Here is a 72,089-nt window from a genome sequence, read left to right as displayed (position 1 = left end):
CAATATAACAGCTGGTTTTCTACAAAGGCAAACATGCACCAAATAATTTATTATAAACTTTCTTTAAACATAGATAAAATATTTCAGACCTAAATTACAATTCAAGCGGAAAAATGGAAGCTGGAGCGCAATCCTTTTTTTTGCTCGCATATTGCAAGTCTATGGTTACTATAGATAATAGAGAAGTGCATTTGTTTAACGAAATGAATATCCAAATAAATGCACCAACGAAATTTAAAGAAAATTAAAAAATACTGATGAAATTCATCAGTATTCAATCATTTAATAATTACCTTCAGTGCACTGGAGAGCCGCTCAGCAGTGCTAACCGACCCTCCTCTTCACAGAACCTTGGCTGCAATAACAGGAAGCTTAGCGCGGTGGCTCCCAGGGCCTGCGCTAAAGGCTTGTGCTCTGTGAAAAAAAAGAGGACCAGATTAGCGCAGCTCTCCAGCATGCTGAACGTAAGTATAAGCTACAGGTGAATTCTTTACCAGTAGCTTTTAAACATTTAAATTTGTTTTATCTAAAAACTAATGTAAATGCTTAACAGTATTTGTATTGTTTTAAACAAAATTAATATGAAATAGTGCAGCCAACGAATATTTGTGGAAACAAATTTTTGGTGGTTGCACAAGTCTTATAGTTAATATATATCACAAGCACTATTCATGTGCATAATTTCCATAATTTGCCCTGAGATAAGAGACAGTCTTCAAGGGCTTAGAAATTAGCGTATGAGGGTACCTAGGTTTAGCTTTCAACAAAGAATGCCAAGAGAACTAAGCAAATTTGATTATAAAAGCGAATTGGAAAGCTGTTTAAAATCGCATGCCCTATCTGAATCATGAAAGTTTCGACTTGTAATACAAGGATAATGAGTCCGCTAATTCTGCTTCAGATCTATAGGCAACGCTATATAAGCATTGGGTGTTTAAAATATTTGTTAAACATTTATCTCTTGTAATACCCAAAGCAAGGCAGAGCACAAAACATTGCATTATCAATTGCACACCATTTGTAATCTAGGTCTTAAGGTGACGACCTATAGGTAATGTTCTGCAGGTACAATTAATGACTGTATCACAGAGAGAGAGATAGTTTCTATTTGTGTCTTGGAGCATCTTAAACACAGTTAAATATCTTTATGTTATTCTCCAATTACAAATAATAAAATAATAGAAATCTATAAGCTAAAAAAAAGCAAGATGCCAAATGAAACGCACCAAATTGCAATGCAAAGTAATGAGACTCTAATTCTTCCCTAAGTAAAATTATTATCTGTTAGATTTCTAGCTTCTCGCTGCATTGATCAAGTGACCCCGTACTTGGGTCAGACGTGATTATTTACTCACTATATTGCCACAGGGGCCAACAGCAGATTGCAAGGTGCCCCCTGGCAGCTGGAAGATTAAAGCATTTGGTGATGCCCGGCACTCACAGATCATATTGGCCTGGGGCAAATGCTGCACCTCACTCCACCCACACAGCCTCTTAACTCAGAGGGTCTCCCGGGGCTGTATGTATATTGCATATGAACACGTAGCGCAGATGCTGATTTCTGGCACTATAGAGGCTGATCCCATATACTAAATGGGTCATTTTATCCAGCTCTGACGTCAGCAGATACTTATAAAATGCTCCCAGCTTGTATAGATTCTACAGTCACACGGTAAATACTCACATTATTGATCAATGGGGATATATCAATCTTTTCCCTCTCTGTATAATAGTGAAAGCAATTATATCTTCTGATTTATACAGGAGATTGATTATTTGCCAGCTCTGTGGTTTAAAATTAGATATTCATTTGCATCAAGACTTAAGACTGAAGGATTATTTAGATTTGTAATAAGATTACTTTACACGTTTTTGTGGCATTTACTGCATCTAAAAGAGAACATTTAAAAATGTAAAAATGTACTTTTTTCTTTTATTTAATGCTTGTGGGGCATGCCATTGTCCACCAAAAGTACCAGGGGGGGCTGTCCTTACCAGCCAGTGCCTAATCTGTTCATTGGAATGAGCTGTATACAAAATTAATTTCCTGTTAGTTTTTAAAATAAAAATAAACTGCTTAAAGGGACATAAAGGGCTAGATTGCAAGGGGAGTACAAAATTGCGCTTTCGCAAGCCTGATATTTGCAAATGTGCGCTGATATTTGTATTCAAGCAAGGTCACATTCGCATTGCATGAAAGATTTGCGCTCACTAGAGTGTGATTCTATAGGCTCCAATGAGAGCCTCATTCTGATGCTGATAGACACGGCACAGAACCTAGCGCAGCGAAGGGGGTAAGTTGCGCAGCATATTACAAATATATATGAATATATATATTTATGTGTTTATATGTGTATATACACATATTAATACATAAATATTTATGTTTAGAAGCATATACATATATTTTTACAGTTTAAACACAGTCCCCATAGACCGCAATGTAAAGGCACTTTTTTTAGTGCCGTTTTTTTTCTAACATCTAACAACCCCTCACTGTAACCCCTTATAACTGCTTTGTGCAGTTATTAAAATAATAACAGTATTTTCAGGGCAATTGGGGGGAATTTATTTTATTAACCAGAGGTCTGACCTCTTATTAATTTCGCTTAGCGCAAAGTGCTACGGCGAGCTCAAAGTAGCATTAACCAGCCAGGCAGGTTATTTAATGTGCGCCCCTAAACGGGAAATTTTCCCTTTCACAGGCGAATGTTAAATTAGTGCTCCACGCTTAATCTAGCCCAAAATGTGTTTAAATCTTATTACTTACCTCTGTCCTACATATTGTTATATTGTCACAGGTTTGAAAACTGCCCACTGTCCCTTCTGTAGCTACCCCCATCAGGGTAAATGCCCTGAGCTTAGTTTTACTATGTGTTTAACCCTTTATGGGAGTTATAATATTGTGCAATAAATAATAAAATGCAAAGTAGAGAATTCCATTATTGAGCTTTTATGTCCTGATAACATATTGTCTTGTAAAAAATATGTTTAAGATTTACAGGTGCCAGACTGCAGTTTGTCTATTTTATTAAAAGCTGTATTTATCTGATGTGTTTCTATATATAAAATAATACTAAAAGGAAACAGGCAAATATTACATCTTGTGTTTTTGCAGGAGAAAAGGGGTTAATAAGCAGATTCCGAGAAGAATTTGCCCCTTTTCCAGACTCAGGATGAAGCTGTCATTGACAGGAGAACTAACTTTGTAAATCGAAAGCGCAAAATCGCTCCTGACAGCCATAACCGCCTCTGCACACAACATTAAATGAGACGCTTTAAACCTCGCTGGGAATACACCAGGGGGGCGATTCTGCATATGTTCTCATCGAACTCTTCATGAAAAGAATTCTGTTTTTACAAAGAAACGCTGCATGTTCAAATATGGGTGTCACAGGTGTGAGACGGAGGGCAAGAGGAAAAGATGAGTGGTGCAGCAACACATTTGTTACAGTTTGAAAAAAGCTGGAGCAGATGCAGAATAACCACAAGGTAACTAAGGCATCTGCAAATGACAAGAGCCCAAAATGTAAACAAAAATAAACAAAAATATCTGAAATTGACATAAAATGACCAGCTGGCATTATGAAATAGATGTGGGGGTAGTTTAATGTATTGCAATATTATTAAACATTCTCACCTAAATTACGAGTTGTGCGTTCGTGTTTTAATGCTGAAAAAACAGCACCGCAGCCATTACAAGTCTTGCCGGTATAGCTGCACCGCAAACCTTTTTGCCTGTAACGCAACGTCAGTCCCGCACACGTTAAAATTATGTTTTTTCATGAGACTTCCCTAGCGCTGCCATTACGAGTTTTGCGGTGAGGCTAAAAAGCTTGCGTTGCAGCCTATACCGACAAGATCCGTTTCGCAATCTTAAACATGTAGTTATGAGTTTTACGCAAAAAATCTGTAACATAAAACTCATAAATAAACTGCTACAAAGTACACTAACACTCATAAACTACCTATTAACCCCTAAACCGAGGCCCTCCCGCATCACAAATACTATATTAAAGTTATTAACCCTTAATCTGCCGTTCCCGACATCGCCGCCACTAAAAAAAATATTAAACCCTATTCCGCCGCTCCCCGACATCTTCACCGCTATAATAAAGTTATTAACCCCTAAAATGCTGCCCTCCCGCATCGCAAACACTATTTAAATATTATTAACCCCTAATCTGCCGTCCGCCCACATCGTCCCCACTATACTTAAGATATTAAGCCCTACACCGCTGCCACTATAATAAACCTATTAACCCCTAAACCGCAAGCCCCCACAACGAAATATATCAAAGAAACTATTAACCCCTAAACCGAAAACCCCCCACATCGCAAAAAACTAAATCAAACTAGTAACCCCTAAACCTAAGGCCCCCTAACTTTATATTAAATTACAATTTCCCTATCTTAAATTAAATTAAAACTTACCTGTCAAATTAAAAGAACTAAGTTTAAACTAACGATTAAATAACTACCAATTAAATAAAACTAAACTACACATTAAAACAATCCTAACACTACTCTAAAAATTACAAAGTATCTAATTACAAAAAATAAAAAAGACTAAATTAAAAAAATAACAAACACTAAATTATGAAAAATAATAAACAAAATTATCCAAAATAAAAAAGAATTACACCTAATCTTATAGCCCTATCAAAATAAAAAAAAAACCTAGCCTACAATAAACTATCAATAGCCCTTAAAAGGGCATTTTGTGGGGCATTGCCCCAAAGATATCAGCTCTTTTCCCTAAAAAATAAATACAAAGACCCACAACAGTAAAACACACCACCCAACCAACCCCCCAAAATAAAAAAACCTAATTCTAAAATAACCTAATCTACCCATTGCCCTGAAAAGGGTATTTGTATGGGCATTGCCCTTAAAAGGGCATTTAGCTCTTTTGCTGCCCAAACCCTAATCTAAAAAATAAACCCACCCAAAAAATCTTTAAAAAAAACCTAACACTAACCCCCGGCGATCCACTTACAGTTTTTTAAGTCCCGCTTGAACGATCTTCATCCAGGCGGCAAGAAGTCTTCATCCAGGTGGCCTCTTCTATCTTCATCCAGGTGGCGAGAAATATTCATCCAGGCGGCCTCTTCTATCTTCATCCAGGCAGTGTTTCAAAATGGCGTCCCTTGCATTCCTATTGGCCAAAAAAATTGAATCAGTCAATAGGAATTAGAGCTGCTAAAATCCTATTGGCTGTTCAAATCAGCCAATAGGATTTAATCAGCTCTCATTCTATTGGATGATTCAAATTTTAAGGCCCTTGGTAGATTAATATAGATTAGGGTGTTTTTTTTGGGGGGGGGGGGTTAAGGGTATTAGAATAGGAATAATTTGTATTGCTTTGTATAATTTTGTTTGTTATTTTTTTGTAATGGTAGATTTTTTAATTTTTTGTAATTTTAGTGTGTTTTTTTTGTAATGTTAGGTTTTAGTGTAAGGCATCTTAGGTTTTATTTCACAGTTAAGTTTGTATTTATTTTTGCTAGGTAGTTAGTAAATAGTTAATAACTATTTACTAACTAGTCTACCTTGTTAAAATAAATAAAAACTTACATGTGAAATAAATATAAAAACCCCTTTTGTTGCGTTTGTTAATTTCCCTACAGCACAAACTCGTAATCTAGGTGTCTGTTATTTATAAACATTACTAAGCTATCCAAAGCACAAAGTAATTGCATACTTTCACATACATTAGTTTAATTAGAATTTGTGCAACAAACATTGAAAAAATGTAGTATTTGCTCATTTTAGCTTAATGCTGGGTTATATTTTAGTCAGGTGATCAGTAAAATCAGCCTTTTGGTTGGCTTATTAAGAGCTAGATTACGAGTGGAGCGCTATTTAAAGCTCCTGCTCGCACGTTAACATTGCTAGACAGAGAGGTTGATTTAACAAGGGCCGAATGTTCCCCTTGTTTCAGTGCGAGCCTTCAGGCTCGCTGGAAACAGCAGTTAAGAAGCAGCGGTCCTAAGACCGCTGCTCCTTAACTCGTTCGTCTGCTTTGAGCAGCGGGCTGCAATCAACCTGATCTAAACTAAAACTGCTTGTGCAATGCTGAATGCCGACAGCGTATGTCATAAATATTTCACATTCAAATGTTCTTCACATACAGAACAAAGTCCTTTTTATTGTAAATGCATAATTTTATATATATATATATATATATTATTATTATTATTATCATTTATTTGTATAGTGCCGCCAAATTCCGTAGCGCTGGATACCTGTATACCTGTGTATTCATATAGACATAGGTATAGATATGTATTGTACTTTACATGAACAGTATCAGATGTATATAGAAATATTTATTTAATAATAAAAAGTACATTATTCTCTATCACCTAGATTACAAGTTTTGCGTTCCGGCTTTTAACGCTGAAAAAATGTCAATTTCAGTGTAAACAGCAGTAAAGCACTATTGGGAGTCGTGTCGGTATAGCTATACAGCAAGCATTTTAGCCTGTAACGCAACGTCAATCCCGCACTCAAAAAAATTATGTTATTGCGTAAGATTTCCATAGCGCCGGTATTACAGGTTGTGCGATGAGGCTAAAATGCTTGCGTTACAACCTATACTGACACAATCCATACCGCCATCTGAAAGCAGTAGTTATGGATTTTGTGTAACAAAAATGTTTCACAAAACTCATAACTAAACTGTTACAAAGTACACTAACACCCATAAACTACCAATTAACCCTTAAACCGCTGCTCTCCCGCATCACAAACACTATATTAAACTTATTAACCCCTAATCTGCCGCCCACCCACATCGGGACTATTCAGTAAAGTTATTAACCCCTAATCTGCCGCCCACCCACATTGCGACTATTCAATAAAGTTATTAACCCCTAATCTGCCGCCCACCCACATCGCCAACACTATTTAAATAAATTAACCCCTATTCCCCCGCACCCCAACATCGTTGCCACTATAATAAAGTTATGAACCCCTATTCTGCCACTCTCCAACATCGCCGCCACTAAATAAAGTTATTAACCCCTAAACCCACGGCCTCCCACGTCTCCGCCACTAAATAAACCTATTAACCCCTAAACCGCCGGCCCCCCACATCATAAAACACTAAATTAAACTATTAACTCCTAAACCTAACACCGCCCTAACTTTAAATTAAAATTACAATATAACTCTATATAAATATAAAAATAACATTAAACTATAAATTAACTTAACATAACTATTCTAATAAAATAAAAAATACTACCAATTAAAATATCTAAATTGCAAATTTAAAAAAAACCTAACACTACGAAAAAATGAAAAATCTAAATTAAAACTAAAAAAACAAATACTACGAAAAATGTAAAAAATCTAAGTTTACCAAAAATAATTAACACTAAAATCACGAAAAATAAAAAACACTAAGATTACAAAAAATAAAGGAAATGATCAAAAATAAAAACAATTACACCTAATCTAACAGCCCTATAAAAATTAAAAAGCCCCCCCAAAAATAAAAACACCCCCTAGCCTACAATAAACTACCAATAGCCCTTAAAAGGGCCTTTTGTAGGGCATTGCCCTAAAGAAATCAGCTCTTTTACCTGTAAAAAATACAAGTGGTATGTGGCTTCTAGAAGAAGTGAAAAATATAACAACCTTTAAAGTGGTTCACTAGGTCCAGTCAGTTTCTTGCCCATGCTCAGTAGAGGACTTTTGCTGTAAAAATCATGTGACGTAAAAAAATTTCTTTGCATAAATGTTTTGTAGATGATCCCTTTATAAAGCCCATCTGGGAGTGTTTTTTGTAGCAATGTATAGTTTGTTTTTGTAACAATGTATAGTTGTTGTAACAATGTATAGTTTGCTTATTTTTAAACAACATTGTGCTGATGTCTACAGATTCCTGCTTGCTCCTATTTGTCTAATGGGTCTTTTCACATGCAGGGAAGGGCCCGGGGGGGGGGGGGGGGGGTCTGGTCTGCTTATCCTGATTTCTCAGCCCATCTCACTGGGTGTCCCAGCCTAACCTCATCAACAGAGCTAAACTGTGAGCTTCTAGGTAAGTTTTTAAAAGGTTTTATACTGGATTTTTAGATCAGTATCTCTGCATATTCTTATTTTTAGTAGTGTATTTTTCATGCAGTTATCTGAAAAATGGTGCATACTGTCCCTTTAAGTTTTATAATGGAAGCTCCCTTATCTCACTAAACGCAGTGGCTACATTGAGATTTTCTAAGTTCTCGTTTTGCAAGAAAACAACTCAAGTAAGTTGTCTGCTGTTTTAAACACAATCTGTCTTTTGTATATTTAATTTGATTTAACATATACAGTATATATAAATTAATATATATATAGCATGAGACAATTCTCTGCAGTACTCCCTAGCTATCTCTGATCCCCTGATAGAAATAAAGGGTTGTATTAAAGGGACAGTCTAGGCCAAAATAAACTTTAATGATTCAGATAGGGCATGTAATTTTAAACAATTTTCCAATTTACTTTTATCACCAATTTTGCTTTGTACTCTTGGTATTCTTAGTTGAAAGCTTAACCTAGGAGGTTCATATGTTAATTTCTTAGACCTTGAAGCCCACCTCTATCAGATTGCATTTTAACAGTTTTTCACCACTAGAGGGTGTTAGTTCACGTATTTCATATAGATAACACTGTGCTCGTGCACGAGAAGTTATCTGGGAGCAGACACTGATAGGCTAGACTGCAAGTCTGTCAAAAAAACTGAAATAAAGGGGCAGTTTGCAGAGGCTTAGATACAAGATAATCACAGAGGTTAAAAGTATATTAATATAACTGTGTTGGTTATGCATAACTGGGGAATGGGTAATAAAGGGATTATCTATCTTTTAAAACAATAAAAATTCTGTGTAGACTGTCCCTTTAAGTGTAATTTTTAACCTAATTTCACCGGTTGTGTCCTCACGTTCAGTCTTCTCATCAGATGCTCATTGGTTAGTTATTTGTATCCTAATGTCCCTGGCTTTGTATATTGACATAACACATCTACCTGATACACAGCATTTAAACAGAAGTCCAGAGAGGCGGAGGAAGGTTAACGTGTCTTTGATGGATTGACTGTAGAACTCAGCATAAAAAAATAGCTCCAAGTGACCCAGGGGAGCAAGGATGATTTTAACATGGTCAATCGAACACAATTTCCCTGCTCTGAGAGCAGCTCTTCCAACAGATTTCTTCCTACCAGTTGGCCCCAGTAAGAACAGTGACAGTTTGATTAGACACAATTATCCTGAATAATCCATAACTGGGGGCTTTGCTCTGCAAAGGATGTTAAGACTCAGATTTGTGCTTGTAAAGATCAATAAAGAAAAACTAAAAATCATTTTTGTCATGAACTAAATAAGGAATCTGGAAATGCCAAGTTTTTCTAACGTCTTCATCACAAGTGCCTGGCTCACCAAATCGTCAAGTCATTTAAAAAGCAATGTGAAGCCATTAGGCAGAAATTGTTAGATTTTTGGAACAATATTATTTATCCACTCTGTGTACAAAGCAGTCCCACTGATTCATTAAAGGGATAGGAAAGTCAAAATTAAATTTGCATGATTCAGATAGAGCAATTTAAAAAACTTTTAAATTCACTTCTATTTTCAAATGCGCTTTGTTCTCTTGGTATCCCTTGTTGAAAACGAATACGCACATAGCCTACACTAGTGGGAGACAGCTGCTGATTGGTGCCTGCACACAGTTGTCTCTTGTGATTGGCTGACTAAATGTGTTCAGCTTGCTGCCAGTAGTTCAATGCTGTTCCTTCCGCAAAGGATAACAAGAGAATGAAGCAAATTAGAAGTTAATTGGAAAATTGTATGTTTCCTGTCCCTTTAATTTCCATGTTATTCTAGGAACATTTTTTGCTAAAATGCCAATTTTCCTGTATATTTAAAGGGATAGTCTAGGCAAAACTAAACTTTCATGATTCCGATAGAGCAGCAATTTTAAGCAACTTTCTAATTTACGCCGATTATCAATGTTTCTTCGTTCTCTTGCTATCTTTATTTGAAAGTAAGATTAGGAGCCAGCCCATTTTTGGTTCAGCCCCTGGATAGCGCTTGCTGATTGGTGGTTACATTTAGACACCAATCAGAAAGTTCTACCCAGGTGCTAAACCAAAAATGGGCTGGCTCCTAAGCTTACATTCTTGCTTTTTCAAATAAAGATATCAAGAGAACAAAGAAAAATTGATAATAGGAGTAAATTAGAAAGTTCCTGATCTATCTGAATCATGAAAGTTTAATTTTGACCAGACTATCCCTTTAAAACAGGATTGTACATCAAGGTTCCCTAGTGCTGTTTATTTATTCATTCTTATACCATTTTTAATATATATATATATGTATCAGTATCATGCATGCGTTAAGCAGCGCTATAATTGACACTGCCTGCCCCCCCCCCCCCCCAGCTGGTTATAAGCAGCTTAAGGCTGTGTGATATTTAAAGGGACATGAAACCTAAATGTATTATTTTGGGATTTAGATAAAGCATGCCATGTTAAACAATTTTCCAAATGACTTCTATAATCAACTTAACTGCTTAAGTAGCTATGTAGTACTGGGAGCTAGTTAAACACATATGGTGAGCCAACAAGAGACAAACGTGTGTAGCCACCAATCAGCTGCAGCATTGCTGCTACTGAGTATATGTCAATATGCTTTTAAACAAAGGATACCAAGAAACTAACGCCTAGATTTAGAGTTCTGCGGCCAAAGGGGTGCGTTAGCTACGCTGGCTTTTTTCTGGCCGCACCTTTTAAATACCGCTGGTATTTAGAGTTCACAGAATGGCTGCGTTAGGCTCCAAAAAAGGAGCGTATAGCATATTTACCACAACTTCAACTCTCGATACCAGTGTTGCTTACGGACGCGGCCAGCTTCAAAAACATGCTCGTGCACGATTCCCCAGCTGAAAAAAAACCTAACGCCTGCAAAAAAGCAGCGTTCAGCTCCTAACGCAGCCCCATTCTTTTCTATGTGGAAACACTTCCTACGTCTGCACCTAACACTCTAACATGTACCCCGAGTCTAAACACCCCTAACCTTACACTTATTAACCCCTAATCTGCCGCCCCCGCTATCGCTGACCCCTGCATATTATTTTTAACCCCTAATCTGCCGCTCCGTACACCCCAACCACCTACATTATCCCTATGTACCCCTAATCTGCTGCCCTAACATCGCCGACCCCTATATTATATTTATTAACCCCTAATCTGCCGCCCCCAACGTCGCCTCCACCTAACTACACTTATTAACCCCTAATCTGCCGACCGGACCTGAGCGCTGCTATAATAAATGTATTAACCCCTAATCCGCCTCACTCCCGCCTCAATAACCCTATAATAAATAGTATTAACCCCTAATCTGCCCTCCCTAACATTGCCGACACCTAACTTCAAGTATTAACCCCTTATCTGCCGACAGGAGCTCACCGCTACTCTAATAAATTTATTAACCCCTAAAGCTAAGTCTAACTTTAACTCTAACACCCCCTAAATTAAATATAATTTAAATCTAACGAAATAAATTAACTCTTATTAAATAAATTATTCCTATTTAAAGCTAAATACTTACCTGTAAAATAAACCCTAATATAGCTACAATATAAATTATAATTATATTATAGCTATTTTAGGATTTATATTTATTTTACAGGTAACTTTGTATTTATTTTAACCAGGTACAATAGCTATTAAATAGTTAAGAACTATTAAATAGCTAAAATAGTTAAAATAATTACAAAATTACCTGTAAAATAAATCCTAACCTAAGTTACAATTAAACCTAACACTACACTATCAATAAATTAATTAAATAAACTACCTACAATTATCTACAATTAAACCTAACACTACACTATCAATAAATAAATTAAATAAACTACCTACAATTATCTACAATTAAACCTAACACTACACTATCAATAAATAAATTAAATACAATTCCTACAAATAAATACAATTAAATAAACTAACTAAAGTACAAAAAATAAAAAAGAACTAAGTTACAAAAAATAAAAAAATATTTACAAACATTAGAAAAATATTACAACAATTTTAAACTAATTACACCTACTCTAAGCCCCCTAATGAAATTACAAAGCCCCCAAAATAAAAAAAATGCCCTACCCTATTCTAAATTAAAAAAGTTCAAAGCTCTTTTACCTTACCAGCCCTGAACAGGATTCTCTAAAAGGGAAGTTTGAATTTCATGTTACTTTCTCATATATTGGAATGACTTTTTAAAGGGGACTTTATCATTTGATTCATATGATTCTCTGATTTTTTATTTTTTGATTGATTGTCTATATTTTTTTGGATAACATTGTGAATTGCTTATCTATCACTACACTGTATTCATACAGTGTTTTTGCTCATCTATATTCATTGCTGTGTGGCGCTACCTTAATATTGTATTATATACAGTATTTCTTTGGTGTTACTGTGAGGGTGTTTTTAGTTGGTTACTGTTTGGTTCCCTTCTAGACACACCCCGTTTTTTGGTGTTTGTTGAAGGTATAGCAGCCGCACGTTTAGCTACAATTTCTAGTGTGTGTGTGTATATATACTGTTTAATTTATCTTAGATTTTTATATTAATGGCTACCTCAGATAGCTTTGGCAATTACTTTGACCCAACTACAAGGAGTAGATTATTATCCACATCTATAGAAAAAGAAGGAGAAGAAAGAGACCCTAAAATCCTGTTTCGTATATTGGAGAGATTGTGTAAATCACAGATTAACTGCTGGTATGACTTGATCACACTCGAAAATTTTGAAAAATATGGGATTATTCCCAAAGGGCTAAAATTATATAAAGCCAATATTTTTGAGTTAGATGAAGTCGAATATCACAGTGAGTGGGAGGAAGCAATGGATGAATGTTCCAGGAAGTTTATATCCATCTTAAAAAAGTACAGGGACAAAAAAGTACAGAAACTTACTGAGGAGATTAACCAGATTGAAACAATTATTAATGAATATAAGGACGATGTGCTATATATTGAACTAGATAATAGGAACCGTACATCCCTGAAACATTTTGAGTCTGAACTTATAAAAAAGAAAAAGAAAAAACTATATCATGCCCTGTATGGGGGACAAGAACAAGAAAGTCAAAATATACAAACAAATTCTGAGGTTACAGGACAGGGAGAAACAGAGAGAGGGGATGATTCGAATAGACCTTTTGACAGTAGACATTTTCACATTAATGGACAACCAAAACAACAGCGTAAAAATAATTATAATAATAAAAATAGGAACCAGATGAAAAGTGACCAGAAAAAAGATAGAGATACCCATGACACATATAGGGGACAGAACTTTAAAGGTAATGAGTGGAGAGATAGTCCTCAGAGTGGAAATTGGAGAAATAGGTTTGGGTCTAATAGGAATAGCCCAAAAAATATGGGGGCTATACCAAAAGAGAGGACTCAAGAGGGGAATTACCCTCAAAGTAACAATAATAAAAATAATAAAAATACCCGGGGGAATAATAATCACAAAAAGGGTGAGAATGGCCCCAATAAGAACCAAAATAGAGATCAAACAAAAGATATGGGGGGATACTTTCCATTCAGAAGAGACCAAGTACAGGACCGTTTTTTAGACATACACCCCAGAGACCCACCAAACGAGGGGAACAGAAATCCCAAAAGAGGAATAGAGTACGAAGAAGGGGATGTAGAGGAGGGGTGGTATGTCGAATCAAAGAACAAAAAAGGGAGAGACAAGCAATACTGAAAGCACATGGACAAAAGATTTTTAACATTTCAGAAAGAGTGCTGACCAGGGAGGAAGAGAAACTCCTAGAAAAAGGACTCTCCTTCTCACCAGATATGGTCCCGAATGATTTTGAATTATTTATTGATTTGAAAAAGTTAGTGAGGAAGCTCACACTCACCAGACACTTCCAACTAAAGGAAGGTCAACGTATAGGTAATGAAGGTGATAAACAGGGGGATGAATCCCTTTTAGTCCTGGAAAGTCTAGAATTAGATAATCATGTTTTAAACGAAATTAATGAGGGAGAAGTACTTGAGATCTTACAAGATTTAGAGAATGAAGCTAAAACTATACCTATGAACCATAGTTCATTATAGAAAAATCCTTGTTTTACCCAACACAGTCTAAGGGTTACTGTATACCAGTTTTTGAATCTCTAATGGATAAAGAAATTAGAGAAATCTGTAATAAAAACAAGATTGACAATAAGAAACGATTACAATATGGGAAGGGCAACCTTTCCAGATCGGAATTATGTGCTCTTAAAAGTCTTAGTGAAGATAGAAGTATCATTATTCGCAACGCCGATAAAGGCGGCGGTATTGTGGTACAAAGTAGACAGGAGTACATCAAGGAAGCAGTTCGCCTTTTGTCAGATACAGAGACTTACTGCACTCTAGATAAAAATCCCACCAAGATTTTTTTGAATGAATATGAGAATCTTATTAGAGATGGCAAAAAGAAAGGTGTTTTAACTAAAACTGAATTTGACTACCTGGTGGTGGAGAACCCTGTCCTACCGATATTTTATCATTTACCAAAGATTCATAAAGGCCTGACCGATCCCCCAGGTAGGCCTATTGTATCGGGGATAGGGGGACTCACCACCAGGCTGTCTGAGTATGTGGATGTCATACTGAAACACATGGTACCCTGTTTAAGGTCCTACGTGAGGGATACACCACATTTACTAGAGCTGGTTGAGGGTCTGGAGTGGAAAGAGGATTACATATGGATAACGATGGATGTGTGCGCATTGTACACATCCATCCCACATTCTCTAGGTATAACAGCTGTAAAATACTTCCTGGAGAAAAGTGGATATATAAATGGAATACAGAGTAGCTTCTTAGAGTCAGCAATGGATTTCATTCTGACCAGGAACTATTTCTTATTCGAAAACAGGTACCTCCTACAAAAAAGAGGGACTGCAATGGGGACCAAATTCGCCCCCAATTTTGCGAACCTCTATATGGGGTGGTGGGAGGACCTGTTCATTTTTAATAAGGAGAACCCACATAAACACCACATAATAAGATGGCATCGATACATAGATGACATTCTGATAGTGTGGCAGGGCCCTTTTGAAGGAATTAGACTGTTCCTGGAATATGTAAACAAGAATGTAATGAATCTGAAATTCACCATTCAGTTTAATTCTAAAATAGTCACGTTTCTTGATCTATAATTAATAAAAGAGGGATCAAGTATATACACCAGTCTATATAGAAAGCCCACGGACACCAATGGGTATTTACATGCCCACAGTGGACACCACGATAAATGGAAAAGAAACATCCCTTTTGGACAGTTTCAGAGGGCCAGGCGAAATTGTGCCAAAGATACTGATTTCCTACGAGAAGCAGAAATAATTAAAAACAGATATCTGGCAAAAGGCTATCCTGAAGCAATGCTAGTAGACACTCAGGAAAGGGTAGGTAAGATGGATAGGAACACACTTGTGAAAGGGAAGGTAGAGTGTGAAAAAACAAAACAACTATATGCATCAAAGAATAGACAAGGGAAGAAAAAGGAAAAAAGGAATATACAACTGGTCACTAGGTACAATAGAGCCTCTAGAGAGATAGAGAAAGCAATAAAAAGACACTGGCCTATACTTATGCAGGACCCAATTTTTTTTTTTTTAAATAGTTTTTTATTGAGGTAGCAATGGCATACAAAAACCAACTCTTACATTTGTCATGGCAACACGCCTATCAACATACATTGAATCTCATGTATAATATACAGAAGGCATGTCTTAGTAACCTCAAACAATATTAGATCCTATCCAGTAGGAAAATATAACAAGCCATGAGTGGCACCTCTTTTTTTATATAAGTACATGTTAGCTTGAACACCCTTAAGTAAATTAACAAGTAGTAGTCAAACGGCCTAGCTTTCGTACAGAATACTAAATAAAAAATGGGCCTTTGGGTGTCCATATCATTCACAGCAGAACATATATGCATCATATAAGTACATGTTAACTTGAACACCATTAAGTAGATTAACAAATAGTAGTCAGACGGCCTGGCTTTTGGTGTAGGATTCTAAATAAAAGGTAGGCCTTTGTGTGTCCATATCATTCACACCAGAACATATATGCACCAAGCGTATAATAACTTTATAACTATAGGATCCTCCTCTTCTTCTGAGAGTGCTATATAACTAAGACTATAAGCAATACTCTTGCGCATAGAGGGCATGCAAAATTTTAGACAGATTCACGCACTTTTTATGGTAGCATATTTACATATTTATTTAACTCTCTCCCTCGTCTAATAAGGCTACATCAGAGCCTTAATGCACCCCACTAATAATTATTGGCCACTCTTGGACCACAAAATGTAAATATAAATATGGGGAATATAGTGAGGGGAGTAAACTCTTCATTTGTATATAAGCACTGTACTGCAAGTATAGAAATATACACTTTTGTATTTCGCTCAGGACATTCAAGTATTATAATTTCAGAAATACATTTTGTCTTAAGAAGTTATATGGGGTATGGAGTTATAAGTGTGATGGATATTTTGGGCGTCCCCTACAACCATTAGGTAACACATATGATACACTTAACTCTTATCTTAACCCTATGTTAGCAAGATTTTCCATGGTGTACTGCATAAAATTTAACACCAAGGGTAATACATTAGGAATGCTGAACAGCATTTACAGCGCATGCATGCATACATTTGCACACTCACACAAACAGGATAGGTAAAGAATAAGTAAAACTGAGGAAAACATAGACTCAAATCCTTAAATAAAACTGGGGCCAGCATTCTGGGAACTAAGTCTGATAGGAAAAGGGGACCCCAGATTTCACCAGATCTGGGACAGAATGTAGTATGGCAATGCGTGCAAACTTTTATAACATCATGTTTCATATCACCTATCTGGACCAGTATTCCCAGCACAGCAACCACCCGCTATGAAGCCATGTAAAGGGTAACACAGCGTTATGGGACACATTGAGGAGAGATAATATTATAGTAGCAAAGCACTACCCCATATCCATACCTTACATCAGTACTATGCTCTAGGTAGGTAGCGTCAGAATCACTCAGCATACTACCCTCAAATTCACCGTCTATGCGCACATTTCTAGACATACCAGGTGTAAGGAGAATGTATAAAAAACAGAAAAAAAAACAAAAAAGAAATATACATGGAAATGCGGTTCCAATGTTCACACAGCAATATCCCCCAAGTGTAAGTACTGCCTGTCAGCAATGTTCATAAGAATAAACTAATGCCTGTGCCCAGCAGCAGAGGGAATAAATCTTCTCCATTAACCGACACCTGTTCTCAGTAGTCCGGTGGGTCCGAGGCCGCACAGTGAGTAAGGCACAGCTGGGTCTAGCCCCCCTCTCCGGACCTTAAGCCTGATCTGTCTATGGTGAGCCGAGCCGGTCTGAAAGCCACGCTCCCCGATGGGACACCTTAGGGTAAGTCTAACTTGAGCCTCCATATTCACTCCCCACTTTGGTATATCTGTAGTGCTTACAGTGGGTGCATCTAGTGTTCCAAACTCCCAGGGTGTATCCAGGAAACCCACAGTGCCGTGCTCTACGGCAATCTGTAACTTGAATCTCCCGGAGGCACTCACCTCATGCGGACTATTAGGCCCCATGTACTGCACGGAAGGACCGGCCGCTGCCTCCCGCGCCAGGGGTAAAGGAGTGCGGATGCATTCATCTTGGGGATCAATTAGTACACACACCTCATTGCACCTCGGAGCTTGTGGGTACCCCGACACACAGATATCCTGCTGCTGAGCTATAGCTATCTCTGGCTGTACTGCCTCAGGGTCAGCGGGATTCCTTTTCTCCACCATGTGTTCCACTAGGAACTGTAAGCGATCAATGCGCCCCAGCACATTTCTGTCCCATTCCTTAAAAAGAGCTTGTATAAAAAGATACGGATCTTCCATTATTGTAGATTATGAATACATCTATGATGCAGAGATGTTCAATGAACTCTGTTTACCCGGTTTCCCGGGGGGGGTGCTGAGATCTCACTCCAGGAGAGCCGCCTAGAGACCTCAACGGTCCGGTCTGAGAAGTCCTAATCCGTTCAAAAATTAGAAAGTCCAGCTTGGCACAATACTCTGAGTAACATACAATATAATTAGGCACTGGATGGCTGTTGAATGTCCAAATTACAAGGCGGATTGCAAATTGGCTCTACAGAGCTCTCAGTTTAGCGACCATCTTGGTTCCTTGCCCGGACACGCCCCCCTGGAGGACCCAATTTTGAGGGATTCTATTAATGAACAAGGTCAGGTAGTTTTTAAGAGAAATATCAACATCAAGAATAAGATTAGCCCAAGTATGCTGAGACCTGCTGGTAAGGATCCATGGCTACAGAGACACACATACGGCTTTTTCAAATGTGGCAGAAAAAACTGCAAATGCTGCACTCACCAAGATCCACATAATAAAACTTTTGGGATCCTAAGAAACGACAATGAATATAAAATAAAAAGTTTAATGACGTGTAAAACCAGCTATGTGGTATATCTCCTGAGGTGCTCCTGCGACAAAATTTACGTTGGACGTACGAAGCGCCAGATAAAAACGAGGTTCGGGGTGCACCTCAGGAATATAGAAAATGGGCTAGATAGTCATGGGTTATCAGCACATTTTTTGGATTGTCACAATAGAGATAGTGCAGGGTTAACTGTAGTTGCTATTGAACATATCAGGAACAGAGTGAGGGGAGGGGATCGCCTCCTTGAGCTGAGGAAACGGGAGACGTATTGGATCCATAGACTGGGGTCTATGGGTCCAGACGGCCTTAACCGTGATATTGATCTAGCTGCATTTTTGGACACCTAGCAGAAATGTACTTGTTGCCTGCACAGATCATCTCTCATATTATAAGCAGTTTATGTTTGAGCTTGTCACACATGCATCATAGTGAGAGGATTTCTTTTAGGTATTTTAGATAAACATGTCTCTCTCTTTTTTATAACAAAAAAATTTTTATATTATGTTTTATTGCTCTCATTTTTGATATTTATGTTTTTATTTCATGCTTTTATTTTAACTTTGATGTGTTTTGCTAGCTATGTTTCATATATGTTTTATATGTGGATATATGTTTATAGCCATTATAGAAGTCTCATGGCTTGATTCTAAATCGATACTCCCGCATATGCAAAATACGGTCCGTTTATGTCCTATGTATAATGTGTATAATCTGTTCAGGTCCATCACCAGTTACTATGTATGGAGGGTGTGTCACCTAATGGAAGCCATCATTGGCTAACACACATTACAGCACTCCCCATATAAGAGACGTCAGTAGAGTAGATGGGCATCGCCTATGACGAAGCTGGGAGGAGCCCAGCGAAATGCGTAAGGCCACGCCCATCTCTTTGACGGAGGATCAGGTTAGCATTGTGTGCAGCGGCGTTTCCTTTAGCCGGCTACTATCATAGGACCGCGCTGCCACTGTATCTACCGCCTCCCAACGTTTACAGTTTGTTCCCTTAAGTTGCATCACGGCCCTACCTGTATCTGCACTGTGATATTGGGACTTTGATTCTCAGTGCTATTTACCAAGATACAAAGGGACATACTTATCCCGGTCAGCTATACATTCACAGTGGGCTCAGTGGTTATCTCACAGTGGGATACAGACACTTTTTTGAACATACAGTATCCACTTTATCCGTGTTTTGGACAACTTATACAGAGTGTCAGCACATACCTCATATGTTTGAGGGTGAAGCTTGTAAGTGTACATCCTGATGTTTTTATTGTTTTGAATAAAGTGAAAAGGTGTTTTTAAATCTGCACTTAGATCTGTGTGTTTTCCCTTGGCTGCGCTCCACACCCCTTTCTGTTTCTACAGATTCTTTGCCTACAGCCCTGAACAGGGCCCTTTGTGGGGCATGCCCCAAGAAATTCAGCTCTTTTGCCTGTAAAAAAACACATACAATACCCCCCCCAACATTACAACCCACCACCCACATACCCCTAATCTAACCCAAACCCCCCTTAAATAAACCTAACACTAAGCCCCTGAAGATCTTCCTACCTTATCTTTACCTCACCGGGTATCACCGATCGGTCCTGGCTCCAAAATCTTCATCCAACCCAAGCGGGGGCTGGCGATCCATAATCCTGCGGCTGAAGAGGTCCAGAAGAGGCTCCAAAGTCTTCATCCTATCTGGGAAGAAGAGGCCGGCAACCATCTTGATCAAGCGGCATCTTCTATCTTCATCCGATGAGGAACGGCTCCATCGTGAAGACCTCCAGCGCGGATCAATCTTCTTCCGACGACGTCCAACTGAAGAATGACGGTTCCTTTAAGGGACGTCATCCAAGATGGCGTCCCTCGAATTCCGATTGGCTGATAGGATTCTATCAGCCAATCGGAATTAAGGTAGGAAAATTCTGATTGGCTGATGGAATCAGCCAATCAGAATCAAGTTCAATTTGGGTTGATGGCAGATTAGGGGTTAATACATTTATTAGTTTTTTTGCGATGTTAATGGCAGGTTAGGGGTTAATACATTTATTTGGTTTATTGCGATGTGGGTTAATGGCAGATTAGGGATTAATATATTTATTAGGTTTCTTGCGATGTGGGTTAATTGCAGATTAGGGGTTAATACATTTATTAGGTTTATTGCGATGTGGGTTAATGGCGGATTAGGGGTTAATACATTTATTAGGTTTATTGCGATGTGGGTTAATGGCAGATTAGGGGTTAATACATTTATTAGGTTTATTGCGATGTGGGTTAATGGCAGATTAGGGGTTAATACATTTATTAGGTTTCTTGCGATGTGGGTTAATGGCAGATTAGGGGTTAATACATTTATTAGGTTTATTGCGATGTGGGTTAATGGCGGATTAGGGGTTAATACATTTATTAGGTTTATTGCGATGTGGGTTAATGGCAGATTAGGGGTTAATACATTTATTAGGTTTATTGCGATGTGGGTTAATTGCAGAATAGGGGTTAATACATTTATTAGGTTTATTGCGATGTGGGTTAATGGCAGATTAGGGGTTAATACATTTATTAGGTTTATTGCGATGTGGGTTAATGGCAGATTAGGGGTTAATACATTTATTAGGTTTATTGCGATGTGGGTTAATGGCGGATTAGGGGTTAATACATTTATTAGGTTTATTGCGATGTGGGTTAATGGCAGATTAGGGGTTAATACATTTATTAGGTTTATTGCGATGTGGGTTAATGGCGGATTAGGGTTTAATACATTTAATAGGTTTTTTGCGATGTGGGTTGATGGCGGATTAGGAGTTAATACATTTATTACATTAATTACGATGTGGGGGTTGGCGGATTAGGGGTAAATATACTTTATTATTGCAGTGGGGGGTTGCGGTTGACAGGTAGATAGACATTGCGCATGCTTTAGGTGTTAGTTACTATTTTTAGGGAGTTACGGTGCTCACATACTCAGCGCAAGACTTACTGCGTCTGCCAATGTGTGGCGGGATGAAAAAGGAGTAAAATCACCGATTTGCAAAGCAATTGTATGTTAGCTTATGGGAGTAAAAATAGCGGGCGACGGGTGAAATATACACACCGCATTAATAAGCCGACTTTTTCAGGTGATGCTGCATATGTAATCTTGCCCAGGAGAGTGCACATTGGGCAAGACACCCACATTCTTGAGAATATCTAGATATGCTTTTACAAAAGGAACTTTAATTAGGGATATCAAGATAAACGGCTGCATTTGTTTATAGAATTTTTTTAAATTTTTTTTAAAAGTGTGATCTAGATAAATCAATAATATTTCATTTTGAGTTCCATGTCTCTTTAAAATGATCAATTATGTTAACTAGTCCTAAAAGTGAATATATAAAATAAAATGTGTCCACATCTAAAAGGTTGAACGCCCCCTTGAGCTAAATAAATTGTCTTTATTAGTGTATTGCAAGATTATTTTTTTTTGTCTCCAGAGGCGTTACTAGAAACCACAGGGCCCAGGTGCAAGAATCTACGAAGGCCCCCCCCCCCCACCACCCCTCCCCCCTCCAAAAAAAGGTGTATTTAATGCATTATTTTTTTTTTTTTTAATTTTAACACAGAAAAAAATGTGAATCAGATTACATGTCTGCAAAGGGAGGTACCCTGTGCCCAAAGTCTGTGAGATGGTCTGACCCCCTATTACTGTATATATATTGACACTATTTAACCCCCCAGTACTGTATATAGTAAGTTAGTGACAGTCTGTAATCTGCCGGTGAGATGGCTGGCCTGACCCTACCTGCCCAGTACTTTATAAAGTGACCACAGTAGTAAGTGACATGGTCCACCCCCCATACTGTATATAGTGGTACTGTATAGTGACACTGTTTACCCCCTGCCCCCCCATGCTGTAGTAACAAGGTCTGTAATTTGCTGGTTCCACAAACATACACAAACACACATACATGCATAAATACACACACAGTCACATACATACACACACACATAAACACCAATGGGTAAAACAGAAACACTAACCCCTGTAGTCATGTCACACTCACATGATATCAGTGCAGGCAGTGGTAGGTTAACGTTTTTTATTAAAAAAAAAAAAAATTATAAAAAAAAAAAATAATAATAATTTTTTTTTAGCTGGGCCCCCACCCTCAGGGGCCCAGTCGCACCTGTGACCTCTGCACCCCCTGTAGTTTCGCCCCTGTTTGTCTCCCAAGTTGGGCAGATTTGGAAAAAAAAATTCTATTAGACCACAAAATTAGTATTGAATATTAAATAAGGAAGTATTTGGTCCCAAAAAAGAAGGAATGACTTTATAATGAAGTCTTATTAAATTTTACATTTATATTCCTCCAATAGTCTTTAAGCTCCAGTTTCAATCCCGAAAATAACCCTCATCTTTTTAGCATAATATAAAAAAAATAAACTTTCTGCTCTAAGGTCAGTGAAGGAATAAAAATAATTAGGCACTAGGGATCAGCGCATGACAGGTACAGTAAGATTAGCACTTAATTAAAACTCTATTAAAAATAAATACCTAATAAATATATTAGTTATGGAGCAGTCAATAAAAATGTTAACTCCAGTATTCTGAGATCTCAGATCACTTTCCCAAAGGGACAACCCAGCCCCTTAACACCCCAATATAGTCCAAACCACATAGGTGTAAGTGTTCCCCAAGGCTCAAGTTGACATAACCTCCAGAATAAAAGCCTTTGGGTCACAAATACAAATAGCCAGCTATCAGCACCTCACACTCTTGTGCCATTTTTATGTTGAGGTCTTTAACATGACAACCACTTGAGGGTCTGAGAGACAATAACCTTACCCCCATAATAATGCTGTAAAATCAATTACAGACACTGCAGCATGTATTGCTTTATATATGTGATTTATGGTGCAGCTAGTGGCTTAAAGGGACATTATACACTAGATTTTGCTTTGCATAAATGTTTTGTAGATCATCTATTTATATAGCCCATCTGGTGTCTTTTTGTAAAAATGTATAGTTAAGCTTATTTTTAAAGGAACACTCAAGTCAAAATTAAACTTTCATTATTCAGATAGAGCAGTAATTTTAAACTACTTTCCAATTTACTTCCATTAACAAAATGTGCACAGTCTTTTTATATTTAGACTTCTTTTGTCACCAGCTCCTACTGAGCATGTGCAAGAATTCACAGCATAAGCGTGTATGCATTTGTGATTGGCTGATGGCTGTCACATGGTACGTGTATGTGTTTGGGATTGGCTGATGGCTGTCACATGGTACAGGGGAAGTAGAAATAGAAAACACTTTTAAAATTGTCAGAAAAAAAATCTACTACTCATTTGAAGTTCAGACTAAGTGCTATTGCATTGTCTTTTTATCTTGCATTTGTTGATTATGCATATCTACTGTGTTGACTTGTCCTTTAAATAACAGTCTCCTATCCAAAGTATATGTTTATACTGATCTATATCTACTCTAGCTTGCTCCTGTTTGTGTAAAGAGTATTTTAATATGCAGGGGAAGGGGGAGTGTCTGCTATTTCCCACTTAAAGTGGGTGTTCCACCTAACCTTTTCAACTGTGCTAAACTGCGAACTTCTAAGTAAGTTTTTAAACAGTTTTATACTGGATTTTTATATCAGTATCTGTGCATAATATACTTTATAGTAGTGTCTATTACATGCAGTTGTATGAAAATGAGTGTATACTATCCCTTTAAGGCAGTTACTGAGCAGCATCTGGGGAGGACAGTTTTAGCCAATTGGGGGACCAGGATTTTTTTTTAAGAAAAGTGCATTTAGCATTGCTACATCACAGACAAGTATAGGTCTCTACATAGCTAGATATGTGTCATTACAATGTTCAGAAAATTAGTGACCATAAACAAGCCACAGAAATGTAGTGGCTTTAGTGGAATCCCATGCATGATTGTATAGCTACAGTTATTAAAGAGACACTGGGGTAGATTTATTAAGCATTGTATGCTGCAATCTACCCCGAAGTTTCCGGCTCACCGGAAACAGAAGTTAAAGGGAAAGTGTAGGCCAAAATAAACTTTCATGATTCAGATAGAGCATGTAATTTTAAACAATTTTCCAATTTACTTTTATCGCCAATTTTGCTTTGTTCTCTTGGTATTCTTAGTTGAAAGCTTAACCTAGGAGGTTCATATGCTAATTTCTTAGACCTTGAAGGCCACCTCTTTTCAGAATGCATTTTAACAGTTTTTCACCACTAGAGGGTGTTAGTCCATGTATTTCATATAGATAACACTGTGCTCGTGCACGTGAAATTATCTGGGAGCAAGCACTGATTGGCTAAACTGCAAGTCTGTCAAAAGAACTGAAAAAAAGGGGCAGTTTGCAGAGGCTTAGATACAAGATAATCACAGAGGTTAAACGTATATTAATATAACTGTGTTGGTTATGCAAAACTGGGGAATGGGTAATAAAGGGATTATCTATCTTTTAAAACAATAAAAATTCTGGTGTAGACTGTCCCTTTAAGAAGCAGAGGTCGCAAGATCGCTGCTCCTTAACTTCTCTGCCACCTCTGAGGTGGTGGACTGCAATCATCCCGATCCGATCTCACCAGAAATGCTTGTGCAATGTTAAATGCCAACAGCGTATGCTATTTCCTAACCTATTCTCTTGGGGGTTTTTTATTCTTTGGCTCCACCTGCAATAGATCATCAATCGGTTCCTGCTATAAATACTCTGCACTTTCTGTTCTCCGTGCCATTTGTTGGACTTGCTCCTAGAGTGTGCTTTTACTGTATTATTACTGATTATTTCATCTGACCCCATTGCCTGAACCTGCCTACTCTTTATTTTGTCTGCCAATTCTGTAACTCATTGCCAGACTGTGTATTGGATTATCCCTCATTGCCAGACTGTGTATGTGGCTCTTTGCCCTCCTGTTACCGATCTTCCTTTTCCACTACGTCCTTGTTAAGTACTCAGTCACTAGCTCACTGCGGTACCTCACAGTAACTGGTTTCCAAAAGGCAATGTAGTCAATCACAAATAAATGCATTGGGGTAACCCACATAGCCATAAAGCTTAGTCACAACATGGACTAAACCACTATAAAACAACTGACCTTGCCCCCACACAGCTATTAACCCTAGCTATAACCCGATCCCGTACTAATGTGAGTCTCACCTTGACTGGCCTGTACTGACTAAGTGATCCCCCTCCTGCAACATTCCTCTAACACCTAAGGGATCCCCACCTGCTTGACAGCAACTCAACCACCCACTGTGTAATACCTCCACATGCGATTCCCCCAACTCAAACACCCCCTTCCACTATGGACTCCACATCAGATAATTAACTCCATTGCAACCCACCTTTTAATTCTAACCCCCCTATAGTATCCCATATCAGCATAGCTAAAATCTAACTCTCTTTAAGGTCTGCTCCTTGCAATCAACTAAGCGCATTAAAATACCCAAAAAAAGTCCTTCCTGCCTTCCATAATCATTTACCGCAGTCTAAGCCTCCTCTGCGCTTCCCTATTTTGAGCAATGCCTAAGTTTTAGCAGCTCATATGAGATCAAGCCCATGACAACTGGCTTTGAGCTTTGTAGTAACCAGGTAATTTGCTGCATTCTGTGCTACACTAATGGAGTCCCATCTCCTCTTTTATGTCGCATGCCGCATTGTCACAGGTACCAAGATAACAGCTTTTGTTTTTTTTTGTATTTTCAGCACTTTCTGGTGGAAAGCAGCTCTGTGTATGCAGTGATGTGAGTATTCAGTCGCTGGGGTATCACACCCCAGTTTATATGACTATTGGATAAACTGCAACATGTCCTGCAACTGAGTGGTATTAAACTGTGAACCAGGTTCTCAATAGCTACAGGAGGTTAGTCTACAGAAGGAAGTCACAACATACCATTACTCTATTTCCTTGTCTCTGTACCTCTGTCTCCCTGCAGCTGTGCCACTCAGTGTCTGTCCCTATCTCTCTAGCTGCATTTTTTTCCTATGCGTCTCTGCAACTGTCCCTATATCACTGTATGTCTTTCCCTCTGTCACCCTATTTCTGTCCCTCTGTCTTCCTGCAAATTTCACTCTGTCACTCTGTCTATGTACATCTGTCCCTCTCTCTCCCTGCAACTAACTGTCTGTCTTAAATTTTCTGTCCCTATCTCTGCCTGCCTTGGTCGTCTGTCTCCGTCTGTGTAGGTAACCCATACTCACTGGCTCTGTCATTCTCTCTCCCTGACACTTTCCCTCTGTTTCCTTGCATCTCCCTGCTAGCATCTGTCTGTCTGTCCCTCTGTCTCTCTATTCCTGTCCTTTTGTTTTCCTGGGCCTCTTGTTACATCCCTCTGTCTCTTCCTTCCTGGACAAGCAGTTGCATTTATTAGTTTCAATGAGTAGCCCTCTGCTCCTTCTCTGACTTCACTGTGATTGTTATCCCGGCAGGGAATCCTCAACTTGCTCGCAGACTATGCTCATGGCTGCTATTATTGGCAAACACTTTATGAGCGGTAACTGCTCGACTCTGTGTCTGTAGCACACAGTGGGCCAGTATTGATTTCTGTGTTTTTTACCTTTGCACTTACAGACTCCTGAGGCTTTGTATTTAGCACAAGTTTATATCTCTTCTAAAAAGGACGCCAAACACAGAAGGGGCTTAATCTGCTATCGATGTCCCTAAAAAGTTGTATCATGATGAATAGAAACAGCCACTCACTGTGTGTCTAAGCACTTTGTCCTTGAGCCTCTGCAACATTAAAAAAACAGGATTTGGAATTTGATGGTTTGCACAGTCTGGTGAAAATACAGAAGGTGATGGGGTACATAGTCTAGTAAATATACAGAATGTGATGGGGTACATAGTCTGATGAAAATACAGAATGTGATGGGGTACATAGTCTGATGAAAATACAGAATGTGATGAGGTACATAGTCTAGTAAATATACAGAATGTGATGGGGTACATAGTCTGATGAAAATACAGAATGTGATGGGGTACATAGTCTAGTGAAAATACAGAATGTGATGGGGTACATAGTCTAGTAAATATACAGAATGTGATGGGGTACATAGTCTGATGAAAATACAGAATGTGATGAGGTACATAGTCTAGTAAAAATACAGAAGGTGATGGGGTACATAGTCTAGTAAAAATACAGAATGTGATGGGGTACATAGTCTAGTAAATATACAGAATGTGATGGGGTACATAGTCTAGTAAAAATACAGAATGTGATGAGGTACATAGTCTAGTAAATATACAGAATGTGATGGGGTACATAGTCTAGTAAATATACAGAATGTGATGGGGTGCATAGTCTAGTAAAAATACAGAATGTGATGGGGTACATAGTCTAGTGAAAATACAGAATGTGATGGGGTACATAGTCTAGTAAAAATACAGAATGTGATGGGGTACATAGTCTAGTAAAAATACAGAATGTGATGGGGTACATAGTCTAGTAAAAATACAGAATGTGATGGGGTACATAGTCTAGTAAATATACAGAATGTGATGGGGTACATAGTCTAGTAAAAATACAGAATGTGATGGGGTACATAGTCTAGTAAAAATACAGAATGTGATGGGGTACATAGTCTAGTAAAAATACAGAATGTGATGGGGTACATAGTCTAGTAAAAATACAGAATGTGATGGGGTACATAGTCTAGTAAAAATACAGAATGTGATGGGGTACATAGTCTAGTAAAAATACAGAATGTGATGGGGTACATAGTCTAGTAAAAAGACAGAATGTGATGGGGTACATAGTCTAGTAAAAATACAGAATGTGATGGGGTACATAGTCTAGTAAAAATACAGAATGTGATGGGGTACATAGTCTAGTAAAAATACAGAATGTGATGGGGTACATAGTCTAGTGAAAATACAGAATGTGATGGGGTACATAGTCTAGTAAAAATACAGAATGTGATGGGGTACATAGTCTAGTAAAAATACAGAATGTGATGGGGTACATAGTCTAGTAAAAATACAGAATGTGATGGGGTACATAGTCTAGTAAAAATACAAAAAGTGATGGGGTACAGGGTCTGGTGAAAATACAGAATGTGATGGGGTACATAGTCTAGTAAAAATACAGAATGTGATGGGGTACATAGTCTAGTAAAAATACAGAATGTGATGGGGTACATAGTCTAGTGAAAATACAGAATGTGATGGGGTGCATAGTCTAGTAAAAATACAAAAAGTGATGGGGTACAGGGTCTGGTGAAAATACAGAATGTGATGGGGTACATAGTCTAGTAAAAATACAGAATGTGATGGGGTACATAGTCTAGTAAAAATATAGAATGTGATGTGGTACATAGTCTAGTAAAAATACAGAATGTGATGGGGTACATAGTCTAGTAAAAATACAGAATGTGATGGGGTACATAGTCTAGTGAAAATACAGAATGTGATGGGGTACATAGTCTAGTAAAAATACAGAATGTGATGGGGTACATAGTCTAGTGAAAATACAGAATGTGATGGGGTACATAGTCTAGTGAAAATACAGAATGTGATGGGGTACATAGTCTAGTAAAAATACAGAATGTGATGGGGTACATAGTCTAGTAAAAATACAGAATGTGATGGGGTACATAGTCTAGTAAATATACAGAATGTGATGGGGTACATAGTCTAGTAAAAATACAGAATGTGATGGGGTACATAGTCTAGTAAAAATACAGAATGTGATGGGGTACATAGTCTAGTAAAAATACAGAATGTGATGGGGTACATAGTCTAGTAAAAATACAGAATGTGATGGGGTACATAGTCTAGTAAAAATACAGAATGTGATGGGGTACATAGTCTAGTAAAAATACAGAATGTGATGTGGTACATAGTCTAGTAAAAATACAGAATGTAATGGGGTACAGGGTCTAGTAAAAATACAGAATGTGATGGGGTACATAGTCTAGTAAAAATACAGAATGTAATGGGGTACAGGGTCTAGTAAAAATACAGAATGTGATGTGGTACATAGTCTGATGGAAATACAGAATGTGATGGGGTACATAGTCTAGTAAAAATACAGAATGTGATGGGGTACATAGTCTGATGAAAATACAGAATGTGATGGGGTACATAGTCTAGTAAAAATACAGAATGTGATGGGGTACATAGTCTGATGAAAATACAGAATGTGATGGGGTACATAGTCTGATGAAAATACAGAATGTGATGGGGTACATAGTCTAGTAAAAATACAGAATGTGATGGGGTACATAGTCTAGTAAAAATATAGAATGTGATGTGGTACATAGTCTGATGGAAATACAGAATGTGATGGGGTACATAGTCTGATGAAAATACAGAATGTGATGGGGTACATAGTCTAGTAAAAATACAGAATGTGATGGGGTACATAGTCTAGTAAAAAGACAGAATGTGATGGGGTACATAGTCTAGTAAAAATACAGAATGTGATGGGGTACATAGTCTAGTAAAAATACAGAATGTGATGGGGTACATAGTCTAGTAAAAATACAGAATGTGATGGGGTACATAGTCTAGTAAAAATACAGAATGTAATGGGGTACATAGTCTAGTAAAAATACAGAATGTGATGGGGTACATAGTCTAGTAAAAATACAGAATGTGATGGGGTACATAGTCTAGTGAAAATACAGAATGTGATGGGGTACATAGTCTGATGAAAATACAGAATGTGATGGGGTACATAGTCTAGTAAAAATACAGAATGTGATGGGGTACATAGTCTAGTAAAAATACAGAATGTGATGGGGTACATAGTCTGGTGAAAATACAGAATGTGATGGGGTACATAGTCTAGTAAAAATACAGAATGTGATGGGGTACATAGTCTGGTGAAAATACAGAATGTGATGGGGTACATAGTCTAGTAAAAATACAGAATGTGATGGGGTACATAGTCTGGTGAAAATACAGAATGTGATGGGGTACATAGTCTAGTAAAAATACAGAATGTGATGGGGTACATGGTCTAGTAAAAATACAGAATGTGATGGGGTACATAGTCTAGTAAAAATACAGAATGTGATGGGGTACATAGTCTAGTAAAAATACAGAATGTGATGGGGTACATAGTCTAGTAAAAATACAGAATGTGATGGGGTACATAGTCTAGTAAAAATACAGAATGTGATGGGGTACATAGTCTAGTAAAAATACAGAATGTGATGGGGTACATAGTCTAGTAAAAATACAGAATGTGATGGGGTACATAGTCTAGTAAAAATACAGAATGTGATGGGGTACATAGTCTAGTGAAAATACAGAATGTGATGGGGTGCATAGTCTAGTAAAAATACAGAATGTGATGGGGTACATAGTCTAGTAAAAATACAAAAAGTGATGGGGTACAGGGTCTGGTGAAAATACAGAATGTGATGGGGTACATAGTCTAGTAAAAATACAGAATGTGATGGGGTACATAGTCTAGTAAAAATATAGAATGTGATGTGGTACATAGTCTAGTAAAAATACAGAATGTGATGGGGTACATAGTCTAGTAAAAATACAGAATGTGATGGGGTACATAGTCTAGTGAAAATACAGAATGTGATGGGGTACATAGTCTAGTAAAAATACAGAATGTGATGTGGTACATAGTCTAGTAAAAATACAGAATGTAATGGGGTACAGGGTCTAGTAGAAATACAGAATGTGATGGGGTACATAGTCTAGTAAAAATACAGAATGTAATGGGGTACAGGGTCTAGTAAAAATACAGAATGTGATGTGGTACATAGTCTGATGGAAATACAGAATGTGATGGGGTACATAGTCTAGTAAAAATACAGAATGTGATGGGGTACATAGTCTAGTGAAAATACAGAATGTGATGGGGTACATAGTCTGATGAAAATACAGAATGTGATGGGGTACATAGTCTAGTAAAAATACAGAATGTGATGGGGTACATAGTCTAGTAAAAATATAGAATGTGATGTGGTACATAGTCTGATGGAAATACAGAATGTGATGGGGTACATAGTCTAGTAAAAATACAGAATGTGATGGGGTACATAGTCTAGTGAAAATACAGAATGTGATGGGGTACATAGTCTGATGAAAATACAGAATGTGATGGGGTACATAGTCTAGTAAAAATACAGAATGTGATGGGGTACATAGTCTAGTAAAAATACAGAATGTGATGGGGTACATAGTCTAGTAAAAATACAGAATGTGATGGGGTACATAGTCTGGTGAAAATACAGAATGTGATGGGGTACATAGTCTAGTAAAAATACAGAATGTGATGGGGTACATAGTCTGGTGAAAATACAGAATGTGATGGGGTACATAGTCTAGTAAAAATACAGAATGTGATGGGGTACATAGTCTAGTGAAAATACAGAATGTGATGGGGTACATAGTCTAGTAAAAATACAGAATGTGATGGGGTACATAGTCTGGTGAAAATACAGAATGTGATGGGGTACATAGTCTAGTAAAAATACAGAATGTGATGGGGTACATAGTCTGGTGAAAATACAGAATGTGATGGGGTACATAGTCTAGTAAAAATACAGAATGTGATGGGGTACATAGTCTAGTAAAAATACAGAATGTGATGGGGTACATAGTCTAGTAAAAATACAGAATGTAATGGGGTACATAGTCTAGTGAAAATACAGAATGTGATGGGGTACATAGTCTAGTAAAAATACAGAATGTGATGGGGTACATAGTCTAGTAAAAATACAGAATGTGATGGGGTACATAGTCTAGTAAAAATACAGAATGTGATGGGGTAGATAGTCTAGTAAAAATACAGAATGTGATGGGGTACATAGTCTAGTAAAAATACAGAATGTGATGGGGTACATAGTCTAGTAAAAATACAGAATGTGATGGGGTACATAGTCTAGTGAAAATACAGAATGTGATGGGGTACATAGTCTAGTGAAAATACAGAATGTGATGGGGTACATAGTCTAGTAAAAATACAGAATGTGATGGGGTACATAGTCTGATGAAAATACAGAATGTGATGGGGTACATAGTCTAGTAAAAATACAGAATGTGATGGGGTACATAGTCTGGTGAAAATACAGAATGTGATTGGGTACATAGTCTAGTAAAAATACAGAATGTGATGTGGTACATAGTCTAGTAAAAATACAGAATGTGATGGGGTACATAGTCTGGTGAAAATACAGAATGTGATGGGGTACATAGTCTAGTAAAAATACAGAATGTGATGGGGTACATAGTCTAGTAAAAATACAGAATGTGATGGGGTACATAGTCTGGTGAAAATACAGAATGTGATGGGGTACATACTCAAGTAAATATACAGAATGTGATGTGGTACATAGTCTAGTAAAAATACAGAATGTGATGGGGTACATAGTCTAGTAAAAATACAGAATGTGATGGGGTACATAGTCTAGTAAAAATACAGAATGTGATGGGGTACATAGTCTAGTAAAAATACAGAATGTGATGGGGTACATAGTCTAGTAAAAAGACAGAATGTGATGGGGTACATAGTCTAGTAAAAATACAGAATGCAATGGGGTACATAGTCTAGTAAAAAGACAGAATGTGATGGGGTACATAGTCTAGTAAAAATACAGAATGTGATGGGGTACATAGTCTAGTAAAAATACAGAATGTGATGGGGTACATAGTCTAGTAAAAATACAGAATGTGATGGGGTACATAGTCTAGTAAAAATACAGAATGTGATGGGGTACATAGTCTAGTAAAAATACAGAATGTGATGGGGTACATAGTCTAGTAAAAATACAGAATGTGATGGGGTACATAGTCTAGTAAAAATACAGAATGTGATGGGGTACATAGTCTAGTAAAAATACAGAATGTGATGGGGTACATAGTCTAGTAAAAATACAGAATGTGATGGGGTACATAGTCTAGTAAAAATACAGAATGTGATGGGGTACATAGTCTAGTAAAAAAATACAGAATGTGATGGAGTACATAGTCTAGTAAAAATACAGAATGTGATGGGGTACATAGTCTAGTAAAAATACAGAATGTGATGGGGTACATAGTCTAGTAAAAATACAGAATGTGATGAGGTACATAGTCTAGTAAAAATACAGAATGTGATGGGGTACATAGTCTAGTAAAAATACAGAATGTGATGGGGTACATAGTCTAGTAAAAATACAGAATGTGATGGGGTACATAGTCTAGTAAAATACAGAATGTGATGGGGTACATAGTCTAGTAAAAATACAGAATGTGATGGGGTACATAGTCTAGTAAAAATACAGAATGTGATGGGGTACATAGTCTAGTGAAAATACAGAATGTGATGGGGTACATAGTCTAGTAAAAAGACAGAATGTGATGGGGTACATAGTCTAGTAAAAAGACAGAATTTGATGGGGTACATAGTCTAGTAAAAATACAGAATGTGGTGGGGTACATAGTCTAGTAAAAATACAGAATGTGATGGAGTAGATAGTCTAGTAAAAATACAGAATGTGATGGGGTACATAGTCTAGTAAAAATACAGAATGTGATGGGGTACATAGTCTAGTAAAAATACAGAATGTAATGGGGTACATAGTCTAGTAAAAATACAGAATGTGATGGGGTACATGGTCTAGTAAAAATACAGAATGTGATGGGGTACATGGTCTAGTAAAAATACAGAATGTGATGGGGTACATAGTCTAGTAAAAATACAGAATGTGATGGGGTACATAGTCTAGTAAAAAGACAGAATGTGATGGGGTACATAGTCTAGTAAAAATACAGAATGTGATGGAGTAGATAGTCTAGTAAAAATACAGAATGTGATGGGGTACATAGTCTAGTAAAAATACAGAATGTGATGGGGTACATAGTCTAGTAAAAATACAGAATGTGATGGGGTACATGGTCTAGTAAAAATACAGAATGTGATGGGGTACATAGTCTAGTAAAAATACAGAATGTGATGGGGTACATAGTCTAGTAAAAATACAGAATGTGATGGGGTACATAGTCTAGTAAAAATACAGAATGTGATGGGGTACATAGTCTAGTAAAAATACAGAATGTGATGGGGTACATAGTCTAGTAAAAATACAGAATGTGATGGGGTACATAGTCTAGTAAAAATACAGAATGTGATGGAGTAGATAGTCTAGTAAAAATACAGAATGTGATGGGGTACATAGTCTAGTAAAAATACAGAATGTGATGGGGTACATAGTCTAGTAAAAATACAGAATGTGATGGGGTAGATAGTCTAGTAAAAATACAGAATGTTATGGGGTACATAGTCTAGTAAAAATACAGAATGTGATGGGGTACATAGTCTAGTAAAATACAGAATGTGATGGGGTACATAGTCTAGTAAAAAGACAGAATGTGATGGGGTACATAGTCTAGTAAAAATACAGAATGTGATGGGGTGCATAGTCTAGTAAAAATACAGAATGTGATGGGGTACATAGTCTAGTAAAAATACAGAATGTGATGGGGTACATAGTCTAGTAAAAAGACAGAATGTGATGGGGTACATAGTCTAGTAAAAATACAGAATGTGATGGGGTACATAGTCTAGTAAAAATACAGAATGTGATGGGGTACATAGTCTAGTAAAAATACAGAATGTGATGGGGTACATAGTCTAGTAAAAATACCGAATGTGATGGGGTGCATAGTCTAGTAAAAATACAGAATGTGATGGGGTACATAGTCTAGTAAAAAGACAGAATGTGATGGGGTACATAGTCTAGTAAAAATACAGAATGTGATGGGGTACATAGTCTAGTAAAAATACCGAATGTGATGGGGTGCATAGTCTAGTAAAAATACAGAATGTTATGGGGTACATAGTCTAGTAAAAAGACAGAATGTGATGAGGTACATAGTCTAGTAAAAATACAAAAAGTGATGGGGTACATAGTCTAGTAAATATACAGAATGTGATGGGGTACATAGTCTAGTAAAAATACAGAATGTGATGGGGTACATAGTCTAGTAAAAATACAGAATGTAATGGGGTACATAGTCTAGTAAAAATACAGAATGTGATGGGGTACATAGTCTAGTAAAAATACTGAATGTGATGGGGTACATAGTCTAGTAAAAATACAGAATGTGATGGGGTACATAGTCTAGTAAAAAGACAGAATTTGATGGGGTACATAGTCTAGTAAAAAGACAGAATGTGATGGGGTACATAGTCTAGTAAATATACAGAATGTGATGGGGTACATAGTCTAGTAAATATACAGAATGTGATGGGGTACATAGTCTAGTAAAAATACAGAATGTGATGGGGTACATAGTCTAGTGAAAATACACAAGGTGATGGGGTACATAGTCTAGTAAAAATACAGAATTTGATGAGGTACATAGTCTAGTAAAAATACAGAATGTGATGGGGTACATAGTCTAGTAAAAATACAGAATGTGATGTGGTACATAGTCTAGTAAAAATACAGAATTTGATGAGGTACATAGTCTAGTAAAAATACAGAATGTGATGGGGTACATAGTCTAGTAAAAATACAGAATGTGATGGGGTACATAGTCTAGTAAAAATACAGAATGTGATGGGGTACATAGTCTAGTAAAAATACAGAATTTGATGAGGTACATAGTCTAGTAAAAATACAGAATGTGATGGGGTACATAGTCTAGTAAAAATACAGAATGTGATGGGGTGCATAGTCTAGTAAAAATACAGAATGTGATGGGGTACATAGTCTAGTAAAAATACAGAATGTGATGGGGTACATAGTCTAGTAAAAATACAGAATGTGATGGGGTACATAGTCTAGTAAAAATACAGAATGTGATGGGGTACATAGTCTAGTAAAAATACAGAATGTGATGGGGTACATAGTCTAGTAAAAATACAGAATTTGATGAGGTACATAGTCTAGTAAATATACAGAATGTGATGGGGTACATAGTCTAGTAAAAATACAGAATGTGATGGGGTACATAGTCTAGTAAAAATACAGAATGTGATGGGGTACATAGTCTAGTAAAAATACAGAATGTGATGGGGTACATAGTCTAGTAAAAATACAGAATGTGATGGGGTACATAGTCTAGTAAAAATACAGAATGTGATGGGGTACATAGTCTGGTGAAAATACAGAATGTGATGGGGTACATAGTCTAGTAAAAAGACAGAATGTGATGGGGTACATAGTCTAGTAAAAATACAGAATGTGATGGGGTACATAGTCTAGTAAAAATACAGAATGTGATGGGGTACATAGTCTGGTGAAAATACAGAATGTGATGGGGTACATAGTCTAGTAAAAATACAGAATGTGATGGGGTACATAGTCTAGTAAAAATACAGAATGTGATGGGGTACATAGTCTAGTAAAAATACAGAATGTGATGGGGTACATAGTCTAGTAAAAATACAGAATGTGATGGGGTACATAGTCTAGTAAAAATACAGAATGTGATGGGGTACATAGTCTAGTAAATATACAGAATGTGATGGGGTACATAGTCTAGTAAATATACAGAATGTGATGGGGTACATAGTCTAGTAAAAATACAGAATGTGATGGGGTACATAGTCTAGTAAAAATACAGAATGTGATGGGGTACATAGTCTAGGAAAAATACAGAATGTGATGGGGTACATAGTCTGGTGAAAATACAGAATGTGATGGGGTACATAGTCTAGTAAAAAGACAGAATGTGATGGGGTACATAGTCTAGTAAAAAGACAGAATGTGATGGGGTAGATAGTCTAGTAAAAATACAGAATGTGATGGGGTACAGGGTCTAGTAAAAATACTGAATGTGATGGGGTACATAGTCTAGTAAAAATACAGAATGTGATGGGGTACATAGTCTAGTAAAAAGACAGAATGTGATGGGGTACATAGTCTAGTAAAAATACAGAATGTGATGGGGTACATAGTCTAGTAAAAATACAGAATGTGATGGGGTACATAGTCTAGTAAAAATACAGAATGTGATGGGGTACATAGTCTAGTAAAAATACAGAATGTGATGGGGTACATAGTCTAGTAAAAATACAGAATGTGATGGGGTACATAGTCTAGTAAAAAGACAGAATGTGATGGGGTACATAGTCTAGTAAAAAGACAGAATGTGATGGGGTACATAGTCTAGTAAAAATACAGAATGTGATGGGGTACATAGTCTAGTGAAAATACAGAATGTGATGGGGTACATAGTCTAGTAAAAATACAGAATGTGATGGGGTACATAGTCTGGTGAAAATACAGAATGTGATGGGGTACATAGTCTAGTAAAAATACAGAATGTGATGGGGTACATAGTCTAGTAAAAAGACAGAATTTGATGGGGTACATAGTCTAGTAAAAATACAGAATGTGATGGGGTACATAGTCTAGTAAAAATACAGAATGTGATGGGGTACATAGTCTAGTAAAAATACAGAATGTGATGGGGTACATAGTCTAGTGAAAATGCAGAATGTGATGGGGTACATAGTCTAGTAAAAAGACAGAATGTGATGGGGTACATAGTCTAGTAAAAAGACAGAATGTGATGGGGTACATAGTCTAGTAAAAATACAGAATGTAATGGGGTACATAGTCTAGTAAAAATACAGAATGTGATGGGGTACATAGTCTAGTAAAAATACAGAATGAGGTGGGGTACATAGTCTAGTAAAAATACAGAATGTGATGAGGTACATAATCTAGTAAATATACAGAATGTGATGGGGTACATAGTCTAGTAAAAATACAGAATGTGATGGGGTACATAGTCTAGTAAAAAGACAGAATGTGATGGGGTACATAGTCTAGTAAAAATACAGAATGTGATGGGGTACATAGTCTAGTAAAAATACAGAATGTAATGGGGTACATAGTCTAGTAAAAATACCGAATGTGATGTGGTACATAGTCTAGTAAAAATACAGAATGTGATGGGGTACATAGTCTAGTAAATATACAGAATGTGATGGGGTACATAGTCTAGTAAAAATACAGAATGTGATGTGGTACATAGTCTAGTAAAAATACAGAATTTGATGAGGTACATAGTCTAGTAAAAATACAGAATGTGATGGGGTACATAGTCTAGTAAAAATACAGAATGTGATGGGGTACATAGTCTAGTAAAAATACAGAATGTGATGGGGTACATAGTCTAGTAAAAATACAGAATTTGATGAGGTACATAGTCTAGTAAAAATACAGAATGTGATGGGGTACATAGTCTAGTAAAAATACAGAATGTGATGGGGTACATAGTCTAGTAAATATACAGAATGTGATGGGGTACATAGTCTAGTAAAAATACAGAATGTGATGGGGTACATAGTCTAGTAAAAATACAGAATGTGATGGGGTACATAGTCTAGTAAAAATACAGAATGTGATGGGGTACATAGTCTGGTGAAAATACAGAATGTGATGGGGTACATAGTCTAGTAAAAAGACAGAATGTGATGGGGTACATAGTCTAGTAAAAATACAGAATGTGATGGGGTACATAGTCTAGTAAAAATACAGAATGTGATGGGGTACATAGTCTGGTGAAAATACAGAATGTGATGGGGTACATAGTCTAGTAAAAATACAGAATGTGATGGGGTACATAGTCTAGTAAAAATACAGAATGTGATGGGGTACATAGTCTAGTAAAAATACAGAATGTGATGGGGTACATAGTCTAGTAAAAATACAGAATGTGATGGGGTACATAGTCTAGTAAAAATACAGAATGTGATGGGGTACATAGTCTAGTAAATATACAGAATGTGATGGGGTACATAGTCTAGTAAATATACAGAATGTGATGGGGTACATAGTCTAGTAAAAATACAGAATGTGATGGGGTACATAGTCTAGTAAAAATACAGAATGTGATGGGGTACATAGTCTAGGAAAAATACAGAATGTGATGGGGTACATAGTCTGGTGAAAATACAGAATGTGATGGGGTACATAGTCTAGTAAAAAGACAGAATGTGATGGGGTACATAGTCTAGTAAAAAGACAGAATGTGATGGGGTAGATAGTCTAGTAAAAATACAGAATGTGATGGGGTACAGGGTCTAGTAAAAATACTGAATGTGATGGGGTACATAGTCTAGTAAAAATACAGAATGTGATGGGGTACATAGTCTAGTAAAAAGACAGAATGTGATGGGGTACATAGTCTAGTAAAAATACAGAATGTGATGGGGTACATAGTCTAGTAAAAATACAGAATGTGATGGGGTACATAGTCTAGTAAAAATACAGAATGTGATGGGGTACATAGTCTAGTAAAAATACAGAATGTGATGGGGTACATAGTCTAGTAAAAATACAGAATGTGATGGGGTACATAGTCTAGTAAAAAGACAGAATGTGATGGGGTACATAGTCTAGTAAAAAGACAGAATGTGATGGGGTACATAGTCTAGTAAAAATACAGAATGTGATGGGGTACATAGTCTAGTGAAAATACAGAATGTGATGGGGTACATAGTCTAGTAAAAATACAGAATGTGATGGGGTACATAGTCTGGTGAAAATACAGAATGTGATGGGGTACATAGTCTAGTAAAAATACAGAATGTGATGGGGTACATAGTCTAGTAAAAAGACAGAATTTGATGGGGTACATAGTCTAGTAAAAATACAGAATGTGATGGGGTACATAGTCTAGTAAAAATACAGAATGTGATGGGGTACATAGTCTAGTAAAAATACAGAATGTGATGGGGTACATAGTCTAGTGAAAATGCAGAATGTGATGGGGTACATAGTCTAGTAAAAAGACAGAATGTGATGGGGTACATAGTCTAGTAAAAAGACAGAATGTGATGGGGTACATAGTCTAGTAAAAATACAGAATGTAATGGGGTACATAGTCTAGTAAAAATACAGAATGTGATGGGGTACATAGTCTAGTAAAAATACAGAATGAGGTGGGGTACATAGTCTAGTAAAAATACAGAATGTGATGAGGTACATAATCTAGTAAATATACAGAATGTGATGGGGTACATAGTCTAGTAAAAATACAGAATGTGATGGGGTACATAGTCTAGTAAAAAGACAGAATGTGATGGGGTACATAGTCTAGTAAAAATACAGAATGTGATGGGGTACATAGTCTAGTAAAAATACAGAATGTAATGGGGTACATAGTCTAGTAAAAATACCGAATGTGATGGGGTACATAGTCTAGTAAAAATACAGAATGTGATGGGGTACATAGTCTAGTAAATATACAGAATGTGATGGGGTACATAGTCTAGTAAAAATACAGAATGTGATGGGGTACATAGTCTAGTAAAAATACAGAATGCAATGGGGTACATAGTCTAGTAAAAAGACAGAATGTGATGGGGTACATAGTCTAGTAAAAATACAGAATGTAATGGGGTACATAGTCTAGTAAAAATACAGAATGTGATGGGGTACATAGTCTAGTAAAAATACAGAATGTAATGGGGTACATAGTCTAGTAAAAATACCGAATGTGATGGGGTACATAGTCTAGTAAAAATACAGAATGTGATGGGGTACATAGTCTAGTGAAAATACAGAATGTGATGGGGTACATAGTCTAGTAAAAATACAGAATGTGATGGGGTACATAGTCTAGTAAAAATACAGAATGTAATGGGGTACATAGTCTAGTAAAAATACAGAATGTGATGGGGTACATAGTCTAGTAAAAATACAGAATGTGATGGGGTACATAGTCTAGTAAAAATACAGAATGTAATGGGGTACATAGTCTAGTAAAAATACAGAATGTGATGGGGTACATAGTCTAGTAAAAATACAGAATGTGATGGGGTACATAGTCTAGTAAAAATACAGAATGTGATGGGGTACATAGTCTAGTAAAAATACAGAATGTGATGGGGTACATAGTCTAGTAAAAATACAGAATCTGATGGGGTACATAGTCTAGTAAAAATACAGAATGTGATGGGGTACATAGTCTAGTAAAAATACAGAATGTGATGGGGTACATAGTCTAGTAAAAATACAGATTATGATGGGGTACATAGTCTAGTAAAAATACAGAATGTGATGGGGTACATAGTCTAGTAAAAATACAGAATGTGATGGGGTACATAGTCTAGTAAAAATACAGAATGTTATTGGGTGCATAGTCTGGTGAAAATACACAAGGTGATGGGGTACAAAGTCTGGTGAAAATACACAAGGTGATGGGGTACAAAGTCTTGTGAAAATACACAAGGTGATGGGGTACAAAGTCTGGTGAAAATACACAAGGTGATGGGGTACAAAGTCTCGTGAAAATACACAAGGTGATGGGGTACAAAGTCTGGTGAAAATACACAAGGTGATGGGGTACACAGTCTGGTGAAAATACACAAGGTGATGGGGTACAGGGTCTGGTGAAAATACACAAGGTGATGGGGTACAAAGTCTGGTGAAAATACACAAGGTGATGGGGTACATAGTCTGGTGAAAATACACAAGGTGATGGGGTACACAGTCTGGTGAAAATACACAAGGTGATGGGGTACAAAGTCTGGTGAAAATACACAAGGTGATGGGGTACACAGTCTGGTGAAAATACACAAGGTGATGGGGTACACAGTCTGGTGAAAATACACAAGGTGATGGGGTACACAGTCTGGTGAAAATACACAAGGTGATGGGGTACACAGTCTGGTGAAAATACACAAGGTGATGGGGTACACAGTCTGGTGAAAATACACAAGGTGATGGGGTACAAAGTCTGGTGAAAATACACAAGGTGATGGGGTACATAGTCTGGTGAAAATACACAAGGTGATGGGGTACAAAGTCTGGTGAAAATACACAAGGTGATGGGGTACACAGTCTGGTGAAAATACACAAGGGGATGGGGTACACAGTCTGGTGAAAATACACAAGGGGATGGGGTACACAGTCTGGTGAAAATACACAAGGGGATGGGGTACACAGTCTGGTGAAAATACACAAGGGGATGGGGTACACAGTCTGGTGAAAATACACAAGGTGATGGGGTACACAGTCTGGTGAAAATACACAAGGTGATGGGGTACATAGTCTAGTAAAAATACAAAAAGTGATGGGGTACAAGGTCTGGTGAAAATACACAATGCGATGGGTGATAATGAATGTGATCGGCACACAGTTTGGTGGGAATTTGCATTTTGGTTGGAATGAGAGACGTAATAGTAGAGGGAGGCAAAGAGATACAAACAGTCAGAAGGTAATATGGATTGTACTTTGCAAATAAAGATACCAAGAGAACAAAGAAAAATTAATAATAGGAGTAAAATAGAAAGTTGCTTAAAATTGCTGCTCTATCCAAATCATGAAAGAAAAAAATTGGGTTTAGTGTCCCTTTTAAGCATAAATAAGCATGTAACCCCTTCAGTGCTAAGCATGCTCATCACATCACCCTACAATTTGGGATGGGTGATCAGATTATTCTGGGGGTAGAGTGGGGAGGGGGCAATTGTGACATGGCCTTCAATTTTCTTTTTTGAAATATTTTTATCTCAATAACTAAACAAGAAACAACAACAAAATAGCTGACTTTAATTGATTGTTTTATTCCCTTTCCCTCATGCACATAAAACCTCTCCATAGAGTACCTACCTTGTGTCAGAAAGGTCCCTGAGATGCCTTCCCTGGGGGTGGAGTAGGTGGCAGCCAATCATATGCAGAGTAGGCAGAAGCATCTGTTCCTGAGGGCCTTCATCTGTTTAATCTATTTCAATAAAAGCCTATATTTGTATGAGTGTTTCTATCAATAAAGACCTATTCTGGATTTTCCCATTGCTTTAGATATGCACTTTTAAAAAACATACTTGTATGGGTTAAATCAGATCTTCAAACATTGCCTGGTCAATGGCCCATCAAACATCTTGCAGGGCCCATGCCGAGCCCTGCCCTACTGAGGGCAGACACCCTAGGATCAAGAGGGACAACAGGGGGAGGAGGAACACAGTCTCCGACCTTAGGTATCTTGCTCCTCCCATTGCCCTGACCAATAATCCCTCTGGGCCCTGCCCCCTTATGTGAGCTGCCACTCCTGCAAAGTCAGAAGGTAACTTACAACTTCATTATTTAAAATACCCCATTGGTGGAAGCTTTTTAACATGCACACACAGGGGGAGTGAAAAATGAAAAGCCTGGAAAAAATTGTACAGTACAGTCACACTCTTATTAACACTGCCTAATAAAAATATTTCTATAAACATTCATTAAAAAGTTATAATGGCTCAAAGTTATGAGGTCTGAGGTGTTAGAAAAAAGTCAGACAAAGGGCTTTAAAATAGATATACATACATATATAGGTCTAAATATGTATATATATATATATATATATATATATATATATATATATATATATATATATATGTATATGTGTGTGTGTGTGTTCATATGTATTTATGTGTTTTTATGTATTTACAGACATTTATACAAATATAAACACATAATTACATATGTATACAAATATAGACAAATATATAAGTGCATTGGAGCCCTTTGTGGTCAAGTAGCTGTAAACATGAAACATCATATTTATGCAATATTCATATATAATAAAGTGTTTGTGTATTGACTGTAAATATTTCACATTCCAATGTTCTTCACACAGGGGAAATATGTTCTATGTATTTTTAAACAGATATTCCTATATTTATCTGTATATATCTATAAATATATATAATTATCTCCTTCTGTCAATTCTCACATCACGACTGCTTATCTGGCATTTCCTCCTGGATGGCCTCTCACCACCTAAAAATAAACATGTCCAAGACCGAACTACTTCTAATTCCCCCCCTCTAAGTCTACTCCAGTCTCTAATTTTTCTATCACTGTTGGCGGCACCACTATCTCCCCATCAACCCAAGTCCCCTGCCTTGGAGTCACGCTTGACTCAAATCTGTCCGTCATTCCCCACATACAATTGCTCTCTTCATCCTGCCGCAACCACCTACGCAATATCTCCAAAATTTGTCTGTTTCTCAGTGCTGAAACTACCAAACAGCGAATACACTCCCCGGTAAATTCCCGACTTGACTACTGTAACAACTTACTAACTGGCCTCCCTCTCTCCCGCCTCTCTCCCCTCCAATCCATCCTAAATGCATCTGCCAGGCTAATCCACCTCCCTCGACGCTCGGTTTCTGCTGCACCTCTCTGTGAGTCCCTTCACTGGCTCACCATTAACAACAGAGTTAAATTCAAAATTCTCACCCTGACCTACAAAGCCCTCACCAATGCTGCCCCACCCTACCAGTCCTCACTTATCAACAAATATACTCCTGCCCGCCCCCTAAGATCCGACAATGACCTGCTTCTTGCGTCCTCTACCATCACCTCCTCTCATGCTAGACTACAGGACTTCTCTCGTGCGGCACCAACCCTCTGGAACGCACTTCCTCGTGCTGTCAGACTTTCCCCCAACCTCTCCTCCTTTTAATGTTCCCTAAAGACCTTTCTGTTCAGGGAAGTTTATCACCCGACTTATTAACAAACTAACTTCACTTAACTAACAGTTACCCTCTATCTCCTCACTAATATCATTCTCACCTTTGCAGTCCCCAGCTCATGTTTCCGATCCTCCTACCCCTCCTACCCCTCTAGATTGTAAGTTCCCACGGGAATAGGGCCCTCAATTACCCCTGTATTTGACTAAAATTTTGTTTTTTATCGTATTGCTTCTCCATTGTACTGTTATCCTTGTACCCATGGGCAGCGCTGCAGAATCTGTTGGCGCTTTATAAATAAATAATAATAATAACTATATATATATATAACTATAACTATATATATATATATATATATTACCAAAAATCACTATATATATATTATAAAATATAACAACGATTGGGTGCACACTTATCCCAGGATTTATTCAAGGAGCAAACAGTCATATAATATTATTTAACAAAAGAAAATGAGAGAAGATAACCACAATTATGCGTGGGTATCAAAGAATGACAAGGCTGCACACTATAATCCTCAGGATTTTACTGTGCAACCTTGTCATTCTTTGATACCCACGCATAATTGTGGTTGTCTTCTCTCTGTTTCTTTTGTTAAATATATATATATAATATTTATTTAAGAATAGAAATATTCATAATTTATGTTGGGCTTAGTACACTTGAATAAACGTGATCGGATTAGCGCACAAGTATGGGTGCTAGATTTTTTGCAGTTTTTATGCTCCATTGAAGTCTATGGGAGAATACCTTAACACGTCGGGGTATTCAAAGTTCAACTCTTGGTGCTCCACGGGTTTTTGCTCATGCGCAACCTTTTTATTTTCAACTTGTAATATGAACGCAACCCGATGTGCACGAAAAGCCTCCATTTAGCAAAGTTAATACATGAGCCGGAGCACAAAATAGTGCTCCACTTGTAATCTGGCCCTTTATCAGAAATTACGTTTTCCCCATCTTTAAAAGTGTCTCTTTCCTTTTATCACTCCCTCTCTCTATATCTTCTGGAAAATTATCTTGTATAGAAATTTAGATCAGGTTATTTCTAGTTGACATAGTGTTTTTTCCGTCTTTAGAGTAAATAAATGATTAGCATAAAATCATCCTGTCCAGAGTTAAACTGCACAGGGCTGAGGGAGAATGAGGCGTATAATTTACTCAGCTTTAGCATTGACAGACATTTGTTTGGCGCATGATCTAAGCAAGCTGCAGATGACAATCGTTCTCACGGTGCAGAAGACTACACGCTTCACAGCCCGAGCGTCGCTCAGCACCTCTCAGGTGCACAATATGTGACTGATACTCTTTTGTCAAACACATCAAAGATGTAGGTTCAAAAGCAAGTGAGATGCCAGTACCATGTATTCACATTGCCAACTACAGTGACGTTTTGGCAGATCTGGCACAGGTCCGATGCTGGGTCTCACGTCTAGCCTTGGTGCAGACACTGCTCCTATGGAACATTCTATTGATACATCTAGAGAGATTTAAAATTTGTTCCATGACACCTCATGTATACATACATATACAGTATATATATATATATATATATATATTCATATATATAGCTATTGATTTGTACCAGGATGATGCTACATAATAGCTCAGCCATTAAAAAACACATCTCTAATGCAAAGTAGCCCAATATGTCTTTGGTTTTTCTTAGCCACTTAAAGAGACATGAAACCCAATTTTTTTTCCTTTCACGGTTTAGAAAGAACAGGCAATTTTAAACAACTTTCCAATTTATTTCTATTATCTAATTTGTCTTTCTATTAGTTTTTTTCTCTTGATATCCTTTGTTGAAAAGCATATATAAATAGGCTCAGTAGCTGGTAATTGGTGGCTGCACATAGATGCCTAATGTGATTGGCTCAACCATGTGCATTGCTATTTCCAGTCTCGTGTGTATATATATATATATATATATATATATACACACATAACAAGAGAGCTTAACACTTCAAAACAGAATCCGGAACACGAACAGTCAATCAGTGAAAGGCGTATCAATTGAGTGTCATGGGCTTGTTGGGAGCAGCTAAGTAAGCGTTAGGCTGTTAGTATGCTTAGTGCCGTTATGTAAGCAGCGGTGAGAAAAGGTGTAAAGTCTTTGCAGCAAGTAACTGAATTCTCATCAATCTTACCTGAGGGCAAACGGTTAAGGTCTGATCAGGAAAAGCTCACCTCCTCCCTGTCCAGTAACTACCAGTCACTAAGGGATAGCACAAATTCCTCTGGATCCTGATACACGCATAAAAACACACTCAGATGCACACACAAACACTCGGAAACACACTCAGACACATTTACCAAAAACACACACACGAAAACACTCTGACACACACACAAAAACACTCAGAAACACTCACAAAAACACTCAGACATACACATAAAAATACTCAGACACACACACACAAAAACACTTAGACACACACACACAAAAACACTTAGACACAAGCACACACACACAAAAAAAATCAGACACACACACACAAAAACACTTAGACACAAGCACACACACACAAAAAAAATCAGACACACACACACAAAAACACTTAGACACACACACACAAAAACACTTAGACACAAGCACACACACACAAAAAAACTCAGACACACACTTACAAAATATGTAAACTGCACTGCATTAATTATAAAGCGCATGCCTAGAGCTGCTCCCTGGCTCAGCAGAGCATCAAATGAAAGCTAAACAGTGCACTAAAGAAAATGTTTAGGCGCGCAAACTATGAAAATTCTGCTCTCTGACTCTGTTCCAAGTCTGTCAGTGCACAGCCCCGGGCCGCGTACCTACCGCTTCTTATGACCAATCACCTCTGCATTCTGCCCACCCCCAGACCCCTGCCGCCCTCCCCTCCTACCTCTTCAGTGTGCACTTAGTGTACCGTAACCATACCGGTCTGGTGGGCATCATACGTGGCTCCTTCACTTTAGAGACAGCGTCAGACAGTCAAGCGATTTCTGTTTGGAGAGACAGCACAGCAGTGAGTGACTCCACTGCTCCACACGTTACTGAGCAGCAAGCACAGATAGGTAGGCAGGTTAAGACTAGCAGCGCAACTTCACAAGTCCCACGGCACGCCCACAACATTCATAGTGAAATTGGGCAGGGGAGGAGCAAAGTACAAACAAGTAAAGAACAAGAAACTGCGGCGCGGGCTCAAGGGGCAAAAAAAATAAAATGTGTCTACAACTTCCCCAGTTCCACTAATGTTCACAACTACTGGCCCCTCTAATTAAAAAATCTATGCATCTCTACATTGTATTTCTTTGAATTTCAATAAATTAAAAATAATTTATTTTTTATTTTTGCTGGTGGTGTCACCAGCTGGATGGTGTCACCCGGGTGCGGTCCGCACCCCCCTAGTGACGCCACTGACTTTATTCCAACAAGATTAAAACAGCAGGTAAGCGCCTGACATGTTTCGGCGTCTAGCCTTACTCATAGACTTAACCTTAATTAAGAACAGGTTGGTTTTTAAATTAAATGCCGATATCTCATTGGCTAATACTTAGTCATCTGACATTGCATTTGAACGGTGCTCACATAAATAGTACCGTTGCCTCCTTGTCCAACTATATGCACTTTTGAAGCGATGTTCCAGTTTTACAATTATTGCACAGAGCGCATTTGATGCATTATACAAATAAGGACATTTGATAATGAGGATTTAAAAGGATATACTTGTTTGGAAATCTTTACCCCCCCCTTTTTTTTTTGACTATCGTTTATTCCCTGGTGTCTTTCCTTTCGCTTCAAAGGGTTTTTTTTCTTTAAATGGAGCCTGCAAACTCGGTTGAACAAACTGACTTTTACTCACTTACTTCACTAACAGACTTAGATGAATTGGAGCAGGACTTCGAAAAAATATTTAAAGATACCACAGATGCTAACCCTTTGGGGGACAATTTTCAACGCATGGAAAATTTGATGAAAAAGGAAACAAAGCTGAAATGGGATAAGTGGACTTTAAAATTATACCAAGAGGTCTGAGAATACGCAAGTTCCCGACATTTATGACTGAGGATAAAAGTTTTGATAACATTTAAGTAAATGTCTTTGATCATTGAATTTAAGGATAATCAACTTATGTTAGTTAGGGAGGAAATATAAATGCTACAGAGAGAACTTGATTTGTGCAAATAACTAAAGTACAAATAATATGACACAATACAGGTGGCCCTCGTTTTACAACGGTTCAATTTACACCGTTTCAGAATAACAACCTTTTTTTCCAGTCATGTGACTGCTATTGAAAAGCATTGAGAAGCAGTGCATTTATTAAAATAGCCAGTAGGTGGAGCTGTCCGCTTGTGTTGCAGCAAAGCCAAGCAAGCTGAAATTAATCAGTTTAACCAGACCTGAGCTATTGAGCTGATTTCAAAGGAACAAGATCTTCCTGTCTATAAATCAGTCCAGATTGGAATGCATAGAAAGAACTGTTTGCAAAAAAATGCAAGTGAAGTCTGTTTTGTGTGATTATTTTATTAGGTTTATAATGCTGTTTAGCAAATGTTTTTGTTCATTTAACTTAGTTTAATTATATATTCTGTGTTGAGTGATTATTTTATTAGGTTTATAATGCTGTTTAGCATTTAAAGTCTTCATTTCAAAGCTATAAAAATAATGTATTAGGTGTTATGACAATTTTGGGAGGGGCCTGGAACCTATCTCCCTCACTTCCCATTGACTTACATTATAAACTGGGTTTCAATTTACAACGGTTTAGATTTACAACCATTCCTTCTGGAACCTAACCCCGGCGTAAACTGAGGGCTAACTGTACTTAAAGACACGATAGTAGCCCTAAAAAATGTTCTAATCCAAACTAAACATGACAAATACTTGAGAGACCAAAACGACTTAAATACAGGGAAAGTTTATATCTGGCAGAAAAAGTCAAGAAGTAGGTCACGTGGGCGCTATGCACGACAAAACTCCTTTAGGGATAACAGATTGACAGATAACAGCAAACATGACATAGACTCATGGGGTAACTCCAGTTCTGATGGTGAAAGTCTCAGAACAGACCAACCAGAACAACCAGGCAATACATTGAGGTCTATACTGAAGCCACAACAACCACCAACAAAAGTGGTAGCATTCAATAGTGAACAGGCACAATACAACCCTGTGAACACAGGTAATAAAGCAACTAAATATCAGAAGGCTATACAAAGTGCTACGGACTCAGCTAGCATAGACACAGATTTGGTTGAGATAGATAAGGTTTTACAACTACCCCAAGGAATCCCCATAGGCAGAGTAGGAGGGGGGGCAGGAAGAGGCACAAACCAAAGAGGACATGAGACACGTTATCCCCTGAGGCAGGCCAAGAAACCAAACAAATATCACCAATAATTGAGAAAGGGGGGCCCAGTGTCATGAATCTAACTGATTATCCTCTCAGTGAAATAGAGATTAAGGTCCTAGGTTATGGCTTAGGTTTTGTACCTAGCTCAAGGTTCAATATGTTTTAAACACTAATTGACATTCATTTGTCTTCTCACATTAAAAAGTACTGTAACATGGCTCAAGAATTCAATGTTGAAGGGACTGAGGAAGCCCCACACATGGATAATCAGTTTTTAGATTTTTCAGAAATTAGGGATGTACACAGTCTTACAACTTTAGAATCAGAGAGTGCACCTGAACAAGGAGTAGTTAACTCCCACATTGGCTTTAAACCAAAGTCTATTTTTTATCTGGTGCAGTGCAGGGGTGACATTTTGCTAAAATTTCAGAAGAGAATAGGGTCTGATTTGGGGAATCTGTCCACACAACCAAGCAGATATCCCCCTAATCTATCAAAGGAGGAGAGACTGGCTGTAGACAAATTAAAAACTAACAAAGAAATTATCATAAAAACAGCTGATAAAGGTGGAAGGGTGGTTGTGTGGGACAGACAGTCATATGTAAATGAAATACTGGGACAGGTCAATAACATCAGTGATTACCAAATTTTACCAGCCAACAGGGCCGCCATCAGGGGGTGACAGGGGTGACTCCTGTAAGGGGCCCAATGAGCTAGGGGGGCCCCATGAGGCAAGAACTAAAAAAAAATAAAAAAATTATATTTTGGCAGCCACCAGTGGGTACTGCAGCAGAGTGCTAATTGAGCATGGGAAATGTTATTACAAGGAGTAAAATATTAGCATTTGAGAGGATTTCTGAGTGTGCACTAAACCACTATGCACAGTGTGAGACAGACTTGGCACTTTGTTTGTAGAGTGTGTGCCTGAGTCAGACGGCTGATCACTTTCATTTGCAGAAGAGGTAGGAATTACTTAGCAAATGTTTTTATTTCTTTGTGCAATTTATGATTGTAACTTCAGTGTGGCAGTAGTTTTATGGTGGGGCCAGGGGTCCATAAAAACAATTTTTTTTTAGCAGCAGTGTATTTATGATTATTTGACAATGCTGTAGAAATTCTATATTTAAAACCATGCATAAATGTTTCCTCCTCAATACACAAATGATATATATTACATTCCAGTTTACTGCCCCTGTATGCAAGGACTTTCCAGATACAAGGAGGCATTTTATCTAAGATTTTTACATCTGCATAACATGTTATACTCTCAGACTAAGATTGCTCAGTGTTGGAAATGAGACAGGTTAACTTAAAACTGTTCAGTTTACTCTACAGCTGACTTAATTTTGAAATGCATACCAACAAGCTTACATCTGCATTTAACCAATCTAATGGTATGAGTACCACAGCTTATGGTTCCACCAAGACCATATAGAGTACAGCATTTTCAAAATCCACAATACACTATATTTGAAGTGGTGCTCTTGGTTGGGGAAAATGGGGAAAATATCAAACAAACATATGTCAACCTTTTAAAAGTACTTTTCTTCATCTAGCCATCTACCCAGATCATTAATGTACAATTTTGAATTCACAGAATTATTTTTGTTTGCACATTTACAAATAGGATTCTTTAAAAAGTGATCTCTTAATTTCTGCATTTTTTTTTATCATGCATGTTACACACTGTTGATTTAGGGGATGCAAGGTGCATAAATGTTTCCTCCTGGGGCGTGTGTTTGTTTTTGTGTATTTTCTCTGGATGCCTCTGTGAGGGTGTGTATGTATGTCTGTGTTTTCTGTGGATGTCTCTGTGAGGGTGTGTATTTTCTGTGGGTGTCTCTATGAGGGTGTGTGTATGTCTTTGTGTGCTTTCTGTGGATGACTCAGTGAGGGTGTGTATGTATGTATTTATGTGTTTTCTGTGGGTGTCTCTCTGTGTGTGTGTGTATGTCTTTGTGTGTTTTCTGAGGCTGTCTCTGTTGGTGTTTCCTTGAGTGTATGTGCAAGTTTGAGTTTGTGTGTGTGTGTCCATTGTCTGTTCCTTTTTAGGACATTTTGACCTTACTACTGATTATTCACATCAGACTACAGACTTTGAGACTAATGAGACCTTTCCGGAAGTCACCAATCTACCATTTAACCTTTAAATTATTGTTTAGGCAGTTCAGGGCCCTTTACAAAAAGATTATCAAAACTCCATATTTTGTTTTCTAAATTTCCTTTTTTTACAAAACTGTAGTTTACCTCATTACTTGTCAGGTCAATGTAAACAAGTGCTAAGTGTCTATTTGGGTGTCTGTGTCTGAGTTTCTTTGCGTGTTTGCTAGAGTGTCTATATGTGAATCCTTATGTGTGAGTGTGTGTGTGTGTGTTTCAGTGTATGAGTGTGTCTGTATGTTACTACCTTTACAACATTTCCAAGTTTAAATAGACACTTAAGAATAAAGTGCATATATGTTTTAGTCACTTGGTCAAAAATTGCACATGTCAAAGGAGGGGGGAGGGCCCTGATCAATGGTTAAGTCAGGGGCCCCAAATTTTCTAGTGGCAGCACTGCCAGCCAATCCCACTTTCAAATTGCAAACTGAACTTAAATCATTACTTAAATATGGTTTACATATGGGACATATCAATTGCTTGACTTTTGATTACCTGTTGGTCAGCAATCTGGTAATACCAATTTTTCACATTTTGCTGAAAGTCCACAAATCTTGGATTGAGGTTAAGGGACGACCAATTGTATCCGGAATAGGGTCCCTTTGTGAACCATTATCTAAATGGCTCGATAGTATACTCCAACCACTAGTCTTCAAATTAGACAATTTTTTGAAAGATACTAAGCATTTACTTCAGAAACTGGAAAGTGTCATTTGGAAACAACAGTAATGCTGGATAACAATTGATATTGTTTCAGTTTACTCTTCAACATCGCATGACATAGGTATCCAAGCCATCAAACATTTTTTAGGTTCACAAACAAATTTTATTCCTGATTTGGTTGATTATTTGTTAAACACCACACTTTTTTGCCGACTCACAACTACTTTGAATTCGAGCAGAATTACTATTTCCAAATGTGGGGTACGGCCATGGGGCAGAATTGACCCCCTCCTATGACAATTTGGTCATGGGATGGTGGGAGGATACCTACGTGTTTGGAGAAGGTAACTCATATGCCCAAAATTTGCATTTTTATCAACACTTCATTGAAGATTTGATCTTCATATGGGTGGGAGAAACTGACAACATAGAAGGTTTTGTAGGCTATCTTAACAATAATCCTTGGGGACTGAGTTTCATTCATGAGTTTGATTGATGCAAAATCAATTATCTGGATGTGACTCTGGTGGCTATTGCAACTAAGAAAAGTGTAGATTCTACTATATATCGTAAACCCATTAGTGGTAACAGAATTCTCCATGGGAAGAGCAATCACCCAAAGAAGGTCCCTTATTATTTCGCGAAGGGTCAGGTTATCAGAACCAAGCGGAATTGTTCTGTAAAAACTAACTATAATAAACAGGACACTGACCTGACCAATAGACTAATTGGCAGAGGTTATAAGAAAGAGGTCATACTTAAGGTAAAAGGTGAAATTGATCACATAGACAGAAGTAGTCTTTTGAAGGACACTCACAGAGAAAAAGAAAATACATACACAAAAACAAAGACAACCAATAACTTTTGTTACACAATACTCATCTGACTACGAGAAACTTTGCAACATCATTAGGAGACATATACCTATGCTCTCAGCTGATGATAGAATACAAAAATTAACAAAAGAGGGCTATCACTTCTCTTATATACGGGGTGTCACTCCCGGCAACATACTCTCACCCAGTGAGCTCCACCCACAAATGTATAGGTGTGGATATGGTCCATGCATCCCATGTAGTTTCATAAACAGAAGTGACCATTTTGTATGTAACACCACAGGTAAAACATATAATCTTGAAAGAGTTGTTAACTGCAGGAGTAAAAACATAGTTTATTTGATCTGGTGCACATGTAATGACAGATGTTATGTAGGTTGCACTACAAAAGAAGCCAGAGAGACGATGAGACAACATAAAATGCTCAGTACATTCATCAGGAGTAGCAAAACATTTCATAAATGATCACAATAACGACAACTCTACTTTCAGGTAGATGATTATTGAGAGTGTGACCGTACCTAAAAGGGGGGGGGGTGATGTGATTAAACTTCTCCACAAAAGACAGGTATACATTTTCCATATATAATAAGTTTAGGGTTCAATACTGTAGGATGCAGTTAGACTGGCATTTTTTTCTCCTGGTGACAAGCAATTGGATAATACATATATATTGATCTGTTACATGTATTTTACCTATGTGTTTATCTGATCAAGAATTCTATCCTTTTCTTTACTGTTTTTCATAATAAGTAGCCTTAGCCTCTCAATCATTTAGGAGTTCAACCAGAGAGATAATCACTCTGGCCTTTAATGACATAGACAGTATCATTAAAAGTTAAACAGTCATATGGTTCTCTGAGATATTAAACACAACTTACAAAATAATTTAATATTTCTCTTACAAAGGGTATTAGCATATTGTTTTTCCTGCTAAAGTATACTTTAAGATATAACATCAGCAATCATAGCTTAGTCACATTATAGCCAGTGATTTTCAGTGAGGTTGAATTGAATTTCAGTTCTTAACATAAATAGCTGCATATACTGAGAGGTTATAATAGACACCATATCATCACTGTTGGTGATATACTCACCCTGGACTGAATAACTTCTTCAGACCAAGACAGGTTAAAAAAAAGAGTTTGTTTATTGATTACATACTGCAGTATGGAGAGAAATACAACATTTTCTCTGGGGGGGGGGGTCAGTCCCCTTCCCAGGTATTTATACATTTCACATCTAGGCTATTACAGTTTATGATTGGCTAGCTAAAAAAATGCAAGGGTTTTAACAAATATGGTTACAACATAAGTAAATAACAGTTCTACACACCAGAATTGTAGGTTTTACTTTGTTTGACCATATATCAAGAAAAAGAAGAAAAAGGGCAAAGGTCAGAGCTGAACTAGTGTCTACTTTTTATGAGACATTCCTTATGTTTACAAAGAGAGCATATCATTCTACAAGCTTACTAATTTATGGTTTACATACATATATTTGGCCTATCAAGATAACCAGGAACTTAAGTGTTTACTGATACTAGCTGGAATGCAAGAATTTAAACAAGGATAGAAAAAGATTAGATTTAGAAAAAAATAAACAGACATACACTCAGAACTAGCTACATTTTATAGCCCCATTAAACAAGACTGGCCTCTCCTGACTAATACTGCCCGCATACAAATTAACCCATTCAGACCTCACAAGGCACTGCAAAAAACAGAGACAGTTATTGCTTATTATTTTTAACATCACTAACAAGGATTCAAAGACTAAAAAAGGCTTTAATTGCTATGAGTTGATAGAATCATTCATGATTGGCGACCCCAACAATATGTATCAACATAATAATATTATAACATTATTATTACATTATTGGTATGCTGGAACATATGTTACAAGTATGCATTTATGTAACTATTCACAAATTGATTGTGGCAACAGAAATTTGTCATTTATTTTTTGCATCTGAGTGCTTGTAACTGTGCATGTAGTAGACATGTGCATGGTGAAAAAATTTGGTTCGGTTCGGATTTTTTCAAATTTTTGTTTGGATCGATTCAAATTCGGAAAAATTTGAATCAATTTGGTTCGGATTCGTTTCGGATTCATTAGAATTTGAATAAATTCGGCTGGATTCGGTTCGATTCGGTTCGGAAATTCAGAATTTCGGTAAGTGTTAGGTGGGATGTGCTGTGTATTAGACTAGTATTATGTACTGTATATTAGGTGTAACCCATACAGTGATATAACCTAATATACTGTACAATACTAGTGTAATCCATGGCCATCCGAATCTACCGAATAAATCCGAACTAATTCAGATTTATTCGGTAGATTCGGCACTATTTTAATTCGGAAATTCGAATCAATCCGAATCACGAATTTTATGAATTCGGCCGAATTCCCGAATCGATACGAAACGAATTGCACATTTCTAGCATGTAGCTTTAAGAATATTTGTATGCAATGTCAGATGACAAAGTATTAGCCAATAAGATATCGGCGTTTAATTTAAAAAGCAACCTGTTCTTAATTGAGGTTAAATCTATGAGTAAGGCTATACGTTGAAACATGTCAGACGCTTACCTGCTGTTTTAATCTTGTTGGAATAAAGTTTTTTGTTTTAAGCTACATTAAGAATGTGACGGTTGTTGCTTTCATTGTATATATACACACACACACACATATATATATATATATATATATATATATATTTATATATATATTTTAGATATGTGGTTTTTAATGGCTGAGCTATTTGCTATCATTCCATTTAAACAGAAATAGAGCCTTGCTTTTTGTTTAGTTTACCTGTCAACACTATTTTAAGTAGACAACCCAAAGTATTGATCACCGCCAAATGCTATCAAATTAAAAAAAAAGTTAATTTGGGGTTTTTAACTGAAATTATTTACATACTGCTTGTGCAACCATGCTTGTCCAATGCCGCCCCCTGCACTTTCACGGCCGCTAGCAGGAGGTGTCACCCATCCCGATCGTATCTGATCAGGATGATTGCAGTCCGCCACCTTAGAGGTCTTACGACCGCTGCTTCTTAACTTAAGTTTCCGGTGAGCCTGAGACTTCAGGGGTAGATTGCAGCATCCGCTGCTTGTTAAATCTACTCCTAAGTGCTATTGCATTGTCTTTTTATTGTGTATTTGTTGTTTATGCAAATCTACTGCATTTACTGGCCCTTTAAGAAGCTATTGCTATTAAACTATGAGTTCTTGTTTGTATCTGATAATACAATATAGTAGGCAAGAGGAGCGGTAGAGGAGGCTATTTTGAAGATTGTGGGAGCCACAGGAAGCTTAAATGTACTGAACACTGAGACATATTAGGCTCTGTTCGTGAAGCTGTTGATGTGGAGTCCTTGTGAGCTGCTGGAGCAACGCCGCCCCCTGCAGACTCGCGGCTAATCGGCCACCAGCAGGGGGGTGTTAATCAACCCGATTGGGTTGATTTCCGGCGATTCCTATCCGCCTCATCAGAGCAGGCGGACAGGGTTATGGAGCGGCGGTCTTTAGACCACTGCTCCATAACTTGTGTTTCTGGTGAGTCTGAAGTCTCGCCAGAAACACGGGCCCACAAGCTCCTTACGGAGCTTGATAAATGGGCCCCCTTGTGTGCAGATTTGCTGATGCAGTTGTAACACTGCTGATACCTAACCACAGAGGTGATATAGTTAAATATTCCCAGACTGATCCAACCAGGGTGATCTTTAAAGGGACAGTCTAGACAAAATTAAACTTTCATGACTCAGATAGGGCAGCAATTTTAAACAACTTTCCAATTGACTTTTATCATTACATTTGCTTTGTTCCCTTGGTGGTATTTTTGAAAAGCTAAACCTAGGTAGGCTCAAACTGATTTCCAAACTGTTGAAAACTGCCTCCTAGCTCAGAGCATTTTGAAAGTTTTTCACAGTTAGACAGTACTAGTTCATGTGTGTCATATTAGATAACATTGTGCTCACTCCCGTGGAGTTACTTAGGAGTCTGCACTTATTGGCTAAACTGCATGTCAAAAGCACTGAGATAAGGGGGCAGTCTGCAGAGGCTTAGATACAAGGTATTCACAGAGGTAAAAAGCATATTAATATAACTGTGTTGGTTATGCAAAACTGGGGAATGGGTAATAAAGGGATTATTTACCTTTTTAAACAATAAAAATTCTGGTGTAGACTTTCCCTTTAATTGTTGCTCTTGTGTGAGAGCATAGAGCAGAATTGCACAAGAGAGTGGTTGTGTAATCTTAAAGCAACATGAAACCCAACATTTTTCAATCATGAATCAGATTGAGCATACCATTTTAAACAACTCTCTAATAGAAATCTATTACATAATCTGCTTTGTTCTCTTGGTATCCTTTGTTGAAAAGCATACCTAGGTAGGCTCAGAGGCTGGGAGATAGATGCTGATTGGTGACTGCACATATATGTATATTTTCATTGGTTTACCAATTTGTTCAGCTAGCTTCTAGTAGTGCGTTGCTGCTCCTTCAATAAAGGATGCCAAACAAACAAAGCAAAATTGTTAATAGAAGTAAATTAGAAAGTTGTTAAAAAATGTATGCTCTACATGAATCATGAAAGAAGTTTCTTGGTTTTTATGCCCCTTTTAATACCTCCAGTAGATGCTGCATTACTGCTAGCAAACACTGGTGGACAGGTTTCCTGCCTAGGAGCATTACACCACTTACATGGGGCCTATTAGCGGAACGGAAGACATTGAACATATTTTTTTTCTCTTGATAAATGTGAAATAAAATTTTAACCTCAAACTAGTAATATAGTATTTGTTGATTCTTTCCTATTAATGCTCTCTGGCTGATTAGGACAACCCCTACAGTTCTATTGGTGCAAACAGAACAAGTCTTTAACCCTGAAAAGGAAAACATGTGTTTATTCTGGACAGGATTGTGGATTTAAAAAAAAAAAAAAAAAAAAAAAGGAAAAAAATAAATCCATCTTTTACATAGACAGGAAAAATTCTACTGTTTTGCTTTAAGAACAAACATTTCACAAGCAATTTGTTAACCATTTCCTGCCTGAGCCGCTCTGAGTACAATGACATGAATCATAAGTCTATCACATATCAGAGTTTCTGTAGCAAATAAACAAGGCAGGTTGTGCATTTCTCCTTCTCATGATGCCTGTCAGTAATCTACATGCGCCTCTTGTTGACCAGCCAAATGCTGGCGCTCCATGGGTGTTGGACTTGCTTTGTGTCTTGTCTGTTCTGCTGCTGACACCCTGTCTAAATGCTGCTGGGATCAGACATCAGTCTGTCTCCTGGCTGATTGCTCCTCACCCTCATTTTCCCCGGTGTGACAGTTGTGTCTGTGAGCTGTCCAGGAGCTGTCTGTCACGCCTTATACTGAGAGTTTCACGGGCTTTATAGAGATGTGATAAGCAGCCAGGAATCCCAGATACTGGACACATTCATTACTAAAAGGAGAAGCAACAAAATATGAAAATATGAAACTAAATAAGGACTGAATGTTACTTAATCAGAAATGGATTTATCTAAATCTGTTTGTGGCTTCTTGCACAGGTAGCAATCATACGGCTAGATTACGAGTATTGCGGGAAGGTGAAAAAGCAGCGTTAACAGGTCCTAACGCTGTTTTTTTACTACCGCTGCTATTAAGAGTCTTGCAGGTATAGGTGTACCGCACACTTTTTTGGCCTTACCGCAAACCAACTTACGTAAATTTCTTAAAGGCTTTTTCTATGTGACTTCCATAGCGCCGGTATTACGAGTTTGTCCTGGGAGGCCAAAAAGTGAGCGGTACAGCCCATAACTACAAGATCCGTAATGCATTCTAAAGTCAGTAGTTATGAGTTTTACGTTACAAAGCCATAACATAAAACTCATAACTAAAGTGTTAAAAAGTACACTAACACCCATAAACTACCTATTAACCCTTAAGACGAGGCCCTCCTGCCTCGCAAACACTAGTTTAATATTATTAACCCCTAATCTGCGGCCCCTAACATCGCCGCCACCTACATTATACTTATTAACCCCTAATCTTCTGCCCCCAATGTCGCCGCAACTATACTATATTTAATAACCCCTAAACCTAACCCTAACCCCCCTAACTTAAATATAATTAAAATAAATCTAAATAAAATTACTACAATTAACTAAATAATTCCTATTTAAAACTAAATACTTACCTATAAAATAAACCCTAAGCTAGCTACAATATAACTAATAGTTACATTGTATCTAGCTTAGGGTTTATTTTTATTTTACAGGCAAGTTTGTATTTATTTTAACTAGGTAGAATAGTTACTAAATAGTTATTAACTATTTAATAACTACCTAGCTAAAATAAATACAAATTTACCTGTAAAATAAAACCTAACCTAAGTTACACTAACACCTAACACTACAATTAAATAACTTAAATAAATTAAATACAATTAAATAAATTAAAAACAAAACACTAAATTACAAAACAAAACAAAACACTAAATTACAGAAAATAAAAAACAAATTACAAGATATTTAAACTAATTACACCTAATCTAATTTATTTTGATAGGGCTCTTAGATTAGGTGAAATTAGTTTATATATCTTGTAATTTGTTTTTTATTTTCTGTAACTTAGTGTTTGTTTTTTGTAATTTAGCTAATTGTATTTAATTGTATTTAATTTATGCAAGTTATTTAATTGTAGTGTAGTGTTAGGTGTTAGTGTAACTTAGGTTAGGTTTTATTTTACAGGTAAATTTGTCTTTATATTAGCTAGGTAGTTATTAAATAGTTAATAACTATTTAGTAACTATTCTACCTAGTTAAAATAAATACAAACTTGCCTGTAAAATAAAAATAAACCCTAATCTAGATACAATGTAACTATTAGTTATATTGTAGCTAGCTTAGGGTTTATTTTCTAGGTAAGTATTTAGTTTTAAATAGGAATTTAGGTAATGATAGGAATTTTATTTAGATTTATTTTAATTATATTTAAGTTAGGGGGTGTTAGGGTCAGACAGGTTTAGGTGTTAATAAATTTAGAATAGTGGCGGCGATGTTGGGGACGGCAGATTAGGGATTAATAAATATAATGCAGGTGTCGGCGATGTCAGGGACGGCAGATTAGGGATTAATAAATATAATGCAGGTGTCGGCGATGTCAGGGACGGCAGATTAGGGATTAATAAATATAATGCAGGTGTCGGCGATGTCAGGGACGGCAGATTAGGGATTAATAAATATAATGCAGGTGTCGGCGATGTCAGGGACGGCAGATTAGGGATTAATAAATATAATGCAGGTGTCGGCGATGTCAGGGGCGGCAGATTAAGGGTTAATAAGTGTAAGATTAGGGGTGTTTAGGCTCGGGGTTCATGTTAGGGTGTTAGGTGAAAACATAAATTTAGTTTCCCCATAGGAATCAATGGGGCTGCGTTACTGAGTTTCAGGCTGCTTTTTTGCAGGTGTTAGACTTTTTCTCAGACGGCTCTCCCCATTGATGTCTATGGGGAAATAGTGCACGAGCATGTATAACCAGCTCACTGCTGACTTAAGCAGCGCTGGTATTGGAGTGCAGTGTGGAGCTCAATTTTGCTCTACTCTCACTTCTTGCCTGTTAACGCCGGTTTAGTAAAAACCCATAATACCAGCGCTGCAGGGAAGTGAGCGGTGAGAATAACGTGCAAGTTAGCACTGCACCTCTGTTACCGCAAAACTTGTAATCTAGGCAATAGCCAGCTCACAAAGCTAAGACACAGATCATATTTAACCCTTTGGCTGCTAAGCCATTTCCCACCTGGGTGCTAATATTTTTTTTTATTATAATTATTTTTGAAAACATTTTTTTTTAACTTTTTTATTTTTTTTTACAGACCCCCAAGACTTACACTGTTGAAAAGGTTTGGCGATTACCTTTCCAACAATGGGTCTTGGGGGTCTGTAGCTGCTTAGATGCCTGAGATACAGGCTTCTAAGCAGCATGTCCCCTCCTCCTATACTTAACATTGTTAAGTATAAATAAAGTTGCGCGGTGACAAGGTGGGAGAGTGCTCATGACGGCTCTGAGCCGTCATTAGCAACAGGGTGATAAACTCTGTGACGGCTCACAGCCGTCATTAGCACTCAAAGGGACATAAAAAATAAATGCTATAGACAGAGTAATGCATTCAAATGAAAGATTAGCCCGAGAATTATATACGGATGTATTTTTTACATTTATAATAACTGTTTAAGGGCGAGATTACAAGTGGAGTTCTAATTTATCGCACGCCCATAAACAGGCAAATTCACCCCTTTACGGGCGCATGATAGATGACGAGCCATTACAAGTTCTCAAAAAATAAACCAGAGGTCAGACCTCTGGTTAATTTTTAAAATGTGCCCAAATTGCCCACAAAATAATTATGGAAATGCACTCTTGTGAGCGCAATGCTTAGTGCAATGCAAATGCGAGTTTGCATTCACATTCCACCTAACTTCTAATACCAGCGCACATATGTGTGCACTGGTATTTCTAAGTGGAGCGCAAATATTACACTCACGAAAACAATATTTTGCAATCAACGGCATCCTATGCTGTAGCATTCCTTCTCTGCTGAGACCAGTTAGGCAGAGTGATGAATGGTCCTGTAGAGTGAAATGTAGCAGCATTAAGTAGACATGTGCATTTGTTTTATACATAGTACAATAAACACTGAATATTTCTGTAGCCAGAGGCATTTGTCTCTGTTTGGAGCCGGACTTCTTCTTGAGAAACTGCAGCACACGAAGAAATGGATTTGCTCAGAGTAGTGTATACAATACACAGGCAGATGGTATATAGAATTGTGTATACATTACACAGGCAGATGGTATAAGTAGTGTATACAGTACTCAGGCAGATGGTATATAGAGTAGTGTATACAGTACACAGGCAGATGGTATATAGATTAGTGTATACAGTACTCAGGCAGATTGTATATAGAGTAGTGTATACAGTACACAGGCAGATGGTTTATAGAGTAGTGTATACAGTACACAGGCAGATGGTATATAGAGTAGTGTATACATTACACAGGCAGATGGTATAAGTAGTGTATACAGTACTCAGGCAGATGGTATATAGAGTAGTGTATACAGTACACAGGCAGATGGTATATAGAGTAGTGTACACAGTACACAGGCAGATGGTACATAGATTATTGTATACAGTACTCAGGCAGATGGTATATAGAGTAGTGTATACAGTACACAGGCAGATGGTATATAGAGTAGTGTATACAGTACTCAGGCAGATGGTATATAGAGTAGTGTATACAGTATACAGGCAGATGGTATATAGAGTAGTTTATACAGTACTTAGCCAGATGGTACATAGAGTTGTGTATACATTACAAAGGCAGATGGTATATAGAGTAGTGTATACAGTACTCAGGCAGATGTTACATAGAGTAGTGTATACATTACACAGGCAGATGGTATATAGATTACTGTATACAGTACACAGGCAGATGGTATATAGAGTAGTGTATACAGTACACAGGCAGATGGTATATAGAGTAGTGTATACAGTACACAGGCAGATGGTATATAGAGTAGTGTATACAGTACACAGGCAGATGGTATATAGAGTATTCTATACAGTACTTAGGCAGATGGTATATAGAGTAGTGTATACAGTACACAGGCAGATAGTATATAGAGTAGTGTACACAGTACACAGTACACAGGCAGATGGTATATAAAGTTATGTATACATTACACAGGCAGATGGTATATAGAGTAGTGGACACAGTACACAGGCAGATGGTATATAGAGTATTCTATACAGTACTTAGGCAGATGGTATATGGAGTAGTGTATACAATACACAGGCAGATGGTATATAGAGTAGTGTATACATTACACAGGCAGATGGTATATAGAGTTGTGTATACAGTAGACAGGAAGATAGTATATAGAGTAGTGTATACAGTACACAGGCAGATGGTATATAGAGTATTCTATACAGTACTTAGGCAGATGGTATATAGAGTAGTGTATACAGTACACAGGCAGATGGTATATAGAGTAGTGTATACAATACACAGGCAGATGGTATATAGAGTATGCTATACAGTACTTAGGCAGATGTTATATAGAGTAGTGTATACATTACTCAGGCCAATGGTATATAGAGTAGTGTATACATTACACAGGCAGATGGTATGTAGAGTAGTGTATACAGTACATAGGCAGATGGTATATAGAGTATTCTATACAGTACTTAGGCAGATGGTATATAGAGTATTCTATACAGTACTTAGGCAGATGGTATATAGAGTATTCTATACAGTTCTTAGGCAGATGGTATATAGAGTATTCTATACAGTTCTTAGGCAGATGGTATATAGAGTATTCTATACAGTACACAGGCAGATGGTATATAGAGTGTTCTATACAGTACTTAGGCAGATGGTATATAGAGTGTTCTATACAGTACACAGGCAGATGGTATATAGAGTATTCTATACAGTACACAGGCAGATGGTATATAGAGTAGTGTATACAGTACACAGGCAGATGGTATATAGAGTAGTGTATACAGTACACAGGCAGATGGTATATAGAGTAGTGTATACAGTACACAGGCAGATGGTATATAGAGTAGTGTATACAGTACACAGGCAGATGGTATATAGAGTAGTGTATACAGTACAAAGGCAGATAGTATATATAATATCAGTTCCATAAACACCAGTGATTTGGCTCTGCTGGACTCACATTGCAGAAATGACACAGGGGCTGTGCAGTAAGCACAATCCTGAGTAGAGCGCTGCGACTGATGCTTCTGCAACTGTTTCTGAGTAAATCATTAAAAAAAAGCGTCTTGTTTTACACTGATTATCCTCTAATAATTCAGCCATTTATCCATGAAAATGTGCTGCAAACACTGTGCATATCTAATGCAACTTTTTATGTTGACATTTTCATAAATATAATGGTTTTGGTGGCCTTAAAATTTTATGTAAAAAAATCATAATCAATTAACCCTATAACAATAGCAATGACATCTAATAACATTTGAAATAACTTTAGTGCTGGAATAGCAAGGGTTTATGGGGATGAATAGGGTTACATAATTTCTCTTTAATGCGTATGCAAGAAAATGCTGTCATTTAAATATAAAAAAAAATACTTATATGCTTTTAATAACTATTTCAGTTAAACAGACATTAAACTAATTAATTAATTAATGAAAATTAAACAAAATTGCAATGGGAATCACATTCATAGTATGTCACTTTTACATCTGATGTTAAAACTAATTTGATTATGTGTTTCAAGGGTCATAGATACAAGGAACTCTCCTTCCAGGCGGAGATGAAGGAAAATGCACTAAAGTTTGCATGAATACCTGAGATTACTTTTATTATTAAAGGGACACTGAACCCAATTTTTGTCTTTCGTGATTCAGATAAAGCATGCAATTTTAAGCAACTTTCTAATTTACTCCTATTTTCAATTTTTCTTCATTCTTTTGCTATCTTTATTTGAAAAATAAGGCATCTAAGCTTTTTTTTTTTTGGTTCAGGACTCTGGATAGCATTTTTTTTATTGGTGGATTAATTTATCCACCAATCAGCAAGGACAATCCAGGTTGGTCCCCAAAAATGGGCCGGCATCTAAACTTTCATTCTTGCATTTCAAATAAAGATACCAAGAGAATGATGAAAATTTGATAATAGGAGTAAATTAGAAAGTTGCTTAAAATTTAATGCTCTATCTGAATCACGAAAGAAAATGTTTGGGTTTAGTGTCCCTTTAACATTTAGGCTTTGGTGCAGAGGGGCTGATACTTTTGTGTCAAAATCTGTTTTTATTTTTTCACTTTTCTATGCCAAGTAATGTTTACACTGGACAAATTATCTCTGTAAATTGGGTGAAATTGTGTATGAATAACTTATTTTTGGAGAATTACTGTAAAATTGTTTTCTTTTTTGCTGCATGTGACAACATTACCCCCTAGTGTCAGACAGACATATTACAAGGCAGCTTTTTATTGCGTTCTATGCTAATCAAAATCAAAAATGAGTTCTGTGTTTACAAATATTTCCGCTAACAGACGCCTCCACTGATTCTCACTACTGACATTTGCAGATTTCATATGGAAACAACATTTTTTCGTGACAGACAGGAAAAATGTAGACATGTTTCAGAAACTACAGTGTGCCGAGAACCTCTTAGGTTTTTTTTACCTCCATAGATTGTTACTAATCCATTAGTTCTTGTGCTAACATTATTACACAATTACCCCACAAGGAAAGGGTCTGTTTTCAGGGGAAAAAACTTTAGACATTAACATCCAGGGGGCTTTCTTTAATATTTTATTTTATATCAAATTCTACATATATTTTCAACATTTTGTTCAAAATGGATTTTAAAACGACTCTTCTAATTTGCTTTTAGCATGCCTCTTAACATTGCCAACAGGCTTTCTAGAACTGGGAGGTGAGAATTGCTTTGGGTGGGGCTTTGATAGGAGGTAGTGACTGTGGCTATGACATGTTTAGGACAGGGTGTGTCATGGGAGGTTTGGGCAGAGTCTGGGTGTGCCAGGGGTGGAGACTGGGTGACCTTTGGAAGTTGAGACATTTCACCTGATTGGTAGGGTGACCATATTGCCGCTTTAAAAAGGGACACATATGAAAAATACATATGTCAGGGTTCTTGTAAAAAACATGTCTTTAAACAGCCCTGCCATATGTATTTTTCATATGTGTCCCTTTTTAAAGCGGCAATATGGTCACCCTACTGATTGGGGGAGTTGCAGGGAGTTCCTGACTTGTTAGGGGGCAGTTGGGAGGATTGCTTTAATGGTGCCCACGTGCCTGACATCATAAATTCAGGGCACAGCCAATAGATTTTAAAGTGACATAAAACCTGATTTCTTTCTTGATTTAGATAGAACATACCATTTTTTAACAACTTTCCAATTTACTTTGATTATCAAATTGTATTTGTTTTTTTGTTATCCTTTGTTGAAAAGCAGGAAGATAAGTTCAGGAGTGTGCACGTGTGTGCAGCACTTTACGGCAGCAGTTTTGCAGTAATGTTATACATTAGCAAGAGCACTAGATGGCAGCACTATTTCCTGTCATGCAGTGCTTCATACACTACCTATCTAGATGTCTCTTCAACAAAGAATAACAAAAGAACAAAGCAAATTTGATTATTGAAGTAAAATGGAAAGATTTTAAAAATTGTATTCTCTATCTGAATAATCAAAGTAAATTTTGGCGTTTAATGTCCCTTTAAAGGGACATTATACACTAGATGTTTCTTTGCATAAATGTTTTGTATCCATTTATATAGACCATACAGCTTTTTTTTTTTTTAAATGTATAGTTTTGCTTATTTTTAAATAACATTGTGCTGATTTTCAGACTCCTAACCAAGCCCCAAAGCTTTAGGAGAATACCGACGTATACCTCCTCCAGCTTGATCCTGTTTGTGTAAAGAGTCTTTTCATATGCAAAGGAAGGGAGAGGGGGGAGAGTCTGCTATAGAACCATTTTCAGTGGCTGTTCCTGCTAACCTTTTTAACAGCGCTAATCTGGTAGCGTCTAAGTAAGTTTTTAAAAGGTTTTATATTGGATTTTTTGGTCAGTGCATCTTATTCTTTATAGTAGCGTTTATTACATGCAGTTCTATGACAATTGGTGTACACTGTCCCTTTTTATTTCAAGGGGCATTTTACCCATGTGTTAATTTTACAAAGTGATGTAGCATTTCTATAAAAGCTGACTAGAAAATATCACAAGGACATCCTTATGTAAAAAGGAAGATATTTTACCTTAAAATGTCCTCATTAGCCACATCCTATTTTACATGAACTTTAAACAACCAATCAGGATGCTTATCTAGGTACTTGCAAGGGGGTGTGCATTTGGCATCTTATTTCTAAGGTGAAATCCCATGGGATCACAGTAAAGCAAATTGTGAACTCAGCTCCTGCATATTTAAAGGGACATGAAACCCAAACATTTTCTTGTGTGATTCAGTCAGAAAATATAAAAAGTTTACAATTTGCGTATATTAAAAAGTGTGCTTTGTTCTCATGATATTCTGTGTTGAAGAGATACTTTAGGTAGGTGTCTGGAGCACTATATGGCAGGAAATAGTGCTGCCATATAGTGCTCTTGCAAATGGATAACATTTTTACGAAACTGCTGACATATAGGGTTTCAGACACGTGCACACTCCTGAGTTTACTTCCATTATTTTCAACAAAAGATGCCAAGAGAACAAAGAAAATTTGATAGGAGTAAATTTGAAAGTTGCTCAAAATTGTATGCTCTATTTGAATCATGAAAGAAAAAGTTTGATTTTCATGTCTATTTGAGTATGCTGCAGTTTTCTGACCATGCTTCATATTGCACAGTGTGTGGGGGGTGCTGAGTTTACAGAAACCTACCAGTTTCACATTAAACAAATGCAGATCACTAATATAGCAGGTCTGTCCCATACATTACATTAAAACTTTTTCAGCTGCAAAATAACAGCAACATTTGTAAAATAATTATTAACTATTTGAGCTGGGGCACTATGGATATACTGGGCATGTGTGTATGATGTGTAATTTATGTGTATAATACTGTAAAATTGCTTATGATACGCAACCTGATTTATTGCAGACAAATATTTTTCAGTTTTGTGAGGTTTTGCTCCAGGTTTAATAGTGTGGGATATTAATATCTCACAGAAGAATTTACAATAGTGGGCTTTAAACAGCTCTCATAATCGAGTTCAGAAAAATGTTGAGATTTCTGACATTGTAGCTACTTAGCTATTTCTATCATGCAAAACTGCAATTATTTACGTAAAGAAAAGGATCCTGCAAGTAAACCCCATTCTGTATAGCGAAAAAATACAGTTTGGCAAGATTAAAGTGCTTTAATAGTTTCATATTAATTAAATTGTAAGATTGAGAGCCTCTCTAACTGTAGTTCACTTTGTATAAAAGTCAAGGCTGGATTGGCCTACCAGGAGATTTCCCGGTGGGCTGCAGCAGCTGCGGCTGGAATTCTACAATTTAAAGGGATGATTAATGGATGTAATTGGGTTGTAGGTGCCTATTTAACAACATCCTGGAACTTTTATTTAAAAGAAAGTAATATAATTTAATTCTGGGGAAAGAGTATCCCAATGATTTGAGAAAAATTGGGCGTGTGCTTTCTACTGACTCAACAGAAAATAGGGCTGCTCTTCATATTTTTTTCAGGGCTGCTTTTTATTCCCAACCCAGCCGTGATAAAAGTGAATCCAAAACTATTGTGCTCAAGGGCAGAGCATTCGTCTTCTGGTTATGTTTAACAATGCAAGTGTAGTAGTAATGTGCATTGTATAGTCTTACATAATGTCTCATTGTACGTGAGTGAGTGGTAAGGAACATCCATAAAGTTGCTTATTTGTACATCATGGACCTGTGTGGGAAGGTAATGATTTTGGCCAGGCAAGTAGATAGCCGTAGTACAGCTTTGGAAATACCCCCCAATGGATGAAGGTCTGAGTGAATATGCTTTGATTTTGCTGGGAATCCCTGTAACCTTTGGAGGCAGTTTGCATAGCAAAGGGTTACTCTGTATAGCTGAATTGCCTATAAACTACCACTTACTATTGTGGATTTGGGAGCACATATAACCCTATATAAACCCTTTGTTACATTAATATTATGGATGCGTTCCATAAGAACTTTAATTCTGCTATCTAAAGAGAAGTATATACCCAAATAAAGCTGACTCTCTAGGCTTAATTGCAAAGGAAAGGACGTATGACAGAAATGCATGTAAGAGCTCTCTAAAGAAAAAGGACAGTGCTGATTTATGACCTTAAAGTGATGGTAAAATCCTAGCGTTTGGGAAACGCTAGGATTTACAATCGTAACAACACAAATAAAGGGGACTTTCATTCATGAAGTATAAAATACTTCATTCTGAAAGCCCCTTTATTTGTTAGCAGCGTTTGCTGCGCTGAGCTGCTAAAGGCAGCCCACGGCAGAACGCAATTTGGCTGAGAGGTGACGTTTCCACCTCTTAGCCAATAGCCGTGTGGGAAATACAGCTTGGCGCCAGGTTTTGCGGCACCAAGCTGTATTTCCCGCACTGCTATTGGCTAAGAGGTGGAAACGTCACCTCTCAGCCAAATTGCGTTCTGCCGTGGGCTGCCTTTAGCAGCTCAGCTCAGCAAACGCTGCTAACAAATAAAGGGGCTTTCAGAATGAAGTATTTTATACTTCATGAATGAAAGTCCCCTTTATTTGTGTTGTTACGATTGTAAATCCTAGCGTTTCCCAAACGCTGGGATTTACCATCACTTTAAGTGTAGATTGCCAATATGGGATCCTGTTGTGCAGGTTTCATTTTGATATATGTGTGCAATAAATATTTAATAAATTATACTTTGATCAAATATTTTGCTGTATAAGTAAATGATTATTTGCTGTTTGTCCTGGATAGGATTATATTGCCTTGAAGGTAGTTTTCTCTGTTTTAACTTATATACAGGCATACCTCGTTTTATTGCGCTTCGCTTTGTTGTGCTTCACAGATATTGCATATTTATATATACATATTTTTACAAATTGAAAGTTTGTGGCATCTGTGTCGAGCAAGTCTATTGGCGCCATTTCTCAAACATACTGTATATACATATGAAAACACATTAATTCGCATAAAAAATATATTCTCGGCACTCTTATAATGAAAAAAACTTGTGTTTATTTGTCATATAGTTCAAAAGTGAAATAATAATATAAGCCCTACATACTCTCCATTCACACAGACCATGCTCACCAAAGAAGAAAAAAGAGAGAGATAGAAAACACCCTAGGCGTCCCTAGGGAAAAAGTTGATGCTGTCAGTGTCACAAAAAAAGGTTAAATGAATGATCCACAATTATAAATAACAAAGTAATGTCCATAAGGATAACATAGGGATGTCCCAAAACATGTTTAAACTTGTCTTGGTCCCATGTATTAAGTATCCATAACCCTCAGGTGTATATCCCTTTAAAGGGACACTGAACCCAATTGTATTCTTTTGTGATTCAGATAGAGCAGCAATTTTAAGCAACTTTCTAATTTACTCCTATTATCAAAGTTTCTTCATTCTCTTGCTATCTTTATTTGAAAAGCAAGAATGTATTTTTGGTGAACAACCTGGGTTGTTCTTGCTGATTGGTGTATAGATGTATAGAAAGCACAATGTAGAAACCCTATCCTTTATCACCCATACACCCTATAACAATGGTCTGTATCGCCCTTATATATTTATCTGTGTGCGTCTATACAAGAATTACTGTGTTTGAACGCTGTTAGACTCACAGGTAGATATACATTGCCTTGTATATACGTCTCAATGTACAGGGTCACCATCCCCTATAGGGTCTGTATACGCTGAAAATTAGATGGATACTTGCCTGCGATACTGTTGGTCGAGGTATTCTGAGGAAAAGGTACTGAGGTGATTGTGAGTAACGCATTCATGTTTGGTTGTTGCAAAGTCTCGCTGCACTTTCCGTTTTTCAACCCTGTACACTGAGACGTATATACAAGGCAATGTATATCTACCTGTGAGTCTAACAGTGATCAAACACAGTAATTCTTGTATAGACGCACACAGATGAATATATAAGGGCGATACAGACCATTGTTATAGGGTGTATGGGTGAACAAGAATCGTGTGTCTACATTGTGCTGAACAATAATACGACCTATTTTAACAAGGACTTCTTTTACATCTATCTAGTGACCGGTTGTTGACAAAGGACATTCCCTATATAAGGTTTGAGTTCTATATATACTCTTAAAGGGATATACACCTGAGGGTTATGGATACTTAATACATGGGACCAAGACAAGTTTAAACATGTTTTGGGACATCCCTATGTTATCCTTATGGACATTACTTTGTTATTTATAATTGTGGATCATTCATTTAACCTTTTTTTCGTGACACTGACAGCATCATTTTTTTCCCTAGGGCATGTATAGGGTGTTTTCTCTCTTTTTTCTTCTTTGGTGAGCATGGTCTGTGTGAATGGAGAGTATGTAGGGCTTATATTATTATTTTACTTTTGAACTATATGACAAATAAACACAAGTTTTTTTCATTATAAGAGTGCTGAGAATTCATTTTTTTATTTTATTGTGGTAATTTGGCAATACCTCTCGTGCACCTGCATTCATG

This window comes from Bombina bombina, chromosome 8, assembly GCF_027579735.1.
Source record: "Bombina bombina isolate aBomBom1 chromosome 8, aBomBom1.pri, whole genome shotgun sequence".
Lineage (NCBI taxonomy): Eukaryota > Metazoa > Chordata > Amphibia > Anura > Bombinatoridae > Bombina > Bombina bombina.
This window is presented reverse-complemented; position numbering follows the sequence as displayed.